Below are 72,089 nucleotides of genomic sequence, written 5' to 3'. Positions count from 1 at the left end.
ACTTCCCCCGATAGCAAAGCTGGAGGGAGGGTGGATGATGGCTCCACTGGGATCTACCTTCAAGGTCACCTTGACCTGCCGCTTGCTGGTCCAGATCCCAAAGGGGTCCTTGGCATCAGTGCTGCTGCCGGCCACCTCGACGTATCTGGCGAGAAAGGTGAGTACATCCACCACCGGAACATGGGGGTTGTAGAGGTGAATCGTCACCACCCGGTCCCGTTGTGACGGAAGCGTGAAGAGCGGCTCCGCTGTGAGGATCGACAGTGGAGCCCGGTCCCCTTTCTCCTTGAACGCCTTCAGGAACTTGATGCATCCCGCCACGTTCCGGAACGTCACTTCGAAGTATCCACTGCTGGGGAAATCCTGCAGGCAGAAGACGTCCGTCGCTTGAAATCCACAGCAATCGAAGAGAATTTTCTTGATGAAGAAGGTGCGATCGACCGGTGCATCTCCTTCCTTGTCCATCACGAACACCCGAACTGTGTTGCGCACTCCCTGGCCCGAAGCTCGAAAATTGGTTATAGCCATTTTACTCAAAGCTTCCCCATAATCACGCTTCGGTTAAACCTCATTAGCTACGATATTGCCACTGCGCAAAACTCAAATCCCCTACTATTACTGCTCTATTGTTCTTGCACTTCTCAGAGATTTGCCTACATATCTGCTGTTCTATCTCCCACTGACTGTTTGGGGGTCCATAGTACACTCAGTGTACTATGATTGCCACTTTTTTTGTCCCTTAGCTCGATCCATATAGTCTCATCTGATAAACCTTACAACATATCATCCCTCCTCACAGCTGTAATAGTTTCTTTGGCCAAAATTGCCACTCCCCCTCCTTTCTTATCCCCCTCCCTATCGCGTCTGAAAACCCTGTAAACAGGAACATTGAGCTGCTATTCCTGTCCCTCCTTAAGCCATGTTTCTGTAATAGCTATGATATCATACTGCCATGTGTCTCTCCGTGCCTTCAGCTCATCTGCTTTATTTGCTCTACTCCTTGCATTAAAATAGATACCCTTGAGCACTGCCAAACTTTTTTTTTTAATTTTCTAACCTTTGTTTCCTCTGTCTTCCAGACATTAATTTTCTGCCTTCCATTTTCATTTCAGCTTTTGTCCCATCTGAGTCTACCCTCAGGTCCCCATCCCCCTGCCAAACTCGTTTAAACCCTCTCCAACAGCACTGACAAAATGTCCCGCAAGGAACTCAGTCCCAGCTCTGTTCAGGTGCAACCCATCCGATCTGTCCCAAGAATCTGAAGCCCTCCCTCCTGCACCATCTTTCCAGCCACACATTCATCTGTGTTACCCTTCTATTCCTGTACTCATTTGCACGTGGCACTGGGAATAATCTGGAGATTACTACTTTTGATGGCAAGTTTGCTGATTTCTTACCGAGCTGCCTAAGTTCTGACTGCAGGACAACATCCTTCTTTCTAACTATGTCGATGGGTCCAATGTGGACCACAACTGCTGGCTGTTCATCCTCCCCCTTCAGGATGCTCTGTAGATGCTCAATGACATCCTTGACCCTGGCACCAGGAAGGCAACACTCCATTCCTGGATTCACATCTGCGGCCACAGGAATGCCTCATTTTTCCTTGACTATTGAGTCGCCTATCACTATGGCTTTTCCAGTCTTCCCTGTACTCCCCTTTACAGCTGAGCCACCCATGGTGCCATGGACTTGGTTCTGACTGCTCTCCCCAGGGAAGCATCATTGTCCTCCATATTCAGAACTGAATACCAGTTGGAGAGTGAGATGCACTCAGTGTCCTGCAGTACCTGCCTGATTCTTTTTGACTGCTTGGTGGTCACCCATTCCCTCTCTCCCTGCTTACTGTTAAGCTGTGGGGTGGCTACATCTATGAACATGCTATCCATGCAGCTCTCATCCTTTCAAGTGAACCGCAGTGTCGCCAGCTGCTGCATAAGTTCCATAACCCAGAGCTCAAGCTGCCGCAATTGACCACACTTCCTGCACAAATGGTTCTCCAGGATACGGGAAGGATCCTGGAGCTCCCACATAGCACAGGAGGTGCACTCTCGAAGCTGAAGCACCCCTACCATTCATTTATTTATTAGTTGGCCCTTTGCTACTGCTTAAAAAAAACCTTACCAATACTACAACACCTTAGAATTATTAATAAAACCTTACCAGTACTGATAAATCCGACTAAAAATCAATACAGTTCACCAGTTAAAATAAACCTTACTCAAAAAATAATACTCAGCTACTCACTTGTTCATTATTATGAATATTGAATTTATACTGTTTTTTTTTTAGTCTGCCAGAGTTGAGACGCTATAACCCAACTATTTATGCACCCACCCGAACGGTGGTGTATTAACTATTTATTGATAATCCCTAACAGCAGTTACTCACAACCAATCACCTTGCAGCTTTCCTGTTATGTCACAGTTCACTTTGTTTTCAAACTCCGGTGGCCTGGGCTCCTGTCTGCTCCACTCACGCTGCTTCCTGCTGTCTGAGTGATCTCTCTGTCTCTCTCTCTCTATTTTATAGCTGTACATTGTGAGTTGTGGATTGGTATTCAATATTTAGCTCTGTGAAAACGATTGTGAATGAAAAGTTAACTTTCAATCTTATGCATGGGCTGCTATGCAAGCTCCAAGTCCTGCACTTTGTAGTAATGGAATTGATACTTTATCTTTCAGTCTTAATCTTTGTGGGACTTTTTGACTGCTATGTAATGTGTAGCTCGGTCTAACATCTGACGTACATTATTGAGATTCGTAGGATCATAGGAAATAGGGGCAGGAGGCCAATCTGCCCATCGCACCTGCTCCGCCATTCAAACAGATCGTGGCTGATCAACTACCTCTACACTATTTTTCCCCACTATCTCCGTATCCCTTGACATAACTAGCCACATAACTAGGGAGGTAGAGAGGGCGTTAAACGGAATAGTAGGGGCAAGGGATCAACTTTGGGAAGACAATGGTAAATCAAAGAGTAGAGACAAGGCAAGAGAGAATGGTATGAATATTGGAAATGATAAACAGACTGTGACAGGAAGGACAGAGCATACAAATCTAAGAGTAAATCAACAGATAAGGTTACAGGTCACAAAAACAATAAAAGGACACAACTAAAGGCTCCGCATCCGAATGCATGTACCATTCGAAACAAAACAAAACAGATGAACTGAGAGCGCAAATAGAAATAAATCAGTATGATCTGTTAGCCATTACAGAGACATGGCAGCAGGACAACATAGATTAGGACCTGAATATTAAAGGGTACATGGCATTTAGGAAGGATAGGAAGCTAGGAAAAGATGGAGGGGTAGCTCTGTTAATTAATGATGCTATTAGCGCAATAGAGAGGGATGACCTAAGTTGAGGATACCAGGATGTAGAAGTAACGCAGTTTGGGTAGAAATGAGAAATCATAAAAGGCAAGAAATCACTTTTGGAAGTGGGGTACAGGCCACCTACCATTAACCACACTGTAGGACAGGGTATAAAGGAAAAAAATAATGGCAGCTTGTCAGAAAGGTACAGTAATAATTATGGGGGATTTTAACCTACAGACAGACTGGAAAAATCGGATGGGCAGAGGTAGCTTCGATGAGGAGTACACAGAATGTTTTTGGGATAATTTCTTGGAACAATACATTCTGGAGCCAACCAGAGAGCAGGCTATACTAGACCTGGCATTGTGCAATGTGATAGGATTAATTAATGACCTCATAGTTAAGGCACCCCCAGGTAGCAGCGATCATAATATGAATGAATTTTACATTCAGTTTGAGGGAGGGAAGAGTGGGTCCAAGACCAGTATTTTAAACTTAAATAGGGCAATTATGAGAGCATGAAAGCAGAGCTAGCTAAAGTGAACTGGCATATCAGGTTAAGGGATAAGTCAATTGAGATGCAGTGACAGACGTTAAAGGGGATATTTCAGAATGCACAGAAAAGATACATTTCAACGAGAAAGAAAAATTCTCAAGGTGGGACCCACCAACCATATTTAACTAAAACAGTTAAATATAGTATCAAACTTAAAGAAAAAGCTTACAATTACACAAAGATGGGAGACAGGTCAGAAGATTGCCGTTTTTTATATACTGTTCAAAGAATGACTAAAAGGTTGATAAGGAAGGTTAAATTAGAGGACAAGAGAAAGCTAGCTCGAAATATAAAGACAGATAGTAAGAGTTTCTATAGATATTTTAAAAAGAGTTAATAAAGTGAATGTTGGTCCTATAAAAAGTGAGTCTGGGGAATTAATCATGGATAAGGAGATGGCAGATGAATTGAACAGATATTTTGCATCGATCTTCACTATTGAAGATACAAATAACATCCCAGTATTAGCCGTAAGTCAGAAATGGAAGGGAGAGAGGAAATCAAGAAAATTACAATCACCAGGCAAGTGATATTGAACAAATTGTAGGAGCTGTGGGCTGACAAGTCCCCGGGTCCTGATGGACTTCATCCAAGGGTCTTAAAAGAAATGGCTACTGAGATAGTTGATGCGTTAGTTTTAATTTTCCAAAATACCCTCGATTCGGGGAAAGTTCTGTTAGATTGGAAAATAGTGAATATAACTCCCTTATTCAAAAAGGGAAGGAGACAGAAAGCAGGAAACTGCAGGCCAGTTAGCTCAACATCTCTCTTAGGGAAAATGTTAGAAGCTATTAAAGACATTTAAAGGGCATTTAGAAAAATTGAAGGTAATCAGGCAGAGTCAATATGGTTTTGTGAAAGGGAAATCATGTTTTACCAATTTATTGGAGTTCTTTGTGGGAGTTACATGTGCCGTGGATAAAGGGGAAGCAATGGATGTATTGCACTTAGATTCCAGAAGGCATTTGATAAGGTGCCACATCAAAGGTTATTACAGAAAATAAAAGCTCATGGTGCAGGGGGTAACATATTGGCATGGACAGAAGATTGGCTAGCTAACAGGAAACAGAGTAGGCATAAAAATGGGTCATTTTCTGGTTGGCAAGGTGTAACGAGTGGTGTGCCACAGGGATCTGTGATGGGGCCTCAACATTTTACAATTAATAGAAATGACTTTGATGAAGGGACTGAAGGAATGGTTGCTAAATTTGCTGAAGACAAAGATAGGTCGGAAAGTAACTCGTGAGGAGGACATAAGGAGGATACAAAGGGGTATAGATAAGTTAAGTGAGTGGGCAAAGACCTGGCAAATGGAGTATAATGTGAGAAAGTGTGAAATTGTCCACTTTGGAAGAATAAAAAAGAAACAGATTATCTAAATGGTGAGAGATTGCAGAGCTCTGAGATGCCGAGGGAACTGGGTGTCCTAATGCATGAATCACAAAAGGTTAATATGCAGGTACAGCACGTCATTAGGAAAGCTAATAGAATGTTATAGTTTAACGCAAGGGGAATTGAAAACAGAAGTAGGGAGGTTATGCTGCAGCTATACAGGGCATTGGTGAGACCATGTCTGGAGTACTGAGTACAGTACTGGTCTACTTATTTAAGGAAGAATGTAAATGAGTTGGAGGCAGTACAGAGAAGGTTTACTAGACTAATACCTGGAATGGGGGGCGTGGGGGGGGGGTGGTTTATGAAGAAAGACTGGACAGGCTAGGCTTGTATCAGCTGGAATTTAGAAGAGTAAGAAACGACTTGATTGAAACATATCAGATCCTGAGAGGTCTTGACAGGGTGGATGTGGAAAGGATGTTTCCCCTTGTGAATCTAGAACCAGGGGTCACAGTTTATAATTAAGGGGTCGTCCATTTAAGACAGAGATAAGGAGAAATTTTTTCCCTGAGGGTCGTGAGTCTTTGGAATTCTCTTGCTCAAAAAGTGGTGAAAGCAGAGTCTTTGCATATTTTTTAAGGCAGAGGTAGATCGATTCTTGATAAGCGAGGGGATGAAAGGTTATCGGGGGTAGGTGGAAATGTGGAGTAATCAGTTCAGCCATGAACTTATTGAATGGCGGAGCAGGCTCGAAGGACCGAGTGGCCCACTCCTGCTCCTAATTCGGATGTTCGTACGTATGATAACATTAGTATTCAGAAATCTATCGATTTCTGTCTTGAGTATATTCAATGATTGAGCCTCCACAGCCCTCTGGGATAGAGAATTCCACAGATTTCCCACTCTCTGAGCAAAGAAATTCCTGCTCATCTCAGTCTCAAATGGCCTGCCCTTATTCTGAGACTGTGTCCCTTTGTTCCAGCCTCACTAGCCAGAGGAAACATCCTAACTATATCTACCCCGTCACGCCCTGTGAGAATGTTGTAAGTTTCAATGAGATCACCTCTCATTCTTGGAAACTCGAGAGAACACAGGCCCAGTTTCTGCAGTCTCTCATCATAAGACAATCCCGCCATCCCAGGGCATGAGTCTGGTGAACCTCCGTTGCACTCCCTCTATGACAAGTATATCCTTCTTTAGATAAAGACACCAAAATTGTACAGAATACTGCAGGTGCGGTCTCACCAAGGCTTCATACAATTGAAGCAATACATCTTTACTCATGCACTCAAATCCCCTTTCAATGAAGGCCAACATACCATTTGCCTCTTAATTGCTTGCTGCACCTGCACACTAGCTTTTAGTGACTCATGAACAAGGACACCCAGGTCCCTTTGGACATCGACACTTCCCAACCTCTCACCATTTAAGAAATACTCTGCCCTTCTGTTTTTTCTACCAAAGTGGATCACTTCAAACTTATTCACATTATATTCCATCTGCTATGTTCTTGCCCATTCACTTAGCCTGTCCGAATCCCCTTGAAGCCTCCGTGCATTCATTCTGTACCTTTCAATCAGGTAAATTTTGTCTGTAATAAAAACAAGAAATGCTGGAAATACTTAGTAGGTCTGGCAGCATCTGAAAGGTCACTGACCTGAAACGTTAACTCTGTTTCTCTCTCCACAGCTGCTGCCAGACCTGCTGAGTATTTCCACCATTTCTTGCTTTTATTTCAGATTTGCAGTATTTTGCTTTTAAATTTTGTCTGTTCTATTTCAGATTTTATATTTAAAATGTGGCCATGGTGACAGAGTTTATTGAGATCTGATAGTGGGTTTGTTTTTGGACTGTGATTGATGTATCAACCTGTCAGCTGTACTGAATTGGAGTGAAATGGAAACAACTTCTGTCTCTCCTGCCGTTGTTTGACTGTTGGATTGAAAATGTGTCTCTCGACTTTGGCATCAGTGTATGTCTGACTACTTCTTTTGTTTGTTCCAGTGGAACTGATGAGCTGGCAGTATCTCTGTGCTTTGTGAGTGATCCTGTACCTACTGTGTGTTGGAACGAGCTCGCTGCACTTTTCCTTGTGTCCAGGAATCACCACATCCATTCAGGTTCCTTCATGTATTTGCCTGCAGGAATGAAAAGTAACTCTTAAACCTTAACATAAAAGCAAAATACTGCGGATGCTGGAAATCTGAAATAAAAACAAGAAATGCTGGAAATACTCAGCAGGTCTGGCAGCATCTGTGGAGAGAGAAGCAGAGTTAACATTTCAGGACAGTGACCCTTCTTCAGAACTAGCAAATATTAGAAATGCAAAAGGTTACAAGCAAGTAAAGCAGGGGTGGGGCAAGAGATAACAAAAGACAAGGTGCAGATAGGAGAAGGTCACAGAATAGTTGACCAGAAGGTCATGGAGCAAAGGCAAATGATATGTTAATGTGTGCGGAAAGACAAAGCATCAGTACAGATAGGGTGTTAACGGACTGAAAATTGAACAGCCACAAGTACCAACATGAAAAAAAAAACAGTGGGTAAGCAAACTGAACAAACTATGAAATAAAATAAAAACAAAACATATATTAAAAAAGGAAAAAAAAAACTAAAAATAAAAGTAAAATGGGGGGCCCGTCATGCTCTGAAATGATTAAACTCAATGTTCAGTCCGGCAGGCTGTAGTGTGCCTAATTGGTTCCTCGAGCTTGCGTTGATGCTCACTGGAACACTGCAGCAAGCCCAGGACAGAGATGTGAGCATGAGAGCAGGGGGGAGTGTTGAAATGGCAAACAACCGGAAGCTCAGGGTCCTGCATGCGGACTGAGCACAGGTGTTCCGCAAAGTGGTCACCCAGTCTCCGTTTGGTCTCCTAAATGGACAGGAGAGCATATTGTGAGCAGTGAATACCGTATACTACATTGAAAGAAGTACAAGTAAATCGCTGCTTAATCTGAAAGGAGTGTTTGGGGCCTGGGATAGTGAGGAGAGAGGAGGTAAATGGGAAGGTATTACACCTTCTGCGATTGCAGAGGAAGGTGCCATGGGAAGGGGATGAGGTGGTGGGGGTAATGGAGGAGCGGACCAGGGTGTCACGGAGGGAGCGATCCCTTCAGAATGCTGACAGGGGAAGGGAGGGGAAGATGCGTTTGGTAGTGGCATCACGCTGTACTAATGCTTTGTCTTTCAACACACCATTAACATATTGTTTGCCTTTGCTCCACGACTTTCTGGTCAACTATTCTGTGACCTTCTCCTATCTGCACCTTGTCTTTTGTTATCTCTTGCCCCACCCCTGCTTTACTTGCTTATAACCTTTTACATTTCTAATATTTGCCAGTTCTGAAAAAGGGTCACTGACCTGAAACGTTAACTCTGCTTCTCTCTCCACAGATGCTACCAGACCTGCTGAGTATTTCCAGCACTTCTTGTTCTTATACCTGAAGAATTGGTGAGGTAGAAGATACAAAAGCGATCAATGTAATCGTCCCAATAATAATCATTATGAACAATCACAAAATGAAAACCAGGAACACAAACAGTGTCAGTGTCTGACTCCACTGCAGTACTGCAGTATTCAGCTTCTGTTTACCAGGTGTTTGCAGTGGTTTTACAACAAGTTTGTGACATTCAGAAACAACACAAGCCCTGCACTGCTCAATGACTGGGACTGTCCGATAGAGCAGTGACCTTTACACAGTCACATTTCTATTTCAACAGAAAACAAGCAGCCACTATTTAAAATGTGCCTTTCACACTTCTCACCTGGTGTCTGCAATAAATGTTCTTTGTCTAACTGTCCACATCGTTATTTTGCGGCTATTTTCCCCCCACTGTTCACAATCCAACAAACAGTGAGAGACTGGAACTAAAGCAGGAAAATTCCCTCTCCTTTGGGTGGTGAAATTGTCAGTGATTTTCAATAGTGATTTCTTCCCATTGTGTCTCCCTGAGCCTGTACAGACACTGTCCGAGAATGAACTCTCCCTTCCCCATGTCCCCGGCTCACTCCATGTTCCGGGAGCAGCTCCTGCTCCACAGTGTCTGTTACAAACACTCCCCGACTCCCCCTCAACTTCCCACCACTCAATGCTAATCTCTGAGCACATCTGCGGACACGCTCCCAAAGCAGTGGCTGCTGGAAGTAGATGCTGTTTGTTCCCTTCCCCCGGGCCCGGGAAGTCTCCATTAGCAGCTGATTTGAAGCATCTTCCCCTGATTGAGTGAATGGCCTCACAGACTGGGTTGGGGAAAGGATGCGCATGCGCTCCACTCCTCATTGTGACGTCCCACTGGGGGCGGGGCTACATCGCGCGTGCGCAGAGATCTGCAGCAATTCAGCATTCAAACATCAATGGGATCTTTCCCCATTTCACCCTCATCAAAGTCCCAAAGAAAGTGAAGAGGGGCTTGGACTGGAGGGAGGGAGGGGCGGGGTAGGGGGAACCTAGAACCTAGAACGCTGCCCACTTGCCCCATTTAGATGCTCAATTTGCGGTCATTCCCTGCAGGGGGTTTGTTATTATTGAGCCCCTCCTGGTAAAACAATCCGATAGAAAGAGGGGAGAAAGGAGGGAGCCGGTGTGTTTGCTGGGACCTTGCAGAATTCATTTCAGCAGCAAAAGTCCCGGGTTATATTAACCCGAGTGAAACACGCTCTCTGTCAGAGGAAAACCGAACAGCCCTTTTCAACTTTTCCTTCGAAATTAAAGAGACCCGGAAGTGTCTTAGACTCGCGAGTGGAGCCAGAGGACTGGAGAATTGCCAACGTTGCACCGTATGTCTTCAGGGAAAATTATGTTTAAATAACTTTCTGGAGTTTTTTGAGGAGGTAACAGAGAGGGTTATTGAGGACAATGCTGTTGATGTGTACATGAACTTTCAAAAAGCATTAGATATTCATGGAATAAAAGGGACAGTAGCAACATGGATACGGAATTGGCTGAGTGACAGGAAACAAAGAGTAGTGATCAATGGATGTTTATTTGGGCTGGAGGAAGGTGTGTAGTGGAATTCCCCAGGGATCAGTGTTGGGACCCTTGCCTTTCCTGATATATATTAATGACCGAGACCTTGGTGTACAGGGCAGAATTTCAAAGTTTGTGGATGATACGAAACTTGGAAGCATTGTGAACTGTGAGGAGGATAGTGTAGAACTTCAAAAGGACATAGACAAGTTGGTGGACTGATGGCAGATGAAGTTCAATGCAGAGAAATTAGGTGATTCATTTGGTAATAAGAACATGGAGAGACAATATAGAATAAAGGGAACAATTCTAAGAAGGTGCAGGAGCAGAGGGAGCTGGGGGTATAAATAACCCATAAATCTTGGTAACAGAGAGTGTGTGGATCTCCTGGCTCAGAATGTTTAATGGATACAGTCCTCAGATCCGACAAGGAACCCCTGAACATCCACAGTAAAGACAGTGTGGATGAGGAAATGTAAGAGCCGGGAGCTGAAACTCAGGGACAGCCGAGCTGTCCTGTCATTGAGCTTGTGTGTCTGCTCTGCTCACCGCAGAATCACAGAATTGTTACAGTGCAGAGGAGGCCATTCGGCCCATCATGTCTGCCCCGGCTCTCTGAAAGAGCAATTCCCTCAGTCCCATTCTCCTGCTTTCTCCCCATAACCCTGCACATTCTTCCTTTTCACTTAACTGTCTAATTCCCTTTTGAATGCTTCAATTGAACCTGCCTCCACCACTTTCTGAGGCAGCGCATTCCAGACCTTAACCACTCGCTGTGTGAAAAGTTTTTCCTCATGTCACTTTTGCTTCTCTTACCAAATACATTAAATCTGTGCCCTCTCCTTCTCGATCCTTTCATGAGTGGGAACAGTTGCTCTCTATCTACTCTGTCCAGACCCCTCATGATTTTGAATACCTCTATCAAATCTCCTCTCAGCCTTCTCTCCTCCAAGGGAAACCATCCCAACTTCTCCAATCTATCTTCATAACTGAAGTTCCTCATTCCTGGAACCATTCTCGTGAACCTTTTCTGTACTCTCTCCAATGTCTTCTCATCCTTCCTAAAGTGCAGCACCCAGAAATGGATGCAATACTCCAGCTGAGGCCGAACTGGTGTCTCATACAAGTTCAACATAACTTCCTTGCTCTTGTACTCTATGCCCCTCTTAATAAAGCCCAGGATACTGTATGCTTGATTAACCACTCTCTCAACCTGTCCTGCCACCTTCAATGACCTATGCCCATATAAACATAGGTTCCTCTGCTCCTAAACTCCTTTAGAATTGTGCCCTTTATTTTGTATTGTTTCTCCATGCTCTTCTTACCAAAATAAATCACCTCACATTTCTCCACATTGAAGCTCATCTGTCACCTGTCTGCCCTTTTGAAGTTCTACACAGTTCACAATGCTTCCAAGTTTCATATCATCCATAAACTTTGAAATTCTGCTCTGTACACCTAGGTCTAGATCATTAATATATATCAGGAAAAACAAGGGTCCCAACACTGACCCGTGGGGAACTCCACTACAAACCTTCTCCCAACTCGAAAAACATCCATTAACCACAACTCTTTGCTTTCTGTCACTCAGCCAATTCCATATCCATGTTGCTACCTCCCTTTTATTCCATGAGCTATAATTTTGCTCACAAGTCTGTTGTGTGGCACTGTATCAAACACCTTTTGAAAGTCCATGTACACCACATCAACTGCATTGCCCTCATGAACCCTCTCTATTACCTCATCAATAAACTCCAGCAAGTTAGTTACACATGATTTTCCCTTAAGAAATTCATGCTGGCTTTCTTGAATGAACCTGCATTTGTCCATGTGACTATTAATTTTGTCCTGAATTATTTGTTCTCGAAGTTTCCCCACCACCAATGTTGAACTGACTGGGGCGTGGGACTAGGTGAATTGCTCTAGCAGAGAGCCAGCACCGGTTCGACAGGCCGAATGGCCTCCTTCTGTGCTGTCGCCATTCTATGATTGTATGATTCTATCAGCAACTGTTGATGGAGAGGCAGTGATGCAGGAATGTGTTGACAGAAAGGGGAAAGTCTGGGCTGGTGTGTGTTTGCAGCATTTGCAGCTTGTGTTCAGGTTTGTGAATAAAGGTGTTTTGGAAGCTATGTTCCAAATTGAAGTGTTTATTGGAAGCAAGAAGTTGATGTAAATAAAGAGTTAAGACGAGGTGACTGTGCGTAGCAGTAAATATTGTGTTGGTGAATTATTTGTGTTAATAAACTTCCACTGCGCCCTCTGCTGCAGGCTGCTGTTTATATCCAGCTGTGTATTCGTGCTGTGTGTTAGCGAGATAAATGTTTGTTTCAACGCTGTTTATAAAGCAATAGCATTGCACTCAAACAGTCCCAGACATAGCAACGCATATACAAAGGCAAAATACTGCAGATGCTGGAAATCTGAAACATAAACAGAAGATGCTTGAAATACTCAGCAGGTCTGGCGGCATCTGTGGAAAGAGAAGCAGAGTTAACGTTTCGGGTCAGTGACCCTTCTTCGGAACGTTAACCTGAAACATTATCTATTAACAGATGCCGCCAGACACACTGAGTATTTCCAGATTTTCTGTTTTTATTACGGAAAAGCAGGTGTTGGGAGGCTCAGCCTGGCTACACAATGTTACAAGGAAAATGCTGATGGCATTCCAGTGTTTTCAGAAGCGTGATGCGATTGTGGGTAACACAATGTTTTAAAAGTGAGTTGTTTGCGTTACGATGAAAGATAAATAGCAGAGAATGGTTTCCATCCATCGACCTCTGGGTTAAGGGCCCAGCATGCTTCCGCTGCGCTACTCTGCTGTGGAACGATTGAATTCAAGCTACATATTAGTGCTTAGCGAAAGAGATGTCTTTTTTCTTGATCTTTTTAAAATAATAGTCTTGCAGTCAGCTCGCTCAAGAATCCCAGAGTCAGCAACACACGCGCTGACAGACTCACCCTCACTGCACAATGGTATAAGGACACTGAGTAACATCACCAAGAATGGGGCAGGAAGAGAAAAACACACAGAAAAACAGCAAACCACTATTAGCATTCAGAAAGGAACTGACAGAAAAAGGTAAATTAAAACCAAAATACTGCGGACAAAAAAAGGGACTGAGCAAATCAGCAAGAGACAGCGAGAGATTCAGTCTGCGTGTTGGATTCAGTCTGTATCTCTCAGTCTCTGGTACAGTTTATGCATGTTGGATTCAGTCTGTATCTCTCAGTCTCTGGTACAGTTTATGCTTGTTGGATTCAGTCTGTATATGTCAGTCTCTGGTACAGTTTATGTGTGATGGATTCAGTCTGTATCTCTCAGTCTCTGGTACAGTTTATGTGTGTTGGATTCAGTCTGTATCTCTCAGTCTCTGGTACAGTTTATGCGTGTTGGATTCAGTCTGTATCTCTCAGTCTCTGGTACAGTTTATGTGTGTTGGGTTCTGTCTGTATCTCTCAGTCTCTGGTACAGTTTATGCGTGTTGGATTCAGTCTGTATCTCTCAGTCTCTGGTACAGTTTATGCTTGTTGGATTCAGTCTGTATATGTCATTCTCTGGTACAGTTTATGTGTGTTGGATTCAGTCTGTATCTCTCAGTCTCTGGTACAGTTTATGCGTGTTGGATTCAGTCTGTGTATGTCAGCCTCTGGTACAGTTTATGTGTGATGGATTCAGTCTGTATATCTCAGTCTCTGGTACAGTTTATGTGTGTTGGGTTCAGTCTGCATCTCTCAGCCTATGCTATGGTTTATGCGTGTTGGATTCAGTCTGTATCTCTCAGTCTCTGGTACAGTTTATGTGTGTTGGATTCAGTCTGTATCTCTCAGTCTCTGGTACAGTTTATGCGTGTTGGATTCAGTCTGTATCTCTCAGTCTCTGGTACAGTTTATGTGTGTTGGGTTCTGTCTGTATCTCTCAGTCTCTGGTACAGTTTATGCGTGTTGGATTCAGTCTGTATCTCTCAGTCTCTGGTACAGTTTATGCTTGTTGGATTCAGTCTGTATATGTCATTCTCTGGTACAGTTTATGTGTGTTGGATTCAGTCTGTATCTCTCAGTCTCTGGTACAGTTTATGCGTGTTGGATTCAGTCTGTGTATGTCAGCCTCTGGTACAGTTTATGTGTGATGGATTCAGTCTGTATATCTCAGTCTCTGGTACAGTTTATGTGTGTTGGGTTCAGTCTGCATCTCTCAGCCTATGCTATGGTTTATGCGTGTTGGATTCAGTCTGTATCTCTCAGTCTCTGGTACAGTTTATGCGTGTTGGACTCAGTCTGTATCTCTCAGTCTCTGGTACAGTTTATGCGTGTTGGATTCAGTCTGTATCTCTCAGTCTCTGGTACAGTTTATGTGTGTTGGATTCAGTCTGTATCTCTCAGTCTCTGCTATGGTTTATGCGTGTTGGATTCAGTCTGTATCTCTCAGTCTCTGGTACAGTTTATGCGTGTTGGATTCAGTCTGTATCTCTCAGTCTCTGGTACATTTTATGTGTGTTGGGTTCAGTCTGTATCTCTCAGTCTCTGCTATGGTTTATGCCTGTTGGATTCAGTCTGTATCTCTCAGTCTCTGGTACAGTTTATGTGTGTTGGATTCAGTCTGTATCTCTCAGTCTCTGGTACAGTTTATGCGTGTTGGATTCAGTCTGTATCTCTCAGTCTCTGGTACAGTTTATGTGTGTTAGATTCAGTCTGTATCTCTCAGTCTCCGGTACAGTTTATGCATGTTGGATTCAGTCTGTATCTGTCAGTCTCTCGTACGGGTTATGTGTGTTGGGTTCTGTCTGTATCTGTCAGTCTCTGGTACAGTTTATGCATGTTGGATTCAGTCTGTATCTGTCAGTCTCTGGTACGGGTTATGTGTGTTGGATTCGGTCTGTATCTGTCAGTCTCTGGTACGGGTTATGTGTGTTGGATTCAGTCTGTATCTGTCAGTCTCTGGTACAGTTTATGTGTGTTGGGTTCAGTCTGTATCTCTCAGTCTCTGCTATGGTTTATGCCTGTTGGATTCAGTCTGTATCTCTCAGTCTCTGGTACAGTTTATGTGTGTTGGATTCAGTCTGTATCTCTCAGTCTCTGGTACAGTTTATGTGTGTTAATTTCAGTCTGTATCTCTCAGTCTCTGGTACAGTTTATGTGTGTTGGGTTCTGTCTGTATCTATCAGTCTCTGGTACAGTTTATGCGTGTTGGATTCAGTCTGTATCTGTCAGTCTCTGGTACAGTTTATGTGTGTTGGATTCAGTCTGTATCTGTCAGTCTCTGGTACAGTTTATGCGTGTTGGATTGAGTCTGTTTATGTTGGTCTCTGGTACAGTTTATGTGTGTTGGATTCAGTCTGTATATGTCAGTCGCTGGTACAGTTTATGCGTGTTGGATTGAGTCTGTATATGTTGGTCTCTGGTACATTTTATGCTTGTTGGACTCAGTCTGTATATCTCAGTCTCTGGTACGGTTTATGTGTTTTGGAATCAGTCTGTATCTGTCAGTCTCTGGTACAGTTTATGTGTGTTGGATTCAGTCTGTATATGTTGGTCTCTGGTACAGTTTATGTGTGTTGGATTCAGTCTGTATCTGTCAGTCTCTGGTACGGTTTATGTGTGTTGGATTCAGTCTGTATCTGTCAGTCTCTGGTACGGTTTATGTGTGTTGGATTCAGTCTGTATCTGTCAGTGTCTGGCACAGTTTATGTGTGTTGGATTCAGTCAGTATCTGTCAGTCTCTGGTACAGTTTATGTGTGTTGGGTTCTGTCTGTATCTCTCAGTCTCTGGTACAGTTTATGCGTGTTGGATTCAGTCTGTATCTCTTAGTCTCTGGTACAGTTTATGTGTGTTGGGTTCAGTCTGTATCTCTCAGTCTCTGCTATGGTTTATGCCTGTTGGATTCAGTCTGTATCTCTCAGTCTCTGGTACAGTTTATGTGTGTTAGATTCAGTCTGTATCTCTCAGTCTCTGGTACAGTTTATGTGTGTTGGGTTCTGTCTGTATCTCTCAGTCTCTGGTACAGTTTATGCGTGTTGGATTCAGTCTGTATCTGTCAGTCTCTGGTACGGGTTATGTGTGTTGGATTCAGTCTGTATCTGTCAGTCTCTGGTACAGTTTATGTGTGTTGGATTCAGTCTGTATCTGTCAGTCTCTGGTACAGTTTATGCGTGTTGGATTGAGTCTGTATCTGTCAGTCTCTGGTACGGTTTATGTGTGTTGGATTCAGTCTGTATATGTTGGTCTGTGGTACAATTTATGTGTGTTGGATTCAGTCTGTATCTGTCAGTTTCTGGTACAGTTTATGTGTGTTGGATTCAGTCTGTATCTGTCAGTGTCTGGCACAGTTTATGCGTGTTGGATTCAGTTTGTATCTGTCAGTCTCTGGTACTGTTTATGTGTGTGGTATTAAATCTGTATCTGTCACTATCAGATACTGTGTGAGAGTTTGGGTCACATTCTGATTTTGTCAATAGTACTTTACATTGCCTGTTACCAGTGTTGTAGTTATACTGGAACACCATGGCTAGGGGTTCGGCTAGTTCTGGAACACAAGTCTTCAGTACTACAGCCAGATTGTTGGCAGGGTCAATAACCTTTTCGGTATCCAGTCCTTTCAGCTGTTTCTTCATATCACAATTGGCTGAAGACTGGCATTTGTGACTCCTGGGGATCTCAGGAGGAGGATCATCCACTCAGCACCTCTGGCTAAAGATGGTGTAAATGAGCAGCGTTGTCTATTGCAATGATGTGCTTGACTCCCACATCATTGTGGATGGAAATGGTTGTGGAGCCTCCTCCACTGGTTAGTTCTTTCATTGTCCACCACCATTCACAACTGTCTGTTGCAGGACTGAAGAGCTTCGATCTGATCCATTGGCTGTGGGATGGCTTAGATCTGTCTAACACATTTTGCTTCTGCTACTTAGCATGTATGTAGCCCTGTGTTGTAGCTTCATCAGGCTGGCACCTCATCTTTATGTAGGCCTGATGCTGCTCCCGGCATGCTCTCCTTCACTCTTCATTGAACCAGGGTTGATTCCATGGCTTGATGGTAATGGTAGAGAGAGGAATATGCCTGGCCAGAGGTTACAGATTGTGTTTGAATACCAATCTGCTGCTGCTGATGGTCCACAGTCCCTCATGGATGTCCAGTTTTGAGCTGCTAGATCTGTTCTGAATCTATCACATTTCGCATGTTGGTAGTACCACACTACACGATGGAGGGAGTCCTCAGTGTGAAGATGGGACTTTATCTCCACAAGCACTGTGTGGTGGTCATGCTTACCAGTGCTGTCATGGACAGATGTGTCTGCAACAGGTAGATTGGTGAGGACAAGGTCAAGTAGGATTTTCCCCTCTTGTTGGTTCTCCACCTGCATTGTTCCAGTCTGGCAGATATATCCTTCAAGTCGCCCACCCAGAGTACATTCTGTGCCCTTGCTACCCTCAGTGCTTCTTCCAGTTGGTGTTCAACATGGAGGAGTACTGATTCTCCAGCTGAGGGAGGGTAATTAGCAGGAAATGGGCGGCACAGTGGCGCAGTGGTTAGCACCGCAGCCTCACAGCTCCAGCGACCCGGGTTCAATTCTGGGTACTGCCTGTGTGGAGTTTGCAAGTTCTCCCTGTGTCTGCGTGGGTTTTCTCCGGGTGCTCCGGTTTCCTCCCACATGCCAAAGACTTGCAGGTTGAGAGGTAAATTGGCCATTCGCAATTGCCCCTAGTATAGGTAGGTGGTCGGGAGATATAGGGACAGGTGGGGATGTGGTAGGAATATGGGATTAGTGTAGGATTAGTATAAATGGGTGGTTGATGGTCGGCACAGACTCGGTGGGCTGAAGGGCCTGTTTCAGAGCTGTATCTCTAAACATAAACCTAAACATAAACAAATTCTGTTGCCCATGTTTGACCTGACACCATGAGACTTCATTGAGGACTCCCAGGGCAACTCTATCCTGACTGTATACAATTGTGCCGCCAGCTCTGGTGGATCTGTCCTGCTGGTAGCACAGGACATGGTAATGGTTGAGGGCTGTTTTTGCGATTGGAAGCCTGTGACCAGTGGTGTACAACAGGGATCGGTGCTGGGACCCTTGATCTTTGTAGTGTACATTAATGATTTAGATGTGAATATCGGAGGCATGATCAGTAAGTTCGCAGATGACATGAAAATTGGTGGTGTTGTAAATAGTGAGGAGGAAATCCTTCGATTACAGGGAGATATAGATGGGCTGGTAAGAAGGGCAGAGCAGTGGCAAATGGAATTTGATCCTGAAAAGTGTGAGGTAATGCATTTTGGGAGGACTAACAAGGCAAGGGAATGCACAATGGATGGTAGGCCCCGAGGAAGTACAGAAAGTCAGAGGGACCTTGGTGTACTTGTCCATAGATCACTGAAGGCAGCAGCACAGGTAGATAAGGTAGTTAGGAAGGCATATGGGATACTTGCCTTTATTAGCCGAGGCATAGAATATAAGAGCAGGGAGATTATGATGGAGCTGTATAAAATGCTAGTTAGGCCTCAGCTGGAGTACTGTGTACAGTTCTGGTCACCACACTATAGGAAGGATGTGATTGCACTGGAGAGGGTGCAGAGGAGATTCACCAGGATGTTGTCTGGGCTGGAGCATTTCAGCTATGAAGAGAGACTGAAAAGGCTAGGGTTGTTTTCCTTAGAGCAGAGAAGGCTGAGGGGGGACATGATTGAGGTGTACCAGATTATGAGGGGCATTGATAAGTTAGATAGGAGGAAACTTTTTCCCTTAGCGGAGGGGTCAAGAACCAGGGGGCATAGATTTAGGGTAAGGGGCAGGAGGTTTAGGGGAGATTTGAGGAAACATTTTTTCACCCAGAGGGTGGTTGGAATCTGGAACGCAATGCCTGAAGAGGTGGTGGAGGCAGGAACCCTCACAACATTTAAGAGGTATTTAGATGACCACTTGAAACGCCATAGCATACAGGGCTGTGGGCCAAGTGCAGGAATATGGGATTAGAATAGTTGGGTGTTTTATGGCCAGCACGGACAGAATGGGCCGAAGGGCCTGTTTCTATATAACTCTATGACTCTATGACATACCCATGGATGGTGATGGAAGAGTCTGGAACATTGGTTGCAAGGTATGATTCAATATTCTCTATGAGTGTGGGAATCATCATACATCTCTTAGTCTCTAATAGCGTGTGTGAGTTTGGAATCCATTTTATCTCAGTCAGTCAGTGGTACTGTATGGAGTGTAGAATTCAGTCTGTCTTGTTCTGTCTCCACTGCTTTATGTGAGTGTGGGATTATTTCAATATCTGTCAATCTCTGGCGCTATGTGTGAGTATTGGATTCATTCTGTATCTCTCAGTTCTGGTACTGTATATGTATGCAGTATTTCATCTGTATCTGACAGGCTCTGGTACTGTGTGTGTAGGATACAGGCTGTACCTGTCAATCTCTATTAGTGTATTTGAGCATAGTATTTAGTCCGTATCTGTCTGTCTCTGGACCTGTGGATAGTATTGGAGATAATTTTGAATGTGTCAGTGGTACTGTGTGTAGGTATAGGATTCATTTTGTATCTGGTAGTGCATGTGAGTGTGGAATTGATTTTGTTTCTCTCAGTCTCTGGTACAGTTTGTGAGTTTGGAACTCATTCTGAATTGGTCATTGACACTGTATGTGTGCTTACAATTGGTTTTGTATCTGTCTATCTCTAATACTGTATCTGAGTGTGGAAATCATTCTGTATCTCTTATGCTTGGATAATGAATGTGTGTAGGATTCAGGCTGTACCTGTCAATCTCTGATGATATGTGTGCATGCAAGATTCATTCTGTATCGTTGTGTCTCTGGTACACTGTATGGGTGTGGGATTCATTATGTCTCTGGGACATTTTGTGTGTCTGGATTCATTCTACTGACAGGGGCCATTTGTCCCAATTGCTTGATGGTTCTCCCTCCACCCATTCTACATCAATTCTCACTATCTGCATCTCCCTGAAATCCTTTCTACCTCAGACACTTATCGAGCTTTTCCTTAAACCCCTCTCTGCACTTCGCCATAACTGCTCTAGGTGATAGCAGCTTCCAAATGTTAAACGTTCTCAGGGAAAATACGTTCTCCTGTTTATTTTTGATTTAGTTTTTAGTTTTAGTTTAGTTTTAGAGATACAGCACTGAAACAGGCCCTTCGGCCCTCCGAGACTGTGCCGACCATCAACCACCCATTTATACTAATCCTACACTAATCCCATATTCCTACCACATCTCCACCTGTCCCTATATTTCCCTACCACCTACCTATACTAGGGGCAATTTATAATGGCCAATTTACCTACCAACCTGCAAGTCTTTTGGCAGGAAACCGGAGCACCCGGAGAAAACCCACGCAGACACAGGGAGAACTTGCAAACTCCACACAGGCAGTACCCAGAATTGAACCCGGGTCGCTGGAGCTGTGAGGCTGCGGTGCTCACCACTGCGCCACTGTGCCACTCTAATGACTGTTTTATATTTTTGGCCCCTCACTTTGGAAACCTCCACAAGTGGAAACATCTCCATGTCTACCCTATCAATCCACTTCCTAATTCCTCATATTGCCCTGTTTCTGCAACACTGACAGATCCTATGAATTTCTGCCACTCTGTTGCAGTTCTCACTCCCGGCCACTAGATATCACCACACTGCGGTGCAACGAAGTTTGCAGATCAAAGAAAAACGCAACAGACAAGAATTGTTCATATTCTGGTGGACGGGTAGGTTTACAAACACTAGGGGCTGGTTTTTGTTCTCATCCTGATGGCGGATTTTGTGGTGGGGGGTGAGGAGGCGTAGAATCAGGGCAGAATTACCCACCACCATGGAACCCGACGTCGGGAATCCTGGTTCAGATTCTCCTGGAGGCGGAATCGTCTGACAACAACCTTCCTACTCAATGGCCTCCCTGCGGGATGGCGGGGGTGGTCCCTCCTTCGTGGATAATCTGTGGCCGACAGAGGAGCCCCACTGGGAACAACTGTATCCCCAGGGACAACACATACCCAAACCAAACGCCCACCCCACCCCTCGCTGGGGCCTTCCGGACTGGCCCCAGCAAACCCGCCTCACTGCCACTTTGCCAAGATCCAGTGCTGGGCCTGGGTCTGAGGCCTCTGCAGTACTGGCAATGGCCACTACTCCCAGTGGAGCTGCCGATACTGCTGAACTGCCAGCCCTGTAAACGACCGGCAGCTCTTGGGGATGGGATCCCGGTTCCTATTAAAGTATTTAATAGGACACGGATCCCGGCTCCTTAAACTTTGACAACAAAAGATTCAGAATCGCTCGAGGGGCAGGGGTGCTGAAAAAATGCAGAGACAGGTCTCCCCCCACCTTTTAGGCCTGGCACCAGGAGCCACGCCTCCTGCAAAAAATCCAGCCGAGGTATGAAAATATCTGTGATTACCTTTTGTTATACAAACAATAGCTGTAATGTTGTGCTAAATCCATCAGCCTGTTGTCCTGTAAGTGAGAGTGAGATTCATTATTACCTGCCAGTCTCCAGTATAGTTTGTGAATGTAGGATTCATTTTGTCTCTGTTACTCATTGGTACTGTGTGAGATACATTCTGAACCTGTCAGTCTCTGGTATTGAATATGAGTGTAGGATACATTCTGTCAGTGGTCTGTATGTGATTGTTGGATTCATTTGGTATTTTTTCAGCCACTAGTATTGTATATAAATGTGGGATTCATTCTATATCCGTCAGTCTCTGGTAGTGTGTGTGTGTGTCTCAATGTCAGCTGCTCTCTGTCAGTGTCTGGTACTCCATGTGAGTGTCTGCTGCTCTATGTGAGTGTCTGATGCTCTATGTCAGTGTCTGGTACTCTATGTGAGTGCCTGCTGCTCTATGTGAGTGTCTGCTGCTCTTTGTGAGTGTCTGGTGCTCTATGTCAGTGTCTGGTACTATATGTGAGTGTCTGCTGCTCTATGTGAGTGTCTGGTGCTCTATGCATGTGTCTTGTACTCTATGTGAGTGTCTGCTGCTCGATGTGAGTGTCTGGTACTCTATGTGAGTGTCTTGTACTCTATGTGAGTGTCTGCTGTTCTATGTGAGTGTCTGGTGCTCTATGCATGTGTCTTGTACTCTATGTGAGTGTCTGGTACTCTATGTGAGTGTCTTGTACTCTATGTGAGTGTCTGGTGCTCTATGCATGTGTCTTGTACTCTATCTGAGTGTCTGGTGCTCTATGCATGTGTCTGGTACTCTATGTGAGTGTCTTGTACTCTATGTGAGTGTCTGGTGCTCTATGCATGTGTCTTGTACTCTATCTGAGTGTCTGGTGCTCTATGCATGTGTCTGGTACTCTATGTGAGTGTCTGCTGCTCTACGTGAGTGTCCGGTACTCTACGTGAGTGTCCGGTACTCTACGTGAGTGTCTGGAACTCTACGTGAGTGTCTGGTACTCTTTCTGAATCGGTCAGTAGTACTATTAGCATGTGAGAGATTGAGTATCACTAAGGCTCAGGTACTGTGAGTGAGTATAATAGTCAGTCTGTATCTTTCAGCATCTAATACTGGACATGTATTTCAGAATCACTATCTGTCAGTCTTTGCTACTTCATGTTAATGTGGGATTCATTATGTAACCTTCAGTCTCTGGGACTGTTTGCAAGTCTGGATTCATTCTACATACAAATTTCAGCACAACAACAGGCCATTGATGGAGTAGGTTTTAAGCAGACAAAGTGTGTAAGATTTTGCCTACTATTAAATATCTGTCACTGTGAACACAACAGTGAAAGATAATGTATCCTTCAATCTGATACAGGATTGGTGTGCAAGTGTAACTCAGGCTGTACTAATCAATTTGATCAGTGCCATTCAGTCTGACTCTGAGTGAGAATCTTGGACTTGCCTGTAATGTAGAGCTGAGTCTGCACGAATGGAACTGCTACAGTATCTTCCAGTCTCATACTGTATGAAGGCTGGAATGTGATCCAAAGCACAGTCAATACAAATTGAATTGCTATTTTATCTTTTAGTTTCACAGTCCGGGGGAGTTTTAAAGTGGAAACTGAGTTTGTATCTCAGGTTATAGAGTCATAGGGTTATGCAGCACAGAAACAGGCCCTTCAGCCCATCGTGTTTGTGCTGGCCATCAAGCACCTATCTATTCTAATCCCATTTTCCAGCACTTGGTCCATAGCCTTGTATGCTATGGCATTTCAAGTGCTCATCTAAAGACTTCTTAAACGTTGTGAGGGTTCCTGCTTCTACCACCCCTTCAGGCAGTGTGTTCCTGATTCCAACCACCATCTGGGTGAAAAATGTTTTCCTCAAATTCCCTCTAAACCTCCTTCCCCTTACCTTAAATCTATGGTCCCTGGTTATTGACCCCTCTGCTAAGGAAAAAGGTTTCTTCCTATCTAACCTATCAATGCCCCTCATAATTTTGTATACCTCAATCAGGTCCCCCCTCAGCCTTCATGCTCTAAAGAAAACAATCCTAGCCTATCCAGTTTCTCTTCACAGCTGAAATGCTCCAGCCCAGGCAACATCCTGGTGAATCTCCTTTGCACCCTCTCCAGTGCAATCACATCCTACCTGCAGTGTGGTGCCCAGAACTGTACACAGTACTCCAGCTGTGGCCTAACTAACATTTTATACAGCTCCAACATAACCTCCCTGCTCTTACATTCTATGCCTTGGCTAATAAAGGCAAGTGTCCCATATGCCTTCCTAATCACCTTATCTAACTGTGCTCCTGCCTTCAGTGATCTATGGACAAGTACACCAAGGTCCCTCTGGCCCTCTGTTCTTCCTAGGGTCCTACCATCCATTGTATATTCCCTTGCTTTGTTAGTCCTCCCAAAATGCATCATCTTGCACTTCTCAGGATTAACTTCCATTTGCCACTGCTCTGCCCATCTATATCGTCCTGTAATTGAAGTATTTCCTCCTCACTATTTACGACCCCCACCAATTTTAGTGTCATCTGCGAACTTACTGATCATACCTCCTATATTCATGTCTAAGTCGTTAATGTACACTACAAACAGCAAGGATCCCAGCACCGATCCCTGTGATACACCACTGGTCACAGGCTTCCACTCGCAAAAACAACCCTTGACCATCACCCTCTGCCTCCTGCCAATTTTGGATCCAATTTGCCAAATTGCCCTGGATCCCATGGGCTCTTACCTTCTTAACCAATTTCCCATGCGGGACTTTATCAAAAGCCTTACTGAAGTCCATGTAGACTACATCAACTGCTTTACCCTCATCTACACATCTAGTCACCTCCTCGAAAAATTCAATCAAGTTAGTTAGACATAATCTCCCCCTGACAAAGCCATGCTGACTATCCCTGATTAATCCCTGCCTCTCCAAGTGGAGATTAATCCTGTCCCTCAGAATTTTTCCCAATAGTTTCACTACCACTGATGTTAGACTCACCAGCCTGTAATTACCTGGTTTATCCCTGCTACAATTCTTGAATAAAGGTACCACAGTAACTTTCCTCCAGTCCTCTGGTACCGCTCCTGTGGCCAGAGAGGATTTGAAAATTTGTGTCAGAGCCCCTGCTATCTCCTCCCTTGCCTCACATAACATCTCATCTGGCCCTGTGGATTTATCCACTTTTAAGCCCGCTAAAACAGCTAATACTTCTTCCCTTTCAGTGCTAATTTGTTGAAGTTTATCACAATCCCCCTCCCTGATCTCTATACCTACATCGTCCTTCTCCATAGTGAACACAGATGAAAAGTAATCATTTAAAACCTCACTTATGTCCTCCGGCTCCACATACAGATTGCCACTTTGGTCCCTAATGGTCCCTACTCTTTCCCTAGTTACCCTCTTGCGGCACAGTGGCGCAGTAGTTAGCACTGCAGCCTCACAGCTTCAGTCAACCTGTGTTCAGTTCTGGTTACTGCCTGTGCAGAGTTTGCAAGTTCTCCCTGTGTCTGTGTGGGTTTCTGCTGGATGCTCCGGTTTCCTCCCACCTCCAAAGACTTGCAGGTTGATAGGTAAATTGGTCATTGTAAATTGCCCCTAGTGTAGGTAAGTGGTAGGAGAATGGTGGGGATGTGGTAGAGAATATGGGGTTAATGTAGGATTAGTACAAATGGGTGCTTGTTGATCGGCGCAGACTCGGTGGGCTGAAGGGCCTGTTTCAGTGCTGTATCTCTAAATAAAATTTAAAAAATAAATAATATACTTATAAAATGCCTTGGGATTTTCCTTTATCTTGCCCGCCAGTGTTTTCTCATCACCCCACTTTGCTCTCCTAATTACTTTTTTAAAGTACTGCCCTACACTTTCCATACTCCTCTCGTGCCTCCACTGTTTTCAGCACTCTGAATCTGCCATAAGCCTCCTTTTTTTTCCTTATCCAATCCTCTATATCACGTGACATCCAGGAAAGACATTCTATTTTACGGAAACTCTCAATCTGATTCTGCACCTGAAATTTGGACTAGTATCTAATGTATATGTCAGCATACACTATGGGAATTAATACTGCAACTTATAAACCCATAATGTGTTAATATTGGGCGGGTATTAACTTGAATCTCAGAGTACATTATTGAGGCTAATTCTGTAACTTTGAAACGGGAACCATGTACCCAGTTCTATGTGTATTTAATTTGTAGCTGAGGTTGCAGTGTTGTGGGATTGACACACTGATAATTTGATAGTGGGTGTGAATTTGGACTGGGATGTATGTATCTACCTGTCAGTGGTACTGAGTTGGGGTGACATGGAAACAACGTCTGTCTCTCCTGTTCTGTTTGATTGATACATTGAAAATGTGTCTCTGGAACTATTTCTGCTGTCTGAGACTGTGGAACTGATGATCTGTCTGTCTCTCTGCGCTCTGTGAGTGATAATGTACGTACTGCGTGTGAGAAGGAGCTGGTGACACTCTTCCTTGTAACTTGGGTGGAGGAAAAATGACATTTACTCTGGTTTCTTCAATTATTTGCCTGTTGGAACAAAAGTATGTTTTTTAATTCAAATCAAGGTGAAATAGGAGATAGAGTTTTAATTAATTTAATCCCTCAAATAATAATCATTATGGATACCCGCAAAGGAACCCCAGCCACACAAATATTGTCAGTGTTTCACTCCACTACAATAACAGTTTCTTCCCATTCTGTCTCCCTCCCCTTGTCCACACACAGCCCGAGAATAGTCTCTCCCTTCCCCCACTCACTCCATGTTCCGGGACCAGTTCTCGCTCCACTCCATCTCTTACAAACAGCCCCCACCTCCCCCTGAACTTGCCCCGGACTCGATGCTGATCTCTGAGTCCATCTGCGGACACGCTCCCAAAGCGATGTGCTGCTGGAAGGAGGCTGCTGTTTGCTGCCTTCCCCCGGTACCGGGATCTCTTCATTGGCGGCTGTTTTAAAGCATCTTCTTCCGCTCACAGGCAGTGCTGGGGGAGGGGAGTGCAGGCGCAGATTTCTGCAACAATTCCGCGAACAGAAACATGGAAAATTTCCGACACAGAATGAGGCCATTCGGCCCATCGTGACCGTGCCAGCGCAAAGAGCGATCCAGCCTGATCCCACAGTTTATTGTTATTGGACAGTGAAGTGTGGAAACAGAAGCGGACAGTCAGGATGTGGGGATTTACACAAAGAGAATCTATTATAGGCACCAGGTGAGAAGTGTGAAGGACACATTTTAAACAGCGGCTGTTTGGTTTCGCTTCGACCATAGGAGCGGGAACTGGAAATCTGACCTGTGTAAAAGTCCCTGTTCCGTCGGTCAGTCCCATTCATGGCCCAGTGGATTGTTTCTGGATGTCATTTAATTGTTGTAAAATGGCCAAAGCCTCTGGTATGCAGTAGCTGGGGGCTGCAGGACTGCAGTGGAATCAGACACTGACTCTGTTTGTGTTGCTGGGTTTCCTTTGTGATTGTTCACAATGATTATTCATTGAAACATTGTTTTGGTCACATTTGTATCTTCTACCACACATCTTCCTGATTTTTTTTATTCGTTCATGTGACGTGGGCATCGCTGGCTAGGCCAACATTTATTGCCCATCCCTAATTGTCCTTGAGAAGGTGGTGGTGAGCTGCCTTCTTGAACAGCTGCAGTCCATGTGGGTTAGGTACACCAACAGTGCTCTTAGAAAGCGAGTTCCAGGATTTTGATTGGGGAGGCAGTGATGCAGTGGTATTGTCACTGGGCGAGTACCTCAGAAACCCAGGGCCTTGTTCTGGGGACATGGGTTCAAATTCCACCATGGCAAAATGTTGAACTTATTTAATAAATCTGGAATTAAATGAAGCTCGTTTTATGATGGCCATGAAACCATTGTTGGTTGTTGTAAAAACCCATCTGGTTCACTATTTTCCTTCTGGGAAGGAAATCTGCTCTCCTTACTTGGTCCGGCCTACATGTGACTCCAGACCCACAGCAATAAATTTGACTCTTAAATGCCCTGTGAAATGGCCTAGCAAGCCTCTCAGTTGTATCTAACTGCAACAAAGTCAACTATAAATACCTTTTCTTCCTACAGGCAAATACTTGAAGGAAGTGGAATAAATGTAGTGATTCCTCGACTCAAGGGGAAGTGCAGCCAATCCACACATAGTAAGTACAGTATCACTCTCAGAGAGAAGAGACATCAGTTCCACCAACAACAGAAGTAGTCAGACTGGCACTGATCTCAAGTTCCAGAGACATTCATTCAATCCAACAGTCACACAGAGCAGGAAAGACTGAAGTTGTTTCCATTTCGCCCCAACTCAGTCCCACTGACAGGTAGATACATCAATCCCAGTCCAAAATCACACCCACTATCAGATTGCAAGGCACTGTGTCACTCTCATAAGAGTGCAACCTCAACTACAAATTCAATGTCAGTGGTGCAGTGGTTAGCACCGCAGCCTCACAGCTCCAGCGACCCGGGTTCGATTCTTGGTACTGCCTGTGTGCAGTTTGCAAGTTCTCCCTGTGTCTGCGTGGGTTTCCTCTGGGTGCTCCGGTTTCCTCCCACCTCCAAAAGACTTGCAGGTTGATAGGCAAATTGGCCATTGTAAATTGCCCCTAGTGCAGGTAGGTGGTAGGTATGTGGTAGGAGAATAGTGGGGATGTGGTAGAGAATATGGGGTTAGTGTAGGGTTAGTATAAATGGGTGGTTGTTGGTCGGCACAGACTCGGTGGGCCGAAGGGCCTGTTTCAGTGCTGTATCTCTAAATAAAAATAAAAAAATAACAAAGATAGAACAGACAAACAGTACCTGATTGCAAGGTACAGAATTAATCTCAATAATGTACCCAGACTGCAGACTGAGCTACTTGTTACACACCACTCCACAAAACTGACAAAGGGTCAGACTGGAAGACGCAATATTAATTCCATTGTTACGAGTTGAATGAAGCTGACCTCACATACCAGGCCATCAATCAGATTGTAAAATATATTGCCATTCTCAAATTGTGTTCACAGTGATACTGATTGAATACTAGACCAAAACTCTCTCTCAATATCTGATTAAAACCAACAGCTATTAACTTCAGTTGATCCACCTTTCAATTAGATACAAGTCAGAATACATTTATGGAACATTAAGGTGTGAAACATATCCTTTCCAACACCATACCTGACCGATACAGAATGCATCCCAAACTCACATGGAACACCAGATACTGAGAGCAACTGAATGAATCCCACATTCATATACAGCACTCCAAACAGAGAGCTACACAACAAATCCTACATGTTAACAGATTAACAGATACAGAATAAATCCCACACTGATACATAATGCTAGTGAGTGGCAACTATAAAATAAATCCTGTGCTCACATACAGTACCAGAGGTTGACAGATGCAGAATGAATCCCGCACTCATACACAGTGCCATGGACTGACAGGTACAGAATGAATCCCACAAGCATGTATTGTACAACTGACTGATCGATGCAGAATAAGTCTCAAACAGTTCCAGAGATGGAGAGCTACCGAATGAATCCCACACTCATACATTGGTGAGTGTTACAGAGGAGTCACTATTACATGACCAGAAACAAAGACTGATGGAGACAGAATGAGTTGCACACTTATGCACAGAATCAGGGACTAAGATTTACAGAATGTAATCATACAGAATACCAGAGTCTCACACAGACAAAATGAATCCCACACTCATATATCATCCCTCAAACTGACAGATACAGAATTAATCCCACTCTCACATACAGCACCAATGTTATCCAAGTATAGAATGAGTCTAAATGAATACAAGAGATGGAGTGATTGTGAGTGTGGGACTTATTCTCATTCAGCCCTCGGCACTGAGAGATGCAGAATAATTTCAGTTGCTTACCATACCTGAGAATGGCAGACAGAGGATGTATCCCACAGGGTGGCACAGTGGTGCAGCGGTTAGTACCGCAGCTTCACAGCTCCAGCGACCTGGGTTCCGTTCTGGGTACTGCCTGTGCGGAATTTGCAAGTTCTCCCTGTGACTGTGGGTTTCCGCCGGGTGCTCTAGTTTCTTCCCACAGCCAACGACTTACAGGTTGATAGGTAAATTGGCCATTGTAACTTGCCCCTCGTGTAGGTAGGTAGGTGGTAGGAGAATTGAGGGAAGGTGGAGATGTGGGAGGGAATATGGGATTAATGTAGGATTAGTAGAAATGGGTGGCTGATGGTTGGCACAGACTCAGTGGGCTGAAGGGCCTTTTTCAGTGCTGTATCTCTCTATAACTCTCACACAGTACCAGAGATTGACAGATACAAGCTGAATTTTACACTTCCATTCAACTCCAGGTGTTAACAGGTATGGAATTAATATCATATTCACACACAGTACCAGGCACTGGCACGAATGAGTGAGACCTGCATTCAGATGCAATACCAGAGAGTAACTGACATTCAGTAATTACCAGTGACATTTAGTTTCAGTTATTGACTGAAACAGAATTAATCCTATTTAGTTTCAGTGAGTGATGGATAAGGAAGGATATCAACATCTTTATAGAGTGCCCAAGGCAGATGGATGAAGAAAGAAACTTATACTCACATAGAGTATCAGAGACTGTCATATTTTTATTAATCCATCATGGACACACAGGAACAGAGCCTGGCATACAGATGCGCACACTCAGACATAATACCAAAGATTCAAAGATATAGAAAAAATACCACATTCACTGACAGTGTTAGAGACTGACAAACACACTCACATACTGTTCCAGAAATTGACAGCTGCAGAATGAATCCCATACTCACATACAGTGCCAGAGATTGACAGATGGAGAATGAAGTCCACACTCAGACACTACCACAACCTCACAAACACTGAATTAATCCCATACTCAGACACAATGTATCAGAAAAACAGAGACTGAATAAATTCCACACTCACACACAGAATGAGAGACCACAGTCACAGAAAGAAAACTCCTCCCCCCCACCAAACACACCAAGTATCAGACACAGAATGAATCCCAGACTCATGTATAACAGCTCTGACAGATACAAAGTGTTTTCCACACTCACACATGCATTACCAGAAAATGACAAATACAGTGTTAATCCCACACTCACACACTGCACCAGTGAATGACAGATAGGTAATGAATTTCACTGACGGTCAGTACCAGAGACTGACAGATTTAAAAAATGACTTTCACTTTCACAGGCAAGACAGCAAGCTGACAGATTTATGACAACATCAAAACCAATGATTGCTTAAATAAAATGCATTAATAGCTCATCTCCACTCCTAGTATTTCTAAATCCCACACATTCACTATAATGTGAACAATTATTTCCTGTTGTGTCCCTCGCAGATTTGTGAACTTCACTGTATTGGAGTGAGGTGACATCTACTGGCTGGAAGCAAGAATTTCAATAGAGTGGCAGAAACTCCCAAAGTCTGTCAGGGTTAAAGAAACCTTGCAATATGAGGAAATAGTGAAGGGGGTTTGATAGGGTAGATGGAGACATGTTTCCACTTGTGGGAAAAAAGGGCGAGAAATTTAAAATTTAAAAGAAATGAGGAATTAATGAAAAATATGTTTATGTAGTGAGTGCTTAGAATCTGGAACATGCTACCACAGGGAGAGGTTGAGGCGAATAGTATCGGTCGGTGCACTGAAGGGGACGCTGAACAGATGTATGGGGTGAAAGGAATAGAGGACTATACATATAGGGTTTTTATTTTTCTGTTATTCATTTATATGAAGCAGGATGGCTGGAAATATGTGTAGAGCATAGAGCAGTTGGGATGATCCCAATGCAGTGTTTTGTCAGGATGGATCTGCCCAGAACACTTGTGATGCAGGAGCTGGGAGCTTCAGTACTTCAGTGGAGGCTGATACTGACACTGGTTTTCAATTGTGTGTGTTCTTAATGAATATTAATTGAGAAATTAAATTGATCACTTTGATATTTTGCACCTCACCTGTTCTTGAGTTATAAGATATATTTTTCTTCCAACAGGCAAATATTTGAAGGTATTGTGATGAATGTGATGGTTGCTGCACTCGAGGCACAAGGAACAGTGCAGCCAGCTCCTCTCACACACAGTAGGTACATTATCACTCAGAGGACAGAGGGATAGACAGTTCATCAGTTCCCCAGTCTCAGACTGCAGAAGTAGTCAGGCTCACATTGATCCCGAGTTCCAGACTCATATTTTCAATCCAACAATCAAACAAAGCGGGAGAGAAATAAATTGTTTGTGTTTCACCCCAACTCAGTACCACTAACAGGTCGATACATCAATCCCAGGTCATAATCACACCCACTGGCAGATTGAAATGCAATGTGTCAATCTAAATATAATGCAGACTTAGCTATCAATTAAATATCAGATAGAACTGGCACACAGTATTGACTGAATGGCACAGAATCTGACCTAATGATGTACCCTGAGTTTTTAATTAAATACCATACCCAAAGCTCACGCCTATTGATTATAAAAGATGATTAACCATCCCAATAGTGTACCCTGAGATACAAGTTACATACAAGTTCAACATTCATTACAGTAAAATATTTAAAAGGGCTGAAAAATCGCGTAACCTGAGACACAAATTAGATACCAGTTCAAAACTCACCCACACCATGAAAAATTACTAAATATTACATACCATTCTAAAAACACATACAATATCAAACTGAAATACAGTATCAGTTCCATTAGTACAGATTGAGCTAAACATTGCCAGTCCAAAAATCACACACAGGGCTGAATTTTATAAGCCTGCTGTCGAAATCGACGGCCGGTGAAAACAATGGTGGTCCGCTCGTGCGGGCCACACGTCGTGGAGTCACCGCGATCCTAAGCGTGGTGGCTCATTTAAATAGCCGGGGTGGGCCACCTCCCGCCGATCACATGTAGGGGGCGAGCTGACCATCCCTGGCAATGGCGTCAGCCGCCTGTGCGCAGGCGGTGATACCATTTTTAAAGGGCTTTGAGCCCTATCTTTAAATTTAAATATTTAAACCGCAAGGACATGAAAATAAACAAAGACATTTCTTCTGTCTCTCTCCCACCCCCAGTATCAATTAAATTAATGACTTGCCCTCTCTCCCCAAAAACACTTACCTTGTCCACCTGACCTTCCGTGCCCCCCCCACCCAAAGTGCATAAACTTTAACCTCAAACCCTTCCCACCATCCCCTACACCAATATGTTACTTTGACCATGTTCCCCCTCCCTCCTGCACTAAGAAACTTACCTCCTTCCCCCTGCCCATGAGTGTGTGCCTCGTTTCCCGGGACAGGGATCCGAAGGCCAGCCACCAGACTGACGATGGGAGCAGTAACTCAGGTGGGGACGTAAATATAATTAGTGCATTCATTTACATATATTTGAATATGCAAATGGAGGTCTGGTCGCTGAGCGGCGGGAAATGGGGTGCTGCCATGAGGCCTCGCTGCCACCGGCAATATCGGCGGGCTGGACCCTCCCAGCCTCTCCCGGAGGCATTTTCTGCTGCCCCCCCCCTCCCCCATCATGAAAGGCAATGTCGGGTGGGGGTCTGTAAAATCCAGCCCACAGTATCCGATTGTGCAATGCTTGTATATTGTAAACTGTGGTGTAAATTAGATGTCAGTACAGAACTCACCCAAACTGAAGAATTGAAAAATACAGTAGACTGAATTACACATTATTTACCAGCCATAAAAACATATACAGTATCAGAATGAAATAGAGTATCAATTTCATTTGTGTAGACTGAGCTCCATATTACAAACCAGTAAAAAATCTAATCTAACAGAAGTGTGGAGGTTTTAGTGGTTGTGGTACAGGATTAATCCAGAAGTCGCGACTAATGATTCAGACACATGAGTTTAAATTCCACTACAGCAGCTGGGTAATTTAAATTCAGTTAATTAAATAAATCTGGAATAAAAAAAATCTAGTCTCAGCACTGGTGACCCTGGAGCTACTGGATTGCTGTCAAAAAATCCATCAGATTCATGAATGTCCTTGAGAGAAGGAAATCTGCCATTCTGACCCAGTCTGAAGTATAAGTGATTCCAGGCCCACAGCAATGTGATTGAATCTTAACTGTCCTCTGAAATGGCCCAGCAAACCACTCAGCTGTCTTGAAAGTGTAATTAGGGATGGGCAATAAATGCTGACCTTGCCAGTGACACTAACATCCTGTGAATTAATAAACAAGCATTATCAGACTTAGAGATAACATTATCTATTCCATTGGAACCGGCTGAAGTACAGATAACATAGCACTCCAAAAATCTATAGTGTTAGAGTGAAAGATACTGTCTCAATTATTGATTGCAGCCTGAGCTCCACATTACATACCAATCTAAAATCGCATACAGTTTCAGACTGAGATACAATATTTATTCCATGACTGCAACAGAACTACATGTTCCACATTATTGAATAAGCCTGAGCTCCCTTCTCTGGAAAGAAGGAGGCTCAGTGTTCAGGCTAATAGAAGCATTGGCTATGAAAGGATTTGATGGGGTAGAGGTAGAGATTTTTCACACTTGTGGGAAAAGTTGTGAATAGGAAATAGTCAGTAATAAATCAAATAAATAATTCAGGAGAAACTTCTTCACCCTGCTTTGACCGTGGTTAGAATCTGTAACATGCCACCACATACAGCAGTTGAGTTCATGAACATTGCGACATTTAACAGCAAGTTAAATGATTATATGAGGCAGAAAAGATTTGAGGGGTTTGCTGATCAGATTAGATGAAGTAGAGTTGGAGGAGGCTCATGTGGAAATGCAAAATCTTGGGCACAATAGCCTGTCTCTTTGCTGTAAATTCTATGTAATTCTGTGTAGAATGAATTCAGAACAGCAAGACATCCCAGAGATTAATGGTTGCGGACTATATCCCATAAACAGAATCCCAGAGACTTACAGATACTGAACGAAACCCACACTCACAGGCAGTACCAGAGACTGACAGATACTGAAAAAACCCACACTCACAGGCAGTACCAGAGACTGACAGATACTGAACAAAACCCACATTCACAGGCAGTACCAGAGACTGACAGATACTGAATGAAACCCACATTCACAGGCAGTACCAGAGACTGACAGATACTGAATGAAACCCACATTCACAGGCAGTACCATGGACTGACAGATACTGAACAAAACCCACATTCACAGGCAGTACCAGAGACTGACAGATACTGAATGAAACCCACACTCACAGGCTGTAGCAGAGACTGACAGATACTGAATCAAACCCACACTCACAGGCTGCAGCAGAGACTGACAGATACTGAACGAAACCCATACTCACAGGCAGTACCAGAGACTGACAGATACTGAAAACACCCACATTCACAGGCAGTACCAGAGACTGACAGATACTGAATGAAACCCACATTCACAGGCAGTACCAGAGACTGACAGATACTGAATGAAACCCACATTCACAGGCAGTACCAGAGACTGACAGATACTGAATGAAACCCACATTCACAGGCAGTACCAGAGACTGACAGATACTGAATGAAACCCATATGCACAGGCCATACCAGAGATTGACAGATACTGAATGAAAGCCACACTCATACACAGGACGAGAGACTGATACTGAATGAGTCCCAGATTCAAAAAGTTACAGTGGCTGAGAATTACAACAATATTCCTACACTCACATACTGTACCAGTAACTTAAAGATACAGAATGAATCGCACACTCAAATAGCATACATGAGACTGAGATCCAGAATGAGTCCACACCAACACACAGTACTGACAGATACAGACTGGATCATAAAGTCACATACAGCAACAGAGACCTATTAGCACAGTATGAATCAGTCACATATAGGACTAGAATATGACTGACTGCAGCATGAATCCCATACTCCCACTCAGTAACCAAGACTGACAGTTAGCCGCATATAAAGAATGATTCGCATTCTCATGTACGGGACAACAGGCTGGCTGATGTGGCACAATGGTACAATTAATGTTTGGACAAACTCAGTGCAATAATGGCTATCTGTAGGACCTCAGAGGTAGTAATCTCAGGATTGCTACCAGTGCCACGTGATAGTCAGAGTAGAAATGAAAGAATAGTCAGGATGAATGCGTGGCTTGAGAGATGGTGCAGGAGTGAGGGGTTCAGATTTTTGGGACATTGGGACCGGTTCTGGGGGAGGTGGGACTATTACAAATTGGACGGTCTACACCTGGGCCGGACTGGAATCAATGTCCTTCGGGGTGCTTTTGCTAACGCTGTTGGGGAGGGTTTAAACTAATGTGGCAGGGGGATGGGAACCAAATGAGGAGGTCAGTGGACAGTAAGGAGGTAGTAACTAAAGCCTGTAAGGAACCAGATAATGAAGTCAGCGTGACAAAGGGAAAGAGTAGGCAGGGAGCAGATGATGTACGCAAAGGGACTGGTGGTCTGAGGTGTATTTGTTTTAATGCAAGAAGTGTAGTAGGTACGGCGGATGAACTTAGGGCTTGGATTAGTACCTGGGAGAATGATGTTATTGCTATTACTGAGACTTGGTTGAGGGAAGGGCACGATTGGCAACTAAATATCCCAGGATATCGATGCTTCAGGCGGGATAGAGAGGGAGGTAAAAGGGGTGGAGGAGTTGCATTACTGGTCAAAGAGGATATCACAGCTTGTGCTGAAGGAGGGCACTATGGAGGACTCGAGCAGTGAGGCAATATGGGCAGAACTCAGAAATAGGAAGGGTGCGGTAAGAATGTTGGGGCTGTACTATAGGCCTCCCAACAGCGAGCGTGAGATAGAGGTACAAATATGTAAACAGATTATGGAAAGATGTAGGAGCAACAGGGTGGTGGTGATAGGAGATTTTAATTTTCCCAACATTGAATGGGATTCACTTAGTGTTAGAGGTCTAGATGGAGCAGAATTTGTAAGGAGCATCCAGGAGGGTTTTCTCGAGCAGTATGTAAATAGTCCAACTCGGGAAGGGGCCATACTGGACCTGGTGTTGGGGAATGAGCCCGGCCAGGTGGTTGAAGTTTTAGTAGGGGACTACTTTGGGAATAGTGATCACAATTCCATAAGTTTTAGAATACTCATGGACAAAGACGAGAGTGGTCCTAAAGGAAGAGTGCTAAATTGGGGGAAGGCCAACTACACCAAAATTCGGCAGGAGCTGGGGAATGTAGATTGGGAGCAGCTGTTTGAAGGTAAATCCACATTTGATATGTGGGAGGCCTTTAAAGAGAGGTTGATTAGTGTGCAGGATAGACATGTTCCTGTGAAAATGAGGGGTAGAAATGGCAAGATTAGGGAACCATGGATGACAGGTGAAATTGTGAGACTAGCTAAGAGGGAAAAGGAAGCATACATAAGGTCTAGGCGGCTGAAGAAAGACGAAGCTTTGGAAGAATATCGGGAATGTAGGACCAATCTGAAACGAGGAATTAAGAGGGCTAAAAGGGGTCATGAAATATCTTTGGCAAACAGGGTTAAGGAAAATCCCAAAGCTTTTTATTCATATCTAAGGAGCAAGAGGGTAACTAGAGAAAGGATTGGCCCACTCAAGGACAAAGGAAGAAAGCTTTGCGTGGAGTCAGAGAAAATGGGTGAGATTTTAAATGAGTACTTTGCATCGGTATTCACCGAGGAGAGGGACATGACGGATGTTGAGGTTAGGGACAGATGTTTGATTACTCTAGGTCAAGTCGGCATAAGGAGGGAGGAAGTGTTGGGTATTCTAAAAGGCATTAAGGTGGACAAGTCCCCAGGTCCGGATGGGATCTATCCCAGGTTTCTGAGGGAAGCGAGAGAGGAAATAGCTGGGGCCTTAACAGATATCTTTGCAGCATCCTTAAACACGGATGATGTCCCGGAGGACTGGAGAATTGCTAATGTTGTCCCCTTGTTTAAGAAGGGTAGCAGGGAAAATCCAGGTAATTATAGACCTGGGAGCCTGATGTCAGTGGTAGGGAAGCTGCTGGAGAAGATACTGAGGGATAGGATCTATTCCCATTTGGAAGAAAATGGGCTTATCAGTGAAAGGCAACATGGTTTTGTGCAGGGAAGGTCATGTCTTACCAACTTAATAGAATTCTTTGAGGAAGTGACAAAGTTGATTGATGAGGGAAGGGCTGTAGATGTCATATACATGGACTTCAGTAAGGCGTTTGATAAGGTTCCCCATGGTAGGCTGATGGAGAAAGTGAAGTCGCATGGGGTCCAAGGTGTACTAGCCAGATGGATAAAGAACTGGCTGGGCAACAGGAGACAGAGAGTAGTAGTGGAAGGGAGTTTCTCAAAATGGAGAAGTGTGACCAGTGGTGTTCCACAGGGATCCGTGCTGGGACCGCTGTTGTTTGTGATATACATAAATGATTTGGAGGAAAGTATAGGTGGTCTGACTAGCAAGTTTGCAGACGACACTAAGATTGGTGGAGTAGCAGATAGTGAAGGGGACTGTCAGAGAATACAGCAGATTGTAGATAGATTGGAAAGTTGGGCAGGGAAATGGCAGATGGAGTTCAATCAGGGCAAATGCGAGGTGATGCATTTTGGAAGATCCAATTCAAGAGTGCACTATACAGTAAATGGAAAAGTCCTGGGGAAAATTGATGTCCAGAGAGATTTGGGTGTTCAGGTCCATTGTTCCCTGAAGGTGGCAGCGCAGGTCAATAGAGTGGTCAAGAACGCACACGGCATGCTTTCCTTCATCGGACGGGGTATTGAGTACAAGAGTTGGCAGGTCATGTTACAGTTGTATAAGACTTTGGTTCGGCCACATTTGGAATACTGCATGCAGTTCTGGTCGCCACATTACCAAAAGGATGTAGATGCTTTGGAGAGGATGCAGAGGAGGTTCACCAGGATGTTGCCTGGTATGGAGGGCGCTAGCTATGAAGAGAGGTTGAGTAGATTAGGATTATTTTCATTAGAAAGACGGAGGTTGAGGGGGGACCTGATTGAGGTGTACAAAATCATGAGAGGTATAGACAGGGTTGATAGCAAGAAGCTTTTTCCCAGAGTGGGGGATTCAATTACTAGGGGTCACGAGTTCAAAGTGAGAGGGAAAAGTTTAGGGGGGATATGCGTGGAAAGTTCTTTACGCAGAGGGTGGTGGGTGCCTGGAACACGTTGCCAGCGGAAGTGGTAGACGCGGGCACGATAGCGTCTTTTAAGATGTATCTAGACAGATACATGAATGGGCAGGAAGCAAAGAGATACAGACCCTTAGAAAATAGGCGACATGTTAAGAAAGAGGATCTGGATCGGCGCAGGCTTGGAGGGCCGAAGGGCCTGTTCCTGTTCTGTAATTTTCTTTGTTCTTTGTTCTTTGTCTCCATTCCCAATATTTCTAAGTTCCACCTGTCCAACATAAGCTGAACAATCATTGCATGTTGTGACTGACGGTCTGATCTGTAAACTGCACTGCATCACAGATTGCTGACATTTGCTAGCTGAAAGTGAGAACTGTAACATAGGAGAAGAAATTTACACAGTCTGTCAAGGTTAAAGATGCAGGTAATGTGAGGTAATAGATTTTGTCTGTAAGTGCTGCACTCATATTGCTTCATATTTTTATATTGAAAATAAAGGTAATTGATTCTTATTTTTAAAAATTGCCTTAATTGATTAGATATTTGTAAATGCGCCCTGTTATATTTTACACTAAATTGAGCAGTATTTCTGTCTGATATTTTAGGATACTATTTACATCACTTCAAACAAAGAAAACATAACTACACAAAGAACTGAGCACAACGCTGAAAGTTTCACAGCAAACAGTCAAAAGGGAAAGGGATGAAATACAAAAAAAAACTAAAATACTGAAAACACTCAGCCAGTCCAGAAACAACTGTGGAGAAGAGAAGCTCAGGTTAATGGTCCAGTTCTGTGACCCTTCTATAGACCTGAAACGTTGCTCCTGCCTTCCTCTCTCCATAGATACTGCTGGAACTGCTGAGTGTTTCCAGAATCTTCTGTTATTCAGATTTCCAGCAAGTTTCTCTTTTTGAAGAATGAAATATTCCCTGGGAAGGAATTGTAAGATTTTGGTTCGGTCTTCACAGACACACAAAGAAGGGGACCGAGCTCATAATGTGATTTTAAAATAGTTTATTAAGAAGCAACAGTTTAATGTAATATTAAGAAGTATCAGTTTAAATATGAACAGTTTAAATATGATGATGCGTAAGCTAAATAGATGAATTAGAGGTACGACCCATAACAGATTGAATGGATTACCGATCCGGATCATACAGTGGGGAAGAACAGTGTTGACAGTCTCCCTGACGATGAAGCAGGCGAGGTGTTGGTGTTGGTGTCCTCAGTCTTCTTCAGCCAACCAAAGTGTTAGGCCAAAGTCTAACACTCAGCTGAAGCCGAGCTTTGGGAAGCTCTCCTGTCTGAATAAGACTGACTATTTCCCTGTCGAGCACCTGTTTATATACTTTATTTCTCGGGACTGGTACCCTATGTCAATCATTTGTTCAAACACTTCTAACCAATGAATACAGGACAGGTAACTGAAGTATCAGGGTGGCCACACCCCCCCCCCCAACTTTGTCCATCACTTTTGCTCAAGGTCATCTTTCAGTATATCTTATACTGGAGCCCATTTTTAGCTTTCACTAGACACTTGTACTGATAACAGGGTACACAAAGTGCAAGAAGACTCCATCTATCAGTTCAGGAATGTCTATGGTGTCCAGTGGCTTCTATTATGACCACCTCAGGAACAGCATACTCCTCAGCCCCTATCTTTGTTTATACCAGTGCTGACCCTCGCTGCTCAGAACTGCTTTTCTATGGGTGGCCTCATGCTCTGTCTGCTACTTTTATTTATTTAGAGATACAGCACTGAAGCAGGCCCTTCGGCCCACTGAGTCTGTGCTGACCATCAACTACCCATTTATACTAATCCTATATTCCTACCACATCCCCACACCTATACTAGGGGCAATTTATAATGGCCAATTTACCTATCAACCTGAAAGTCTTTGGCTGTGGGTGGAAACCGGAGCACCCAGCGAAAATCCACATGGTCGCAGGGAGAACTTGCAAACTCCGTACAGGCAGTACCCAGAATCGAACCGGGGTCGCTGCAGCTGTGAGGCTGCAGTGCTAACCACTGCGCCACTGTGCCGCTATAATATATTGCTATAAGCATTCGACATTATTATGAGAAGAACCAGTTATTAAAGGTCCCATTTCTTACAGAATGGAACTTTGCATAAGAAGGAGGATTAGGCCACTCGGCCCTTCGAAATCGCTCTGTCATTCGATAAGATTAGGGCTGATCCCTTGATCACCTTAGTGTCCAAAAACCTATTAATCTCTCTCTTGAATATACGCAATGATTGAGCATCCACAGCTCTCTGGGGAAGAGAATTCCTAAGATTAACAACCATTAGAGTGAATAAAAATCTCTTCTCAGTCCTGAATGACTGAGCCCTTCACACTGAGACTATGAGCCTTTGTTCTGGGTTTGCCAGCCAGAGGAAACAGCCTCCCAGTATCTATTGTGTCAAACCACTTAAGATTTTTATTTGTCAGTACGATTACTTGTCATTCTTCTACATTCTGGGGAATTCTAGCATAGTCTACTCGAGCTTTTCTCATACATGGATGACGTTGCCGTCTTCTGCTCAGTACGCAAACACCAAGTGTCATTACGTGCTGAGGTTCTATCTGTACCCGATGTTGAGAAGGATGGACCTGGTCACATTGCCGCGGAATGCTCCATCCAGTTGGACCGTGCCGTACCACCTATCCTGCGTGGGAAGGTTTCTGCGGAAAACACCTTTGACCACCAATCCAACAGGCAGTGGTCTGCACGGAATGTCCTCAAGGCCCGACGGGAAACGTAGATGGTGGATCCGGTCGGATGGTTCCCCGAGCAGACCGCCAAAATCATTTGGCAGAATGCCTCATCACCAGAACTTTCAAACAAGCACCAAGATGTAGCTTGGCTAGTGGTGAGAAGAGCCCTCCCCGTCAGATCCTTCCTGCACGCCTGAAGTCTCACCCCCTCCGCACAATGCCCTCGAGGTAGCTGTGGTGAGAAAGAGACGGTTGCCCACCTCCTTCTGGAATGTGTCTTTGCAAAGCAGGTGTGGAGAGAGATGCAGTGGTTTTTGTCGAGGTTCATCCCAAGCAGCTCTGCAACACAGGAATCTGTGCTCTATGGGCTGTTCCCAGGGACGCACACCGAGATAAACATCAACTACTGCTGGAGGACTATCAATTCGGTGAAAGACGCCCTTTGGTCTGCCCGAAACTTGCTGGTCTTCCAGCACAAAGTGTTGTCCATGACCGAATGTTGCAGACTGGCACATTCCATGGTCCAGGACTATGTGCTGAGGGACGCACTAAAGCTTGGGGCAGCCGCAGCAAAGGCTCAATGGGGAAAGACCACTGTGTAAGTTCCCCTCATCAAGCTGAATGGAGGGGCTGGATCCATGGAAAACCCCTCGAACTTTATCTGGAAAATATTTGTGTGCTATAAAATGTAAAAATGTATCTGGCATGACAAATGAAATGGTTGTGAGGCAACTCACTCCTTTATTGAAGGAAACTGACCTCCTTTGCACTGTTTGTATTTTTTGACTTGATGCTGTTTGAAACTGTACGGTAATGTATTTTTTTTTCCAGATTTTGATGAATAAAGTATATTTTGGAAATAAAAAAAAAAGTCTGGAAGAGGAAAGACCAGCGGGAAAGCTCGGGCCAAGGCCAAGTCTCGCTCCTCCCAGGCTGGAATGCAGTTCCCGGTGGGTCGTGTTCACAGGCTCCTGAGAAAGGGTAACTATGCTGAGCGTGTGGGTGCCGGAGCCCCGGTCTATCTGGCTGCTGTGCTCGAGTATCTGACCGCTGAAATCGGCGAGCTGGCCGGTAATGCGGCCCGGGACAACAAGAAGAGCCGCATCATCCCCAGACACCTGCAGCTGGCGGTCCGCAATGACGAGGAGCTCAACAAGCTTCTGGGAGGAGTGACCATCGCTCAGGGCGGGGTGCTGCCTAATATCCAGGCCGTGCTGCTGCCCAAGAAAACCAGCGCTCAGAGCTCCCAGAAAAAGTAAAGCGGCCAAAATGTCATCCAATAACCCAAAGGCTCTTTTCAGAGCCACCGACAGTCTCTGTGAAAGGGCTGGTTACTGTCAGGAGGGAGTCAGTGATGGAGTTATTGTAACAGTGGATTGACCTGTTTCACATCTGTCCAGGTGTGTTTTCCGTTCCCTCTCTGGATTGCGCTCTGTTTCTCTCCTCACACATCCCCCTGTACCCACCCACCACCAGTTAAATGAAGAACTGAACTACAGGGTGTCCATCAACAATTTAATAAATGCTGCCACCTTCAATTTCATAAATTCGGAGACCCTCCTGGTGCATTAATGATAAGTGGTTTGGCGCTGATTAATTAATTTAATAATGACAGTATCTGGGTCAATTCTGGTCTGTTTTTCATTTAGACAGTTTGAATTCTGTTCTTTTTTTCCTCCGGTGATCTGAGCGCCGCTTCTCACTGAGAATCTGCTCATGGAACAGAGTGAGTGCAGAGTAAGAGAAGGAACTTGAAACAATCCCTATCGCTAGAAAAAATGTAGTTGGAAAACTAATGGGACTAAAGACTGACAGATCCCCTGGACCTGATGGCCTGCATCCTAGAGTTTAAAAGAAATGGCTACAGTGGATGCATTGGTTGTAATCTTAAATTCCCGAGATTCTGGAACAGTCCCAGTGGATATTAAAACCGCAAATGTGAAACCCCTATTCAAAAAGCAGGTAATGATAGGCCTGCTAGCCTAATGTCTGTCATTGGGAAAATGCTGAAATCCATGATTAAGTAAGTGGTAGCAGAACATTCAGAAAATTAATGTACAATCATGCAGAGTCAACATGGATTTATGAAAAAGAAATCATATTTGACAAAATTATTTTTGAGGATGTAACAAGCAGGGTATATGAAGGGGAACCAGTAGATGTAGTGATCTGCTCTGATGATGCTACCTTCCATGACAGCACTTCTGATATGTCTTCCTTTTTCCTCAACAGAGGATTCCCCCCACCGTGGTTGACAGGGCCCTCAACTGTGTCGGGCCCATTTCCCGCACCTCTATCCTCACCCCTTCCCCTTCCTCCCAGAACCGTGACAGGGTTCCCCTTGTCCTCACTTTCCACCCCATCAGCCTCCATATCCAAAGGATCATCCTCCGCCATTTCCGCCACCTCCAGCATGATGCCACTACCGAACGCATCTTCCCCTCCCTTCCCCTGTCAGCATTCTGAAGGGATCTTTCCCTCTGCCACACCCTGGTCCACTCCTCTATTACCCCCACCACCTCGTCCCCTTCCCATGGCACCTTCCTCTGCAATCGCAGGAGGTGTAATACCTGCCCATTTACCTCCTCTCTCCTCACTATCCCAGGCCCCAAACACTCCTTTCAGGTTAAGCAGCAACTTATTTGTACTTCTTTCAACGTAGTATACTGTATTTGCTGCTCACAATGTGGTCTCCTCTACATTGGGGAGACCAAACGCAGACTGGATGACCGCTTTGCGAAACACCTCCACTCAGTCCGCAAGCAGGACCCTGAGCTTCCGGTCGCTTGCCATTTCAACACTCCCCCTTGCTCTCATGCTCACATCTCTATCATGGGCTTGCTGCAGTGTTCCGGTGAACATCAACGAAAGCTCGAGGAACAGCATCTCATTTACCAATTAGGCACACTACAGCCTGCCGGACTGAACATTGAGTTCAATAATTTCATTGCATGACAGCCCCCCATTTTACTTTCATTTTTAGTTATTTTTTCTTTTTACATTTTTTTGTATGTTTATTTTATTTCATCTTAGTCTGTTCAATTGGCTTACCCACTGTTTTTTTTTTATGTCTGTACTTGCTGCTATTCAATTTTCAGTCCGTTAACACCCCATCTGTAATAATGCTTTGGCTTTCAACACATCATTAACATATTGTTTGCCTTTGCTCCATGACCTTCTGGTCAGTTATTCTCTGTGACCTTGTCCTATCTACACCTTCTCCTTTCTTATCTCTTGCCCCACCCCCGCTTTACTTGCTTAGAACCTTTGACATTTCTAATATTTGCCAGTTCCAAAGACGTGTCACTGACCCGAAACGTTAACTCTGCTTCTCTCTCCACAGATGCTGCCAGACCTGCTGAGTATTTCCAGCATTTCCTGTTTTTATATCAGTAGATGTTGTTTATTTGGAGTTTAAAAGGTGTTCGATAAAGTGCCATGTAAAGGACACAAGATAAGAGCTCATGGTGTTCAGGTGTAATATATTAGCATGGATAGAGGATTGGCTAACTAACAAGAAACAGGGAATTGGGTTCAATGGGTCATTTTTCAGTTTGGCAAACTAACGAATGGTGTGCCACAGGGATCGGTGTTGGGGTCTCAACCACTTACAATCTATAATTACTGGCTTAGATGAAGGGATCGAGTGTATTATAACCAAATTTGCTGGTGATACAAATATAGGTGGGAAAGTTGTGAGGAGGCCACAAAGAGTTTGCAAAGGGATAAAGGCAGGTTAAGTGTGTGGACAAAAATTTGGCAATGAAGTATAATGTGGGAAAATGTGAGGTTATCCACTTTGGTATGATGTGAAGAAAAGCAGAATATTATTTAAATAGAGAGAGACTGCAGAATGCTGTGGTACAGAGAATCAGGGGGTCCTTGTATATGAATCACAAAATGTTAGCATGAAAGTACAGCAAGTAATTAGGAAGGCAAATGGAATGTTGGCCTTTATTCCAAGGGGGATGGGGTAGAAATGTGCAAGTTGTTGGTTCGACCACACCTTGAGTGTTGCATGCAGTTTTGGTCTCCTTATTTATGGAGAGATATATTTGCATTGGAGGTCGTTCAGGCAAGAACCACTAGGTTGATTTCTGGGATGAAGGTGTTGTGTTATGTGGAAAGGTTGACCTGGTTGTGGTGCACTCATTGGAGTTTAGAAGAATGAGAGTCAATCTTATTGAAATACATAAGATTCTGAGGGGGCTTGACAGGGTATTTACTGAGATGATGTTTCCCCTCATGAGGGAATCAAGAACTCGGGGGAACAGTTTCAAAATAAGGGGTCTCATTTTCGATGTAGTTGAGGAGGAATATCTTCTCTCAAAGGGCTGCTATTCTTTGGAATTCTCTACCCAAGAGGATGGTGGTGACTGGTCATTGAATATATTTAAGGCTGAGTTAGACTGACTTTTGATCTACAAGGGAATGAAGGGTTATAGGGGCAGGCAGGATAGTGAAGTTGAGGCCATGATTAGATCTGCCATGATTTTATTGAATGGTGGAGCAGGCTCAATTGGTGGAATGGCCTAATCCTGCTCCTATTTATTATGTTCTTACATAATATTGCCAGGTGGAAATAAAATCCTGACTTATGCATACATCCCTGCTCCAGCAGGTATTCCCATTCATGGAGCAGTGCAGATGTTGGGTTGTTCCTGGATGTCACTAACTTGTTGTAAAACTACCAAAGAAAACCTGATCAGCAGAAGCTGAGTGCTGCAGTGGAATCAGACACTGACACTCTTTGTATTACTGATCATCCTTTGTGGTTGGTCATAATGATTATTAATTGAAATATTACATTCATGTTATGCCGAAAACCACACCTGTCAAAAATGAGACATATTAATTTTGTCGTATGAACTGTTATGGACTTCAAATACCTTGTTTAAAAATACCACAACAATGGCTGAAAATATGGCTGCACATTTGCATTCTAAAAGACTAAACAAGACAGTGGGAGTGCTCCCTGATTCAATTAGCCAGATGGGGTTGTCAATGGAGATGATCAAGAGACATTGAATGTGTAAGATACTGCATTACGCTCCCCCCCTCCCCACGCAACCCTCCCCCCACGCACCACCACACTCCACTCTCCCAGCAGACAATCAAACAATGCCGGAGAGGCAGAAGTTGTTTCCAATTCAGCCCAACTCAGTACTGCTGAAAGGTAGGTCCATTGATCTCAGTTCAAAATCACACACACTATCAGATTGAAAGGCACCGGATCAATCTCACAAAAGTGCAGCCTAAGCTACAAATTAAATATGAGGTAGAGCAGCTGATGGAAAGGTACAGAATGAATCCTAAGAATGTAGACCAGAGTGCAGACTGAGAGACAGATTACAATGTAGTACAAACATCTCATACAGTATCAAAAGGAAAGTTACAGTATTATGCCAATTAGTGCAGACTGCACTACACATTACATACCAATCCAATAATCTCTGTCAGAGCTGTAATGAAAGATAGAGTATCAATTCAATGATTCTAATTATACTGAGCACACCATTTGTGAGTTTGAAATATATGTCATCATTCACAAATGTGTTCAGAGTTACAGACTAAATACTCGTCCAAAACAAACAGAGATGAGGAGAAATTTCTTTGCTCAGAGGGTTGTTAAACATTAGGAATTCTTTACCCCAGAGAACTGTGGAAGCTCAGTCATTGAGTATGTTTAAAGCAGAGATTGACAGATTTGTAAATACAAATGACATAAGGGGATATGAGGATAGTGTGGGAAAAAAGGCATTGAAGTGGATGATCAGTCCTGATCCTATTGAATGGCAGAGCATGCTGGGTGTCCTGCTCCTATGTTCCTAAAACTCTCATACCACAACTCAATAAAACACACAGTTAAAATGAGGCAAATTGTGATACATTATGGCGTTAAACAAATAGTTCTCAATACCATCCCTGAAATACATATTAAGTACCGGTACAGAGGAATCCTGCACCAGAGTCTCATAGATACAGAATGTACCACACTTGTAGACAATACCAGTAGCTGAGAGATACAAAATTAATTCCACTTTAACTGACTGTCCCAGAAACAGACACATAAAAAATGAATTGTAACACACATTAAGTACCAGAGACTGCCAAATGCAGAATGAGCTCTGGATGTGCACATGCAGACTGTACCAGAAATTGACTAATACTGAATGGGACCCACACTCATACGTTGTACCAGAGACTAACAGCTAAAGAATAAATCCAACATTCACTTCCAGTACCAGAAAATAATATATGCATAACAGATATCACTCACATACACTAGCAGAGACTGACAGACACATGGTGAGTCACAAAATCAATTAATTTCAGAGACCAGCAGATAGAGAATTAATCTCACTCTCACAGAAAGAACCAGAGACTGACAAATATACAATGAGACCCAAGCTCACATAAAGTGACAGACACTTAATTAAAACCACACACATACATAATACCTTAGACTGACACATAGAGAATGAATCAAACAATCACATTCTGACTGTAAGACTGGTGCATACAGAATGAATCTCACACTCACATTTAGTTCCAGACACTGACAGATACAGAATAATATCCACATTCACCCACAGTAGCAGATAGATACAGAAGCTGCCACACATTCACATACAATACTCATGATTGACAGACAGAATGAATCACACAATCACATTTAGTTCCATAGACTGACACTCAAATAATCTCACACTCAGATACAGTACAACAGAGATAGATTTAGAATTAAATTTGCTGTCATATAATGTACCAGAAAGTGTGACAAACTTAATCTCATACAGTACAAAAGATTGATGGAATTTGTTCCACACTCAATGTAATAAGTTTTAAGTAAGTGAAGTGGGGATGGCGGAGGGGTGGGGAGGGTAGGTGGAGGTGGGGAAGAGAACAAAAGGGAAGGTGTGTGTTCAGGCAGGAGACGGTTGCCCACCTCCTCCTGGAATGTGTCTTTGCAAAGCAGGTGTGGAAAGAGATGCAGTGGATTTTGTTGAGATTCATCCCAAGCAGCTCTGTAACACAAGAGTCTGTGCTCTACGGGCTGTTCCCAGAGACGCGCACCGAGATAAACATCAGCTGCTGCTGGAAGACTGTCAATTTGGTAAAAGACGCCCTTTGGTCTGCACAAAACTTGCTGGTCTTCCAGCGCAAAGAGTTGTCCACCACCGAATGTTGCAGACTGGCACATTCCAAGGTCCAGGACTACGTGCTGAGGAACGCACTAAAGCTTGGGGCAGCCGCAGCAAAGACTCAATGGGGAAAGACCAATGTGTAAGTTCCCCCCACCAAGCTGAACGGAGGGGCTGGATCCATGGAAAACCCCTTGAACTGTATCCGGAAAATTTTTGTTTGCTATAAAATGTAAAATGAAATGGAAGGGTGGTGAGGCAATTCACTCCAGTATTGAAGGAAACTGATCTGCTTTGCATTGTTTGTATTTTTGTAATGTATTTTTTACAGATTTTTATGAATAAAATATATCTTGGAATTCAACAAAAAGTGTTAGGGCAGGAGAGATTAACTGACAAGCAGGTCATGCAGCAAAGACAAAGGGAGAGTGCTAATGGTGCAGTGAAGGGCAAAACATTAGTGTCCAGACAGAGTTAATGACAGAATAATGAACAGCTCTCTCCAAAAGCACAAACTTGAAAAACCAAGATTCAGGCAGGAACATGGTAACAAAAAATTATCAATCAAAATAAAATAAAATAATAAAAAAGATCCAGCCATGCTCTGAAATTATTTTACTTAATGTTCAGTCCGGAAGGCTTTTGAGTGCCTAATCAGAAAATGAGGTTCTGTTCCTGGAGCTTGCTTCACTGGAACACTGCAGCAGACCGAGGACAGAAATGTGGGTATGAGAACAGTGTGGTGAAGTGAAGTGGCAAGCAACCTGAAGCTTGGGTTCATGCTTACAGATTGTCCGGAGATGTTCCGCAAAGCAGTCACCCAATCTACGTTTGGTCTCCCCAATGTAGAGGTGCCGCATTGTGAGCAGCGAATACAGAAGACTAAATTGAAAGAAGTACAAGTAAATCGCTGCTTCACCTGGAAGGAGTGCTTGGGGACTTGGATGGTGAGGAGAGAGGAGGTAAAAGGGCAGGATCTATGCCTCCTGCGATTATATGGGAAGAGGCCATGGGAAGGGGAATGCTGACAGGGCAGTGGAGGGGAAGATGTGTTTGATAATGGCATCATGCTGGATGTGGCAGAAATAGTGGAGGATGATCCTTTGGATGTGCAGGCAGGTCGGGTGGAACTTGGTTGCAGTTCTGGGAGGGAGGGGAAGGGATGAGGGCAGAAGTGCAGGAAATGGGTCAGACACAATTGAGGGCCCTGTCAACCACAGTGTGGGGGAATCCTCGGTTGAGGAAAAAGGAAGACATATCAGAACTGCTGTTGTCGAAGGTTGCATCATCAGAAATGATGTGTCAGAGATGGGGAAACTGGGAGAATAGAATGGAGTCCTTACAGGAAGCAGGGTGTGAGAAAGTGTAGTCAAGGTAACTGTGGGAGTCGGTGGGCTTAGAAAGAATATTAGCGGACAGCCTTAAATTCAGAGATGGAGACAGAGAAGTCACAAAGGGAAGGGAAGTGTCGGAGATAGATCATGTGAAGGTGAGGGAAGGGTGGAAATTGGAAACAAAGTTGATGAAGTTTTCCAGTTCCGGGCGGGAGCAGGAAATGACACTGACACAGTCATCATTCTACCGGAAAAAGAGCTGGGGGGTGGGGCCCTGAGTAGGACAGGAAAAAGGAATGTTTGACATACACCACAAAAAGACAGGCATAACTAGGACCCATGTGGGTAACCATGGCAACATCTTTTATGTTATTCTCTGAGTAACACAGCTCCTGATTCACCAAACCCTGTCCACCATCTACATGGCACAAGTGAGGTGTGTAATAGAATACTCTCCACTTGCCTAGATGAGTTCAGCTCTAACTTCACTCTGGAAGCTCGACCCCATCCAGGACAAAGTAGCTCACTTGATCAACACCCCGTCCACCACCTTAAATATTCACTCCTTCCACCACTGGTGCACAGTGGCAGCAGTGTTTACAATCCTAGACAGCACCTTCCAAACACGTGAACTCGACCACCATTTTTAAAAAATCATTCATGGGATGTGGGTGTTGCTGGCTAGGCCAGCATTTATTGCCCATCCCTAATTGCCCTGGAGAAGGTGGTGGTGAGTTGCCTTCTTGAACCGCTGCAGTCCATGTGAGGTAGGTACACACACAATGCCGTGAGGAAGGGAGTTCCAGGGCTTTGACCCAGTGACAGTGAAGGAACGACAATATAGTTCCACATCAGGATAGTGTGTGACTTGGAGGGGAACTTGCTGGTGGTGGTGTTCCCATGCATTTGCTGCCCTTGTACTTCTAATTGGTATCGGTTGTGGGTTTGGAAAGTGCTGTCTAAGGAGCCTCGGTGTGTTGCTGCAGTGCATCTTGTAGATGGTGCACACTGCTGCCACTGTGCGCGCTGGTGGAGGGTGTGAATGTTTGTGGATGGGGTGCCAATCAAGTGGGCTGCTTTGTCCTGCATGGTATCAAGCTTCTTGCGTGTTCTTGGAGCTGCATCCATCCAGACAAGTGGAGAGTGTTTCATCACGTTCCTGACTTGTGCCTTGTAGATGGTGGACAGGCTTTGGGGAGTCAGGAGGAGACTTACTCATTGCAGGATTACTAGCCTGTGACCTGCTCTTGTAGCCACAGTATTTTGTGGCTACTCCAGTTCAATTTCTGGTCAATGGTAGCCCCTAGGATGTTGATAGTGGGGGATTCGGCAATGGTAATGCCATTGAATGTCAAGGGAGATGCTTAGATTCTCTCTTGTTGAAGGTGGTCATTGGATAAGTCCTGGATACTGTCGAGCACTTGTTGCATTTCTACACAGACTGCTTCAGTATCTGAGGAGTCACGAATGGTGCTGAACACTGTGCAATTATCAGCGAAAATCCCCACTTCTGACCTTATGATTGAAGAAGATTATTGATGAAGCAGCTGAAGATGGTTGGGCCTAGGACACTACCCTGAGGAACTCCTGCAGTGATCTCCTGGAGCTCAGATAATTGACCTCCAACAACCACAACCATCTTCCTTTTTGCTAGGTATGACTCTAACCAGCGGAGAGATATCCCCCTGATTCCTTAGAAGGACAAGAGCAGCAGACACATGGGAACACTACAATCAGCAACCTCCCCTCCAATCCACATCCTGACTTGGAACTATTTTGCCGTCCCTTCCCTAGGGCATATCAAAATCCTGGAACTCCCTCCCTAATAGCACTGTGTGTGTACCTATAACATATGGACTGCAGTGGTTCAAGTAGGCAGCTCACCAAAACCAGGGCAATTAGGGATGGGCAATAAATGATGGTCTTGCCAGCGATGCTTACATCCCATGAAAAAAAATAACAAAAATAAAATGGAGTTAAAATCTCTATGAAAGAAATCTTTATAAAATTCTGCAATCAGTCCATGTGACCAGGAGATCCCCACCCCCTTCATTCCAGTTTTTACTTGCATTGATTCCACTTCATTGTCACACACGATTCTCTCATCCTCCTTTAAACCCTCTTCAATAAAACCACTCACTTTCCATCAACAATTTGCAAATGGATTCATTTATGATGCTGGAACATTCCTCACACAGAAATTATTCAACTCAGTAAAAACATTCTTACAGCTGATAACTTTGCTACCAATTGAAGGACTGTCTAATGTGGTTATCAAGTCAGAGTGAAAAGTTTATTAAACTTGGTTCCATTCAATCCAGCTGTCATAAACTTTGAACCTTTATTCATTTTATAAACAGTATTTGAAGGGTCTCAGTAACAATGTTCAGTGTTGATGAGAGTGGGGTCTGGGTGAGAAGCTGCTGAGTGTGACAGGGTCAGGACTGAATGCAGGAAGTTCTCTAACAGTCTCTCTCTTTCTCCCTCTCTATTGCTGAAGGGATTGAGTTGATTGACAACTGGCGGCTGCTGGTATTTGAATAAATGAAGTTCCTTCCAACCATTTTTTGATTGACAGCTACGAAGAACTTTTTTGTCCCAGGCACAGTTGCGCAGTGGTTAGCACTGCAGCCTCACAGCTCCAGCGACCCGGGTTCGATTCTGGGTACTGCCTGTGCGGAGTTTGCAAGTTCTCCCTGTGTCTGCGTGGGTTTCCTCCGGGTGCTCCGGTTTCCTCCCACATGCCAAAGACTTGCAGGTTGATAGGTTAATTGGCCATCATAAATTGCCCCTAGTATAGGTAGGTGGTAGGGAAATATAAAGGGACCGGTGGGGATGTTATTGGAATGTGGGATTCGTGTAGGATTAGTATAAATGGTTGGTTGATGGTCGGCACAGACTCGGTGGGCCGAAGGGCCTGTTTCAGTGCTGTATCTCTAAACTAAAACTAGACACAAAAATGATCAGAAGTGGATCAGTGTAGAATGATTCTCGGTCTGTATAAAAGGGGTGTGATTTCAGCTGCCATGGTCCAGTGGTTAAAGATTTCAACATTGAAATCCACTGGACTTATCCCAGTTTGGTTTGAGTCCTGCTCACAGAGGATCTATTCAGTGATTTTAATTATTTTAAATCTTTAATCCTCTATTTCCACAAAACGCAGGCACTGAAATAACTCATACTCCTCACCATTGCTATCCATTATACAGGTGGTGGCTGCATGGTCTAATGGAGACACACTCGGAGGGGTTTGGGAGACGTTTCTTCTCGGGTTTTCGGGATCTTTTGGTCCACCAACAGCAACCGGATGTCTGCAGAGGAACTCGGAGTGCCAGGCCGCTCAGAGGACAGACTTCCCAGGATCAATTTTAATCAGGGGACAAAATATCAGTGGAACAGGACATCAAAGGTCCGAGGATTGAGGCTGAAATTCCCGATGTTTTGGAAGAAACCTGCAGATGTGGGACGTTAATATTTGCTCGGTGCAGATTCACTTTAGTCCGTTATTGTGTCCTGCGACAAACAAATGGCTGGCAGCTGTCAATCCAAAAAATAAAAATCAGAAGATTCTGGCAATTTCCACCCTTACAGCTCTCAGCAGTCTTGGTTCCATCTCATCCAGCCCTCATGACCTATCAACATGAAGTACAGCCAGCCGTTCCAGTATCTCCTATTTATTAGAACGTGCTGACTGAGCTGTGTTTTCACCACTTCTGGGCAATCAGACAGTTCACCCTTCATTCTGCTCTGATTCACTTTCCCAAAGCAGATCTACAGATTCTCAAATCTGGGGACAAGGATTTCTTATTTGCTTCCTTTCAGTTTTTATCATTCTCAACTGACAATATAATCCAAAACTCGGACAAATCCTCCACCTTGCATCGTGTCCCAGACTCAGTAGAAAGCAGCACATAGTGACATGAACACACTGACAGATACAATCCGTCACACTCTGATTCAGTGAGATTAATGTCAAGAGTGGTTTCCAGATCAAATGCAATGATGAACAAATTTCTCTCAAAGGAGGTGTGGTTGACTGAGGTACCTTTATAGTATTTGCAGTGAATTTCTGTGCAAGAAGGGACAATCGTCAAACATCCATTCCGAAATCCTTCGCTCAGCAAAGACAGATAGAGTCCTGTTTTAAATAAAAACAGAAAGTGCTGGAAATACTCAGCGGGTCTGGTGGCATCTGTGGACAGAGAAGCAGCGTTAACCTTTCAGGACTGTGACATTTTATCAGAACTGCTGAAATGTTAACTCTGCTCCTCTCTGCACAGATGCTACCAGACCTGCTGAATATTTCCAGCACTTTCTGTTTTTATTCTGGAAATATTCAGCAGGTCTGGTAGCATCTGTGCAGAGAGGAGCAGAGTTAACATTTCAGCAGTTCTGATAAAATGTCACAGTCCTGAAAGGTTAACTCTGCTTCTCTGTCCACAGATGCCACCAGACCCGCTGAGTATTTCCAGCACTTTCTGTTTTCATTTCAGATTTCCAGCATCTGCAGTATTTTGCTTTTGTTACTGTCCTGTCTTATTGTGCTGCTCAATAAAGTAGTTGGAAAACCAAGTTACAGTCAGGCTTAAAGGGGATTTGAATCCAGGATTGATCTGTTCATTAAAGAGGTGCTTCGACCAACTAAATCAAAGGGTCAAAATAAAGTGTTTGAGTTTTTTGAGCTATAGATTAGTGCAGATCTTTCTAGCTGTGCTGAACATTGATTTCCATCTCCGGGTTCTTTCTGAGTCTGTGAGTTTGCAGTTCTTTGCGAGTGAGTGCCAGACATGAAGATATGTTTAGACGATTTCTCGTAAGTTATTTGCATCTCCATATTTTTCTGAAATTTGTACAAACACATTAAATGAGGGAATCACATAAGTCACGCCGTGAAATTTCTCCACAAAACACTGAAAGGTGACAGTGTTGATTGTGAGGGGTTTCCACTTATTCAGACACATATCTAGTAAAAGTGATCAGGACGTGATTCACATATGTAGTGTATTTGTATATTATGCTAATAATGTAATGACGTGATGATGTAATGGCGTGAATAAACACTTATTTGAACTGGCCATATTTGGTGTCCATTTCCTCTGCTGGACCCACCTGAAAATATCAGAGAAAATGGCAACTAGGGGAAGATAAAGTCTGTAAATATAGGCAGAAAACAGCAGCAGGGACTGCAGTAAACAAGATCAGCCTGGTGACTTAGTTGCTCGGATAGTGGAGAATTTAGCTGGGTTGTGGGCAGCCTGAGCCTCAGACTGTCTCCTGAGTTGAATAGGATACCGCAGGGTCTTAGTGCTCATTGAGGAAATTTGGCTGTACCCATGGGATACAGCTGAAAGCTGGCAACGAATGAGAGGGTTTGAGCAACATTCCGTTCCTATATTGAAAGAATGGGCATGTTCTTAGAGTTAAGAATATTTTGGGACTGGTAGGTGAGGCGGTCAAGACTCAGAATAAGGCAATTCCAGAGCAAAAGAAAACAATTTTGCTTCTGGAAATTGGCCTGGAAGTGTCTGGCATGCTGACAAAGCTTCCTGCTCTGAACAAAGCAAAATATGTGCCAGTCAAAACAAAATCACCAAGTTGGAGGAACATTTCAATCCTAAGCCACTAGAGATAGCAGAATGCTATACATTTGGAACCAGAAATCAGAAAAGTAGTGAAGCAGTTGGTGAGTATATTGTGGCACTGAAGAATTTTTATTACGTTGCAACTTTGGCACATTCTTAGACCATGCATTTTGAGACATATTTGTGTGTGGATTTGTGAACAAAAGAATCCAATCGAAGTTACTAAACACACAAAATCTTACATTTGAGATCGTGTGTAAGATTGCTGTTTCCATGGAGATGGCATCAAAGAATGTTAGGGAATTTTATCCCATGCTGGTAACTAGTACAGGCTTCTGTCCACTTTTAAAGTGCTTCAGCCAAGTCTAAAGTGGACAGACATAGCCAGAAGAGTGCCAATGATAGCAGTTTAGTGTTGTTATCACCATAAGGGCAACCACACAGCACAATCATGTCAGTACAGAAATGCAAAATGTTTTAATTGTCAAGCAGAGGCCAAATAAGGAAAGGGAACTAATTCCAGTGGTAATGGAAAACAGTGATGTTATAAGGGTGGAGTTCACAATCTTGAAGTGAATCCAGAGTGCCTAACCAAAGAGGAGCAAGGGCTTTACAGCATTTATGCCACTAGCAATCACTCAAATGACGCAGACTTTTGTACAATGTTGTTGGTAAATAAACAGCAAATTGCTACGACCATGGATTGCTCCATCATGAATAGAGAAATGTATGGGAGCAAAGTCAGTGATGTACCTCTAACTGAGAGCACAGCTCAATTGAAAACCTACTCTGGTGAGGTGTTAGCAATGTGTTGGCAAATGGAGTGTAATGTGCAACATAAGGGCAGGCCCCTCAAGATACCTGTTTTTTATTCATTATTTCATGGGAGGCGGGCATCACTGGCAAGGCCAGCATTTATTGCCCAATCCTAATTGCCCTTGACAACTGAACTGCTTGCTAGGTCATTTCAGAGGACAGGTGAGAGTAAACCACATTGTTGTGGGCCAGCATCACATACAGGCCAGACCAGGTAAGCACAGCAGATTGCCTTCTGTAAAGGGTATGAGTGAACCAGATGGGTTTTAATGAAAATCAATTATAGTTGCATGGCACCACTACTCAGATTTTATATTATTCATTAATGAATTGAATCTGAATTCCACCAGCTGCCATGGTGGGATTTAAACCCATATCCCCAGGGCATTAGTCTGAGTCGTGAGATTATCAGTTCAGTGACATTACTGCTATGCCAGCCTCTGCCCTACAAGGTAGTGAGATATGTCAACAAACCAATAATAATGGGGAAAGACTGGCTTTGAAAGCTGAAGTTAGACTGGAAGCATGTTTTTTCATGTGGTGTACCTTGGCCTGAAAATCAATGAAAAGAACTCCAGCCAGTGAAAGAGAAGGTAGAGGCTATGGTCAAAGCCCCAAAGACAAAAAGATGTGTCTGAGCTTAGATCTTTTCTCGGCATGGTCCAATACTACTCACAATTTCTGCCTGAGCATGCAATGGTGTTAGCTCCACTACATAAGTTGTTGAAGAAAGATGTGAAATGGAAATGGTCTAAAACACAAGATGCTAATGATGCATGTAAGAGAAGCTCGATCAGTGACACACTACACATTCATTACCACACAAATGGTGAACTGAAGCTAGCTTCAAAATATGGAGTTGGAGCAGTAATCAGTCATGTTGTGGATCATGGCCGCTGCAAAGGCTCAATGGGGAAAGAACACTGTGTAAGGTCTTCCCACCAGAGTGAACTAAAGGGCTGGACCCATGGGAAACCCCTCTGGCTGTCTACACCAACATGGGTCTGCTGTAAAATGTACATGGCATGTAAAATGGAATGGAAGGGTTGTGAGGCAACTCACTCCTGTCTCGAAGAAAACTGATTTCCTTTGCGCTTTTGGAATGTCAACTTGGTGCTGTTTTGGACTGTTTTGTAAAGCTTTTTTTAAACAGATTTTTATGAATGGAGTATACTTTTGGGGAAAAGTGTCTGGCAGAGGTGAAGGATGCAAGGGACCTGGCAAAGGCAGAGCAAAGCGGCACCGCACAGTGCTTCGTGATAATATCCAGGGCATCACCAAACCAGCAATCCTCCGCCTGGCTCGCCGTGGCAGGGTCAAGCGGATCTCGGGTTTGATCTATGAGGAGACTCGCGGGGTGTTGAAAGGTTTCCTGGAGAATGTGCTCAGGGATGCGGTCACCTACACTGAGCACGCCAAGCGCAAGACGGTCACTGCCATGGATGTGGTGTACGCTCTGAAACGGCAGGGCCGCACTCTCTGCGGATTCGGCGGCTGAGAAACCAGCCCCTTTCCCACAAACACACAACAAAGGCTCTTCCAAGAGCCACCCACCGCCTCACAGAGAGAGCAGTGACCTGGAAACGGGAGATGGGATAGGCTGTTCAGAACTGACTGGAATAAATCTGTGCTGTGTTCGGGTATAAAACTGGAATCCCCGAGTTTGACATTTCATTTGCAGCAAGGATGTGCAGTGGATTTGATTTTCTAAACGGGCTGTGGAAACAGTGCCCGAGGCTCTACACTTAGTTATTTCCCCAGTCGACACATGCCCTCAGTGAAAAGCCACATCACTCCTCCAGAATCACTCATTGTTTTCAAAGAATTTCAAAATGATTTCGCTGCAATGAGGGAATCCGGGAGTTTTGCAGCAGCCGTTAAATCGGTCACTGGAACCAGACCCACTTGTGATGTTATTTCCCCCGAGACGGTGTTTCCTGCACTGAAACTGACAGGGTTTGTGAAACTGACCAATTTCCAAAATATACTTTATTCATAAAAATCTGTAAAAATTACATTGCCAAACAGTTTCAAACAGCACCAAAAAATACAAACATTGCAAGGGAGATCAGTTTCCTTCATGACAATCATGAGTTGCTTCACAACCCTTCCATTTCACATTTGTCATGCCAATTACAGTTTTACATTTACAGCAAATGAAAATTATCCCGATACAGTTCGAGGGGTTTCCCATGGATCCAGCCCCTCAGTTCAGCCTGGTGGGGGGACCTTACACAGTGGTCTTTCCTCATTGAGCCTTTGCTGCGGCTACCCCAAGCTTTAGTGCATCCCTCAGCACGTAGTCCTGGTCCTTGGAATGTGCCAGTCTGCAACTCCTTGCGCTGGAAGACAGCAAGTTTCGGGCAGACCAAAGGGCGTCTTTGACCGAATTGATAGTCCTCCAACAGCAGTTGATGTCTGTCTCGGTGTGTGTCCCTGGGAACAGCCCGTAGAGCACAGACTCCTGTGTTACAGAGCTGCTAGGGATAAACCTCGACATAAACCAATGCATCTCTTTCCACACCTGCTTTGCAAAGACATATTCCAGGAGGAAGTGGGCAACCGTCTCTTCCCCACCACAGCCACCGTGGGGGCATTGCGCGGAGGGGGCGAGTCTTCGGGCGTGCAGGAAGGATCTGACGGGGAAGGCTCTTCTCACCACCAGCCAAACTACATCTTGGTGCTTGTTTGAAAGTTCTGGTGATAAGGCATTCTGCCAAATGACTTTGGTGGTCTGCTCGGGGAACCATCCGACAGGATACCCCATCTCCTTTTCCCGTAGGGCCTTGAGAACATTCCGTGCAGACCACTGCCTGAAGGATCAGTGGTCAAAGGTGTTTTCCCGCAGCAACTGCTCCACGAAGGATAGGTGGTACAGCACGGTCCAACTACATGGAGCGTTCCGCGGCAATGTGACCAGGCCCATCCTTCGCAACACTGGGGACAGATAGAACCTCAGCACGTAGTGACACTTGCAGTTTGCATACTGGAGGTCTACACACAGCTTGATGCAGCCGCACACGAAGGTGGTCATCAGGATGAGGGCCACGTTGGGTACATTTTTCCCGCCCTTGACCAGAGATTTGAACATCGTGTCCCTCTGGACCCAGTCCATTTTAGATCCCCAGATGAAGCGGAAAATGGCACGGGTGACCACCACACTTGAGTGCCTCTGCTGCCTGGGATTGTCACCCCCTCTCATGCTCGCATCCTTCCTAATAGACTCAGCAAAGGGTTCAACACAGCAAACAAACAAGACAGGGGAGAGAGGACAGCCCTGTCTGACTCCAGATTGGATCAGGAAACTTTCCGATTCCCACCCATTGATTGAGACTGCGCTACTGATGTTCGTGTAGAGCAGTTTGATCCAATTGCAGATTCCCTCCCTAAACCCCATTTTGGAAAGAACGTCCATCATGTAGGTGTGCGATTTCCTGTCAAAAGCCTTCTCCTGGTCCAGGCTGATGAGGCAGGTGTCCACCCTCCTGTCCCGTACATAGGCGATCGTATCCCTGAGTAGCACGAGACTATCAGAGATCTTCCTGCCGGGTACAGTACAGGTCTGGTCAGGGTGAATCACCAACTCCAGAGCAGACTTGACTCGACTGGCTATGACTTTGGACAGAGTTTCAGCTCAGTCATTCAGGGACCTGTAATTCACACAGTTTGAGCCCACGCTTACCCGAACCCACTTCTGATTGGTCACCCTCTTCTTATTCACATGTCTTAACCAATCGCAGAGCCTTGAATTAGAAAATGCAGCCAAGCATTGGCTTAAATTGTCGACCTGACAGAATATATTAAATCGAAAAAGCCTCCAATTTCAGTGCAGTAAAGAAGCGAATTCCTAGAAAATCTATGTCCAGTAGCTTGGGGTCCAGGCAACTGAAGGCAGGACCGCCAGTGGTGGAGCTTCTCAGCCTTTTGGCTAAGATCAAGTGTAGTATCTGTTCTTCTCAGTACTTACTTGGCAGAGGAGAAACCATGATCAGTGGCATTTGATCCTGGGTAGGCTTTGAGTAAAATGGCTATAACCAATCTTTGAGCTTCAGGCCAGGGAGTGCGGAACACCATTCGGGTGGTGGTGAAGGACAAGGAAGGAGATGCACTGGTCGATCGCACCTTCTTCATCAAGAAAATCCTCATCGATTGCTGTGGATTTCAAGCTATGGACATCTTCTGCCTGCAGGATTTCCCCAGCAGTGGGTATATCGACATGACATTCAAGAATGTGGCGGGATGCATCAAGTTCCTGAAGGCGTTCAAGGAGAAAGGGGACCGGGCGCCGCTGTCGATCCTCACAGTGGAGCCGCTCTTCACGCTTCCGTCACAACGTGACCGGGTGGTGACAATTCACCTCTACAACCCCCATGTTCCGGTGGTGGATGTACTCACCTTTCTCGCCAGGTACGTCGAGGTGGCCAGCACTGATGTCAAAGACCCCTTTGGGATTTGGACAAATAAGCGGCAAGTCAAGGTGACCTTGAAGGTCGATGCCAATGGAGCCATCATCCACCCTCCCTCCAGCTTCGCTGTCAGGGGAAGTCGAGGCTTCTTGGTCTACGCTGGGCAGCCCAAAGTTTGTAGCACCTGTGGCAAATCTGGTCACGTGGCAGCTAACTGCAGCACGGTTGTCTGCAAGAACTGCAAGAAGGAAGGCCATCAGACCAAGGACTGTAAGCAGAGTAAGTGTTGCAACCTGTGCGGTGCGGCAGGCCATCTCTACAAAACCTGCCCCAAACGCTGCCTCAGTTATGCTCAGGCGGCAAGGTCCAAGGAAAGGCCGGGAGAAGGTTCGACGAAGGCGTCCGGTGTTGGAAAGGAGACAAGCAACCTTCTCTGCAGTGAGGAACTTCTACCTGAGAAGGAGAAGAAAGGGAAGGCAACTGAAACCAGCAACCCGGCACCTACCCTGCACCCGGAAACCCCTCCTCCACAGACAGAATCAATGGAGGAGGAGGCAGCAGATGGACAAACAGGTCAGTGGCAGTTTGTCCAAAGGAAAACCACAAAGAAAAGACCTCCAAAAGCGGAACAGGCCACCACCCAAACCAGTGGCAAGAGGAGGCTACCGTCTGAGACAGACTACAGCAGCTCCTCTTCACTGGATGAGGAAGTGCCGGAGCGACAGCACCTTCAAAAGAAGCGGCAGAACTCAAAAGGAGCTGGAAGATAAATCCCCCCAGCCCCCGGGCACTGGAAGCTGTGATGGGCCTGTCAAGCCCCAAACCCAAAGGGCCACACCTAGCGACATGGCCAACACATCCCAGCTCTGGGACACTGAGAGCAAAGACACATCTGGCGCACTTCAGCTCTGGGAAGCCGGCAGCAGTGATGTTTTCGAGGAGGAACAGAGGGGAACAGCAGAGAACAGCCCAATCCCTGCTGCCAACAAGACCCCCGCCCCCCACCGATGTCACCTCAGTGGAAGAAACCCTGCATGAAAAACCAGGAGGGGTTTCTGAGCCCAACGAGTGTGAAACAGCTTGCGTACACTATGGGTATACAGGAACATCCTGAAGGACTGGGACTAGCAAGGACAAATGGTATGGGAAGCAACAACTAACTTTAAAAAAATGGGTATAAGGATTGCTTCAATTAATGTGCGTAGCATTAAATCTACTATGCGATGGATTACCTCGCCAAGGTCAAAGCCGACCCCCTGTTTCTGCAGGAGTGTGGAATACCACATCTCAGTACCGACAGGCAGTGGTCGCAATGGTGGTCCCACGGGCCATCGATCTGGTCAGGGGGTAATGATTGCCATTCCTCCGGCCTGGGTCTTCTGCTGCGGGGAGGTGACTTCACCATCTCCGAAGTTAAGGAGGTGGTGGGCAGTCGCCTCCTCATCGCAGATGTAATGTACAACAATGCTTCGCTCTGGTTGATCAGCATGTACGCCCCGTTTCAATGCAGCGAACGGTTGACCGTCTTTAGAATTAGAATTAGAATTAGAACTAGAACATTACAGCGCAGTACAGGCCCTTCGGCCCTCGATGTTGCGCCGACCATCTGACCTACACTATTCCATTTTCATCCATATGTCTATCCAATGACCACTTAAATGCCCTTAAAGTTGGCGAGTCTACTACTGTTGCAGACAGGGCGTTCCACGCCCCTACTACTCTCTGCGTAAAGAAACTACCTCTGACATCTGTCCGATATCTTTCACCCCTCAACTTAAAGCTATGTCCCCTCGTGTTTGCCATCATCATCCGAGGAAAAAGACTCTCAATATCCACCCTATCTAACCCTCTGATTATCTTGTATGTCTCTATTAAGTCACCTCTCCTCCTCCTTCTCTCTAACGAAAACAACCCCAAGTCCCTCAGCCTTTCCTCGTAAGATCTTCCTTCCATACCAGGCAACATCCTAGTAAATCTCCTCTGCACCCTTTCCAAAGCTTCCACATCCTTCCTATAATGCGGTGACCAGAACTGCACGCAATACTCAAGGTGCGGCCTCACCAGAATTTTGTACAGCTGCATCATGACCTCGTGGCTCCGAAACTCGATCCCCCTACTAATAAAAGCTAACACACCATATGCCTTCTTAACAGCCCTATTAACCTGGGTAGCAACTTTCAGGGATTTATGTACCTGGACACCAAGATCTCTCTGTTCATCTACACTACCAAGAATCTTCCCATTAGCCCAGTACTCTGCATTGCTGTTACTTCTTCCAAAGTGAATCACCTCACACTTCTCCGCATTAAACTCCATTTGCCATCTCTCAGCCCAGCTCTGCAGCCTATCTATGTCCCTCTGTACCCTACAACACCCTTCGACACTATCCACAACTCCACCGACCTTCGTGTCATCCGCAAATTTACTAACCCACCCTTCTACACCCTCATCCAGGTCATTTATAAAAATGACAAACAGCAGTGGCCCCAAAACAGAACCTTGCGGTACACCACTAGTAACTAAACTCCAGGATGAACATTTGCCATCAACCATTGCTGCTGGCAACGTGCAGGCCAGTCATCATAGGCGGTGACTTCAACTGCATCATCGATGCAGCTGGGCGATCTGGCAGAGACGACAGCATACTGGACGCTATGTCCAGATTCCTAAGAGAAACAGTAAAAGATGCAAAACTGCACGACGTATTCAGCAAACCTGCAGACGGAGTGCAGCGTAGATAGACATGGTCAAGATTGGACGGGTCTGCCCATTCCAGGATTGACTTCCTGTTTGTGGCCCATGCCGTCACGGTCAGATCCATTGACGTCAAGCCGGTGTTCTTGTCCAACCACTGCCTCGTAATGGCCGACTGTCACTTACAGGACGACTAGTGGGTTGGCAGAGGGACGTGGAAGCTCAATGCTACACTGCTAACCCCAGAGAACGTTGAGGAACTTAAAAGGGATTACAAAGGTTGGAGAACCGTGAAACCCCTCCTCAGTCTCCAGTTCACAGGTGGGACGCGATCAAGGAGAACATCAAGAGGTTCTTTCTCCTCAAAAGGTGTTCAGAGGGCGAGAGAGACACAGAGGGAAATGTCCTGACTCCAGAAAAGTATGCAAAATCTGCTCCGGCTACAGTCAATGGGGGTTGAGGTCAAGGAGGACATCCAAGAGGTGAAGAGAAAGCAGGCCTCGCTCTTTGCCACGGAGACCTCCAATATCATCTTCCGGTCCAGAGTCCACCCCATTGAGCAGGATGAGATGTGCTTGCATTACTTCTTCCAAAAGGTACACAGAGAGAGCTCTGTTATCAGCAGCCAGAAGGAAGAAGATGGCTCGGTAACATCTTCACAGTCCGACATACTAAGGATCAGCAAATCCTTTTATGCTGGGCTGTATGACGCAAAGCCCACAGACAGAAGAGCCTCCCAGTCCTTCCTGTCATCTATCACAGAGGTCTTAGATGACAGCAGGAGGGAGAGACTGGACAAGCCGCTAACTCGGGATGAGCTGACAAAGGCCGTCAAGTCCTTCGAGACGAATAAAACTCCCGGAAGCGATGGCTTACCGGTTGAGCTGTATTGTTTCCTGTGGGACTGGGTTTGCCTGGACCAGCTGGAAGTAGATAAGAGTATGCTCCTGGCCGGCAGCATATCAGAATCCATGAGGAAAGGCATCATCACCCTCATTGACAAGCGGAACGGGGAGAGGGCAGAAATTGGAAATTGGCAGCCCATCTCACTGCTTAATGTTGACGACAAGATTCTGTCCAAAGTCATAGCCAGTCGAATCAAGTCTGCTCTGGAGTTGGTGATCCACCCTGATCAGACCTGTACTGCACCTGGCAGGAAGATCTCCGATAGTCTCGCACTACTCAGGGATACAATCGCCTATGTACGGGACAGGAGGGTGGACACCTGCCTCATCTGCCTGGACCCGGAGAAGGTTTTTGACAGAATATCACACACATACATGATGGACGTGTTTCCAAAATGGCGTTTGCGGAGGGAATCTGCAATTGGATCAAACTGCCCTACACAAACATCAGTGGCGCAGTCTCAATCAATGGGTGGGAATCGGAAAGTTTCCCGATCCAATCTGGAGTCAGACAGGGCTATCCTCTCTCCCCTGTCTTGTTTGTTTGCTGTATTGAACCATTTGCTGAGTCTATTAGGAAGAATGTGAGCAGAAGAGGGGTGACAATTCCAGGCAGAGGAGGCACTCAGGTGAAAACCTCCCTCTACATGGATGACGTCACGGTCTTCTGCTCGGACCCGCTGTCTGTGTGCAGACTGATGAGCATCTGCGACCAGTTGAAACTGACCTCGGGAGCCAAAGTTAACCACGGCAAGAGAGAGGCCATGTTCTTTGGGAACAGGGCTTACCGATCCTTTGTCCCCTTCACCGTCAGCTCAGACTACCTGAAGGTGCTGGGAATATGGTTCAGAAGGGCCGGGGTGTGCACCAAAATCTGGGAAGAGCGAGCAGCCAAGGTACAACACAAGCTGAGCATGTGGGAGAAGCGATCTCTCTCCAATGTGGGTAAGAACCTGGTCATCAGGTGCAAGGCGCTCACGTTGTTGCTGTTCATGGCGCAGGTCTGGCCCATACCCCACTCCGGCGCTGTGGCGGTCACCCGAGCCATTTTCCGCTTCATCTGGGGATCCAAAATGGACCGGGTCCGGAGGGACACGATGCTCAAACCTCTGGATAAGGGTGGGAAAAATTTACCCAACATCACCCTCATCCTGATGACTACCTTCGTGTGTGGCTGCATCAAGCTGTGTGCAGACGCAAACTCCAAGTGTCACCACGTGCTGAGGTTCTATCTGTCCCCGGTGTTGCGAAGCCTTGTCACATTGCCGCGGAATGCTCCATCCAATTGGACTGTGCCGTTCCACCTATCCTTCGTCGAGCAGTTTCTGCGGAAAAACACCTTTGACCACCGGTCCATCAGCCAGTGGTCTGCACAGAATGTCCTCAAGGCCCTACAGGAAAAGGAGATGGCGGATCCTCTTCCCCAAGCAGACCAGCGAAGTCATTTGGCGGAATGCCTCATCACCAGAACCTTCAAACAAGCACCAAGATGAAGCTTGGCTGGTGGTGAGAAGAGCCCTCCCAGTCAGATCCTTCCTTCACACCCGAAGTCTCACCCCCTCTGCACAACACCCTCGAGGTGACTGTGGTGGGGAAGAGATGGTTGCCCACCTCCTTCTGGAATGTCTCTTTGCAAAGCAGGTGTGGAAAAAGATGCAGTGGTTTTTGTCGAACTTCATCTCAAGCAGCTCTGCAACACAGGAGTCTGTGCTCTACGGGCTGTTCCCAGGGACGCACACTGAGATAAACATCAACTGCTGCTGGAGGACTATCAATTCGGTGAAAGACACCCTTTGTTCTGCCCGAAACTTGCTGGTCTTCCAGCACAAAGAGTTGTCCACGACCGAATGTTGCAGACTGGCACATTCCAAGGTCCAGGACTATGTGCTGAGGGACGCACTAAAGCTTGGGGCAGCCGCAGCAAATGTTCAATGGGAAAAGACCACTGTGTAAGGTCCCCCCACCAAGTTGAACGGATGGGCTGGGTCGATGGAAAACCCCTCGAAATGTATCAGGAAAATTTTCGTTTGCTGCAAAATGTATATGGCATGGAAAATGAAATGGAAGGGTTGTGAGGCAGCTCACTCCTGCAATGAAGGAAACTGACCTCCTTTGCACTGTTTGTAATTTTCGACTTGGTGCTGTTTAGAACTGTTTTGTCATGTACTTTTTACAGATTTTTATGAATAATGCATATTTTGGAAATAATAAAAAAAAGTCCAGTAACAATTTAAAAACCTGTTTCCATATTCCACTTTTACTGTCACAAATTCCGGGCGCTATTTCACAAGCAGATTTAATTTGTCAATTGTTGTCAACTGTTCGAACTGGCGGTAAACAACTCTATTCAGCAATCTATAATGGGACAAGTAACTCAAACTCCGTGTGGAACAAAGAACGAAGAACAAAGAAAATTACAGAACAGGAACAGGCCCTTTGGCCCTCCAAGCCTGCGCCGATCCAGATCCTCTTTCTTAACATGTCGCCTATTTTCTAAGGGTCTGTATCTCTTTGCTTCCTGCCCATTCATGTATCTGTCTAGATACGTCTTAAAAGACACTATCGTGCCCGCGTCTACCACCTCCGCTGGCAACGCGTTCCAGGCACCCACCACCCTTTGCATAAAGAACTTTCCACGCATATCCCCCCTAAACTTTTCCCCTCTCACTTTGAACTCGTGACCCCGAGTAATTGAATCCCCCACTCTGGGAAAAAGCTTCTTGCTATCCACCCTGTCTATACCTGTCACGATTTTGTACACCTCAATCAGGTCCCCCCTCAACCTCCGTCTTTCGAATGAAAATAATCCTAATCTACTCAACCTCTCTTCACAGCTAGCGCCCTCCATACCAGGCAACATCCTGGTGAACCTCCTCTGCACCCTCTCCAAAGCACCTACATCCTTTGGAAGTAATAAATTATGGACAATTGGTAATTCCCCTTCACACAGGCTTCAGGGAGACAGTGAGAAGTCACTGAAATAGTTGCTTAAACATTTTAAATAGTTGCCATTCCTGTTACAAATGTTTTGGAATTAGACAGTAATCAGCCCTTTCACAGAGACTGTGGGTGGCTCTGAAAAGAGCCTTTGGTTTATTAGATGACATTTTGGCCGCTTTACTTTTTCTGGGAGCTCTGAGCGCTGGTTTTTTTGGGCAGAAGCACGGCCTGGATATTAGCCAGCACCCCGCCCTGTGCAATGGTCACCCCTCCCAGCAGCTTGTTGAGCTCCGCGTTGTCGCGGACGGCCAGTTGCAGGTGTTGGGGGATGATGCGGATCTTCTTGTTGTCCCGGGCCGCGTTACCGGCCAACTCGAGGATTTCAGTGGTTAGATACTCGAGCACAGCAGCCAGCACCCATAGGCTCAGCATAGTTGCCCTTTCTCAGGAGCCTGTGTACACGGCCCACTGGGAACTCAAGTCCAGCCCGGGAGGAGCGAGACTTGGCCTTGGACTGAGCTTTCCCGCTGGTCTTTCCTCTTCCTGACTTTTTTATTTCCAAAATATACTTTATTCATAATAATCTGTAAGAAAAAACAATACAGAACAGTTCCAAACATCATCGAGTCAGACAATACAAAGAGTGCAAAGGAGATCAGTTTCCTTCAATACAGGAGTGAATTGCCTCACAACCCTTCCATTTCATTTTACGTACCATGTACATTTCACAGCAAACAAATATTTTCCCGATAAAGTTCGAGGGGTTTTCTATGGATCCAGCCCCTCAGTTCAGCTTGGTGGGGGGACCTTACACAGTGGTGTTTCCCCATTGAGCCTTTGCTGCGGCTGCCCCAAGCTTTAGTACGTCCCTCAGCACGTAGTCTTGGACCTTGGAATGTGCCAGTCTGCAACATTCGGTCGTGGACAACTCTTTGTGCTGGAAGACCAGCAAGTTTCGGGGGGCAGACCAAATTGATAGTCCTCCAGCAGCAGTTGATGTTTATCTCTGTGTGTGTCCCTGGGAACAGCCAATACAGCACAGACTCCTGTGTTACAGAGCTGCTTGGGATGAACCTCGACAAAAACCACTGCATCTCTTTTCACACCTGCTTTGCAAAGACACATTCCAGAAGGAGGTGGGCAACCATCTCTTCCCCACCGCAGCCACCTCAAGGGCATTGTGCGGAGAGTGTGAGACTTCGGGCGTGCAGGAAGGATCTGACGGGGAGGGCTCTTCTCACCACCAGCCAAGCTACACCTTGGTGCTTGTTTGAAAGTTCTGGTGATGAGGCATTCTGTCTAATGACTTTGGCAGTCTGCTTGGGGAACCATCCAACAGGATCCACCATCTCCTTTTCCCGTAGGGCCTTGTGGACATTCCGTGCAGACCACTGCCTGATGGGTTGGTGGTCAAAGGTGTTTTTCTGCAGAAATTTTCCCACGATGGATAGGTGGTACGGCACGGCCCAACTGGATGGAGCGTTCCGCGGCAATGTGACGAAGTCCATCCTTCTCAACATCGGGTACAGATAGAACCTCAGCACATAGTGACACTTGGTGTTTGCGTACTGGGGATCTACACACAGCTCGATGCAGCCGCACACGATGGTAGTCATCAGGATGAGGGCAATGTTGGGTACATTTTTCCCGCCCTTATCCAGAGGTTTGAACATCGTGTCCCTCCGGATCCGGTCCATTTTGCATCCCCAGATGAAGTGGAAAATGACTTGGGTGACCACCAGAGCGCAGGAGTGGGGTATGGGCTAGACCTGCGCCACATACAGCAACAACGTGAGCACCTCGCATCTGATGACCAGGTTCTTACCCATATTAGAGAGAGATCGCTGCTCCCACATGCTCAGCTTATGTTGTACCCTGGCTACTCACTCCTCCCAGGTTTTGGTGCACGCCCCGGCCCTTCCGAACCATATCCCCAGCATCTTCAGGTACTGTGACCTAATGGTGAAGGGGACAAAGAAGTGGTCAGCCCAGTTCCCAAAGAACATGGCCTCGCTCTTGCCTTGGTTAACTCTGGCCCCTGAGGCCAGTTCGAACTGGTTGCAGATGCACACAGACAGCGGGTCCAAGCAGAAGACGACAACGTCATCCATGTACAGGGAGGTTTTAACCTGAGTGGCTCTGCTGCCTGGGATTGTCACCCCTCTTATGTTCACATCCTTCCTAATATACTCAGCAAAGGGTTCAAACAGCACACAAACAAGACCGGGGAGAGAGGACAGCCCTGTCTGACTCCAGATTGGATCGGAAAACTTTCTGATTCCCACCCATTGATTGAGACAGCGCTACTGATATTTGTGAAGTGCAGTTTGATCCAATTGCAGATTCCCTCCCCAAACCCCATTTTGGAAAGCACATCCATCATGAAGGTGTGCGATATCCTGTCACAAGCCTTCTCCTGGTCCAGGCTGATGAGGCAGGTGTACACCCTCCTGTCCCGTACATAGGCGATCGTATCCCTGAGTTACGCGAGACTATCAGAGATCTTCCTGCCGGGTACAGTACAGGTCTGATCAGGGTGAATCACCAACTCCAGAGCAGACTTGACTCGATTGGCTATGACTTTGGACAGCATCTTGTAGTCAAAATTAAGTAGTGAGATGGGCTGCCAATTTCTGATTCCTGCCCTCTCCCCCTTCCGCTTGGAGATGAGGGTGATGATGCCTTTCCTCATGGATTCTGACATGCTGCCGGCCAGGAGCATACTCTCGTATACTTCCAGCAGGTCTGGGCCGATCCAGTCCCACAGGGCCGAATACAACTCAACCGGTAATGCATCGCTTCCGGGAGTTTTACTCGTCTCAAAGGACTTGACGGCCTTTGTCAGCTTGTCCAGAGTTAGCGGCATGTCCAGTCTCTCCCTCATGCTATCATCTAAGACAGCTGTGATAGATCACAGGAAGCTCTGCTGTCTGTGTGCTTCGCGTCAGACAGCCCAGCATAAAAGGATTTGCTAATTCTTAGTATGTCGGACTGCGAAGACGTTACCGAGCCATCCTCTTCCTTCAGGCTTCTGATGAAGCTGTGTGAAGCTTTTGGAAGAGGTAGTGCAAACACATCTCATCCTGTTCGATGGAGTGGACTCTGGACCGGAAGATGATTTTGGAGGCCTCTGTGGCAAAGAGTGAGGCCTCCTGACTCTTCATCTCATGGAGGTCCTCCTTGACCTCGACCTCTATCGTCTGAAACACATGCTAAGTGCCAGTGCCAGATGCTGAAAGGTTTTTTTTCAGATTAGAGATACAGCACTGAAACAGGCCCTTCGGACCACCGAGTCTGTGCCGATCATCAACCACCCATTTATACTAATCCTATATTCCTTCCAAACATCCCCACCTGTCCCTATGTTTCCCTACCACCTACCTATACTAGTGACAATTTATAATGGCCAATTTACCTACCAACCTGCAAGTCTTTTGGCTTGTGGGAGTAAACCAGAGCACCCGGAGAAAACCCACGCAGACACAGGGAGAACTTGCAAACTCCACACAGGCAGTACCCGGAATCGAACCCGGGTCCCTGGAGCTGTGAGGCTGCGGTGCTAACCACTGCGCCACTGTATAGGTTGATTACTATACTCACAGTATCTCAGCCTGAGTCATCTAAAGGAACCTAACACACAAATAGTAGCACTGAGAGATTGTGAAAGAGTCCAAAACTCAGAGTACCAGACACTGAAAGACACAATCTGAAAACTACACACACATGGATATAGAATTGGCTAACTCACAGGAAACAGAGAGTGGGGATAAATGGGGCATTTTCAGATTGGCAAACTGTAACTAATGGAGTGTCACAGGGATCAGTGCTGGTGCCTCAACTATTTATGGCCTATGTTAATAATTGCATGAAGGCACTGAGTGTTTTGTTGCCAAATTTATGGACGGTACAAAGATAGGTAGGAAAGCAAGTTGTGAGGAGGCCACAAAATGTCTGCAAAGAGATATAGATGGGTTAAGTCAGTGGGCAAAAATTTGGCAGATGGGGTATAATACGGGAAAATGTGAGATTGTCTACTTTGGCAGGAAGAATAGAAAAGCAGAATATTACTTGCATCAGAGAGACTGCAGAATGCTGCTGTACCGAGGGATCTGGGTGTCCAAGTACATGAATTACAAAAACGTTAGCATGCAGCTAAGGCAAGTAATTAGGAAGGCAAATGGAATGTTGGCATTTTTAGCAAGGGGAATGGAGCATAAAAGTAGGGAAGTTTTGCTATAACTGTACAGGGCATTACTGACATCCCAACTAAAGGACTCCACACAGTTTTGTTCTCCTTATTAAAGGAGGGGTACACATGCATTGGAATCAGTTCAGAGAAAGTTCACTCGGCTGATTCCTGGGATGTTGGATTGTCTTTTGTTTAGAGATACAGCACTAAAACAGGCCCTTCGGCCCACCGAGTCTGTGCCAACCATCAACCACCCATTTATACTAATCCTGCACTAATTCCACATTCCTACCACATCCCCACCTGTCCCTATATTTCCCTACCACCTACCTCTACTCGGGGCAATTTTTATAATGGCCAATTTACCTATCAACCTGCAAGTCTTTGGCATGTGGGAGGAAACCGGAGCACCCGGAGGAACCTCACGCAGACACAGGGAGAACTTGCAAACCCCACACAGGCAGTACCCAGAATTGAACCCGGGTCGCTGGAGCTGTGAGGCTGCAGTGCTAACCACTGCGCCACTGTGCTGCCCTATTGTCGATGGCTGCCCTTGATGAGACAATGCTCGCTAGGGATGGGCAGTGATCACATCGTCCAGTGGTTCGCCATGGATCTTGATGTAGAGGGGCAGTGTCGGGTAGCAGGCTGGCAGAGGACCTTTGTCTTCCAGACA

General features: G+C 45.2%; 1 protein-coding gene and 2 pseudogenes across 1 annotated transcript; 2 read left to right on the top strand and 1 right to left on the bottom strand.

The window, feature by feature from the left end:
- Positions 1 to 544: 544 nt before the first annotated feature.
- Positions 545 to 601, bottom strand: LOC137365918 (U4 spliceosomal RNA; annotated as a pseudogene).
- A 41,679-nt stretch (positions 602 to 42,280) lies between these two features.
- On the top strand, positions 42,281 to 49,025 carry LOC137365882 (histone H2A-like; the record flags this gene model as incomplete). Its single annotated transcript, XM_068028126.1, has 2 exons — positions 42,281 to 42,640; positions 48,879 to 49,025. Coding segments are annotated over 2 exons (507 nt in total), but the record flags the coding sequence as incomplete, so codon positions are not given.
- Positions 49,026 to 60,187: 11,162 nt separating this feature from the next.
- On the top strand, positions 60,188 to 60,322 carry LOC137365909 (U2 spliceosomal RNA; annotated as a pseudogene).
- The last annotated feature ends 11,767 nt before the right edge of the window (positions 60,323 to 72,089 follow it).

The sequence above is a fragment of the Heterodontus francisci genome, unplaced genomic scaffold (assembly GCF_036365525.1).
Source record: "Heterodontus francisci isolate sHetFra1 unplaced genomic scaffold, sHetFra1.hap1 HAP1_SCAFFOLD_58, whole genome shotgun sequence".
Lineage (NCBI taxonomy): Eukaryota > Metazoa > Chordata > Chondrichthyes > Heterodontiformes > Heterodontidae > Heterodontus > Heterodontus francisci.
The sequence above is the reverse complement of the archived record's forward strand: the minus strand, read 5'-3'. Positions and strand labels throughout refer to the sequence as shown.